Below are 72089 nucleotides of genomic sequence, written 5' to 3'. Positions count from 1 at the left end.
CTGGTTTTCAGTGCGGATGCAAAGCCTCAACTCTTGAGAAGTCGAAAGAGGGAATGGCATGACAAATAAATAGAATAAGTACCAACTATAGACCTAATCTGCTACAGATGGTACCCCTTCCCCAATTCCTTCCAATCACACGCATATATCCGAAGCATCTTCCCTGCCATGCGACCGAATGAGCGAAGAGGACGTGCGTCCGCGCGCTAATTTATTAGGTTTGGGTGGTGCATTCAGGCGTGCACAGAATCATCGTGTGCTTGTCTTTTTCTCGAATTAGTCTACTGAGCCCGCATTGAAGAAAATGCTTGCAAGGAAGGTTTGTCGATGCCGTACAGTTATCCTCCTCTGTAAATTCTGTAATTACCTTTGCCACTCACAACCCATGAACAAAAAATGGTGCCAATTCACGTCCCATTTACTCCTAGGGCCTGCACCTGTCATGTCAGCTATACTATATATACTTGCAGATATTTCCAAGAAAACAGATGGTAACACAGCTCCTTGCATCTTTTCTTTCTTTTTGTTCGCACATGTATTGTTTTACATTTGCGCCTCCTCATCGGCATCCCGTCAACCTGAATTGCTGGCGGTGGTCCTGTCCAGAGGCTCTTTAATATTGGATGTTTGATGACTATCGCAGAATTGACTGTATTTTTATGATAAAGTGTTTTGCGAATTAGTGCTCCTAATCGGCGAGACCCAAAAAGGGCACGAAAAACTCAAATGCAGCTGGCTGCATTGCTTTCTGCGGCACGGGTGTCAAAAATGTTCATTTCCACGCTTTGTCAAAGTTTTGATGACATAAAGGCGCACTGCACGGTAGAGAAAACTTTTATATGTCGCTGAGTGTATCATCCCCTGACAAGGTAACCGGCAGGCCACTTCAAAATAGGCAAGTGCCCATGACGTTAGCCCATTTAGCTACAAAACAACTTGTCTGCCTTGCTGAATAACACGCACGGCCTGTGACATCACGGGAGCATTTACGTAGCAACGGATGAGAACGGCCGTACGTGTTCGCACGTAACAAAACAGCCGGCAATGCAGTAGCTTTGGCCTTCGGAAATCACAGGCTTCGTAAAAACACTACAACAAAGTTGTTTCCATTCATCGTAAGAACACTTCGCATACGCACTGTGGTTTTATGCACGTGCGTCCGGTCAGCCGCACGTGAACTGTGCAAAAGCATTTATTTGATTGTCGACCAGCCCTTCGCGGCAAGCAAAACTCGGCAGCAAGGGCACTTTTACCTTTGACAACACCACGCTTGGCATTGTAATCTAGAAAATGCAGTACGCCCAACAACAATAATCCGCACTTCATACTGAGAAACATCATAGCGCGCACACTCAGATGAAGTTGCGGCGCGGTGGACGGCCGCACTACCTCCAAGCTCTAGGTTTAACTGGGCATCCAGCAATCACATGAAGCAGCGACGACACAGGGTCTCCGGTCCTCCTTGGGGGCGGCCTATGCCCAGGCCACGATTTTGCCAGAGTTTTCACCACCAACACACATCGCAGACAACTACCATCTTGCACTGTTTAGCTTTCACAGCCGCAGCGCCCATGACGTATTTAAAATACTTGTAATACCTCTTTAATTGAAACTTAGGCCGATTGACTCGTCAAACACCTGTTAAGTAATTTTTTTAGGTGTAACGCAATGTACAATACTAATTTATACATTTAAATAGCTTTAGGTGATAATTTTTTAGGTGACGTTACTTCCGTGCAGCGCAGGAGCCACTTCTGTGTGGGGTAGGGAGCCTACATGAACGGCCGTTTTTAGGGTAGAGACATCTTAATATGTGCCTTCAAGAAACTCAGCCAAAACCAGCGGGCAACGGGGCACGCTGTTGCCAGCTTCCACCAAATTCAGCATAGTTTTCTGTGCGCCGCCATTTTGGAGCCAGCCGCCGCTCCCTCCAGCTACGCGAAGTACGGCGCAACAAAAAGGAGCCGACCGAGTGACAGCGGCGGTTCTCAGGGTCGTGTAAGCGACCCAGTTCTCAAAGTGAGCGCACGAAGAAATTCGCAGCCCACACACAAACACTTGCGACATAATACTGAGGTTACGCTGACACGAACGCAAGCGTGGCAACAGCTCAGACTAGCGAGCGCGTCTCCGTACGAACGCGCGGACGCGTCCCGTTTGTGGGCTTCCTACTCGCAATGCGTGGACGCAGCAACGACAACTTCGGTTATCTACTCATTCGCGAACACCGCGAAACACATATACGTGTGCCGCAGGAAAAAACAGTGAACGAAATACGCAGTACTCACAGAGCAAATACGAGACGCACTGGTGGGCTCCCAGCCGTCTCGCTTCACTTGAGCCAGCCATAGTTGTCGGCCAGGGCTCGCTGGGAAGCGGAACATTCGCACTCCCTTTCTGTGGTGGTTAGTGCAGAGCGGTACGCAGCATCCAGGCATTCTAAGGCTTCACCGGCAGCGTTTAACACGCTACCGCAACGTTCGACGCCGTATTATTGAGAACTAAACGCCACCGGGTGTAGACGCAGTGCGGGCACCGAGATGGGGCGACAGCGCGGCGTTGCTGTCTGGCAACATTGTGTTTTGGCGGGCAGCGGTGCGTTGGCGGCATGTAGTGGGTCAAAGGCTGACATTACCCTAAAAACGGCCGTTCATGTAGGCTCCCTAGTGTGGGGCTGGCTGCAGCGCCGCGCGGTGCAGGAGACGCTGCCAATAAGTTTTTATGTTTTTGGAGCTTATATGCAACAAAACTAAAGTAGAAAGTTTTAAGAAGGTGTAAATGTTATTAAAATCAACCCTACATAAGTGCCACCATTATAGATAACAGACGTTTTGCGCTCATTCAGCAGGCAACCCCTTCCATACAAGGCATAGCCTCTGAAGTCAGCAAACGCCAAAACTGCCGATCTCAAAGGCCAAGTAAAAAGACCCTTACTCCTATGTAGGTAGCACAGTCATAGACGATGAGCGTTTCACGCTCATCTGGCTGGCAAGGGGAATCTAGGGGGCTATGGCGTAAACGGATACGGTAAACCACATCGCTCCATTACACTACTAGCGCGTCGCCCTCTCCCGCTGGTGCGGCCTGGCAGTCTCTCCTCCTCAAATACGCGTGCCCTTAGCTTGAAGAGCCGAGGGTGAGCTGTTGCGACCTGCACTGTGATACTCGTGTCGGTTGTCCCCACCCACTTTATGCGTCTATTACAAACAAATCATGAACCATATCTTGCCCTCAACTACTCAATTGTATTATTTTAGGATTGCTCGCAACATCGCTAAGGTGCACTGGTTTTCAGTGCGGATGGAAAGCATCAACTGTTGGGAAGTCGAAAGAGGAAATGGCATGACAAATAAATAGAATCAGTACCAACTATAGACCTAATCTGCTACAGATGGTACCCCTTCCCCAATTCCTTCCAATCATACGCATATATCCGAAACATCTTCCCTGCCATGCGACCGAATGAGCGAAGAGGACGTGCGTCCGCGTGCTAATTTATTAGGTTTGGGTGGTGCATTCAGGCGTGCACAGAATCATCGTGTGCTTGTCTTTTTCTCGAATAAGTCTATTGAGCCCGTATTCAACAAAATCCTTGCAAGGAAGGTTTGTCGATGCCGTACAGTTATCCTCCTCTGTAAATTCTGTAATGACCTTTGCCACTCACAACCCATGAACAAAAAATGGTGCCAATTCACGTCCCGTTAACTCCTAGGGCCTGCACCTTCATGTCAGCTATACTAGATGTACTTGCACATATTCCAAGAAAACAGATGGTAACACAGCTCCTTGCATCTCCCTTGTTGCCTGCTCAGTCCGCTGTCAGTTGTCGTCAGTGTGGAAACACGAGTTATCCACCTTCCTGTTCTTCGCAAAGCTTTTATTGCCACACGGTGCTTCAAGAAACGCGTCCGAAAATACACGCAATAAGGGTTCTGCGACATATTCACTCGCCGCCTACGGCATTATTTATGGCAGTTGTTGAACTTATTTATTTATTTCATTACAGAATGCAGGTGGTCAGTTCCCAACAGGAGGATCAAAGTGCTTCCTGCGAACAGCGCATTGACGCTTTGTGAATTCAAAAACCCGCCACTTGTTAAATGCCGATTGGTTTCGCTTTCACTGCTGAATGCGAAACCAGAAAGCCCAGCACTCTTCGATGGCTTCCCAAATGTACGAGCATCTGTGCATAAGCAATGCATCCACCTCACTTTGAAAGTAAGCGGGCGGCAATTACCATAAAAGCACGCTTGGCACGTGCAGGCAACGAATTCAGAACTCGCCCCGGTGACGCTTGGTCGTCTGCTAAGGAATACCGCTGCGCTAATCAACGATAAAACTTTTCGCTGCAAGCAAAAAGTTTGATAAACGTTCTAATCTTGTGAAAAGCAACGTCTTGCAGCTTCGGAAAAATTTATCCCAAGTTCGTCGTCGAAGTCCAAGGAACGCGAGCCAACAAACTCTTGCATACTTTCGCCGCAACCCCTTTTAAACCGCAGAAACGAAACCACCATTAGTCGAGTGACGTTAAGCAACAATTTTGTCTTCAATATGCGTTAAAAACATAATTGTGGCAAAAGTTTTCAGTTTGAGGACAATACTTATTGCTAAACAATAACGCGGATACAATAATTCTACCAAATGCGTTCATAGAAAAAAAGAGCACTGTGGTCAAACTTTAATGTTTTGTGGTTGCCAGATTTTAATGTTCACCAATTATAAACAACTAACAAAAAAATTTTATTTGTACTAATAATTTATTTACATTTTAGACACAATAATTATTGATAGCTTGTGTTAAATCTTACATCAAAATGTCTGTTGTTTACATTGTTGCCTAACATTAAAAATAATTATGCACATGGTTGCCTGAGCTTTGTGCAAATTAAATGAATCTTTGCTTTTGTTGTGATTGTTTAAAATAAGTAATGCGACAACAAAATTGTTTTTCAAGCCTATTAATGCACGTCGGTTTGCAGTGTTTGTTGTATTATTGTTATAAAACCATTCTGGCGGCACACGCAGTAAACGCGACGCGCCAGTTCCAAAATGGGCTAGTCTGACACTTCCCCAACGGAAATATTGCTTTGAACGGTTTTCTAGCGAACACCATGCTCGTCAAGTTCTTCTACTTGCGCTAGTTCTGCAAACTATCCGCCTCGTATGTACACTTTGCAAAGCACGGTGAAAGTCATTTGCGAGTCGTGGCCTTCGGTGAACGTCCATCACTTCGAACACGCGTTTTCCGAGCTTGTTATGAAGAAACACCTTAACTATATCTCCGGCATCTACACCTAGCAATACGCGAATAAATTCTCATCTAGAAAACCACCACCAATGTGCCTTGCCTCGGTACTAGAACTCCCGTCCGACCTGTCTATAGAGTTCCCACACCAAGATGAGTATAACTTTTACCGCATATCTCCTGCTATCGTTTGGCAGTCAACGAAAAAAAAAAAAACTGGCAAAAGGACATGTATTAAGTTTATTGTAATATAGACAAATGCAAGACACTTATTCATTTTACGAGTCAATTATGATTACCATGCGATATCTCGGTAGAATTAGCCTCCTTTTTTTTAAGTTTTGTAGCGCCCGCGTATATTTATAACTGAAGTTTAATATCAAGACCTTTAAAAAGCTGCAACTTTTTGTACTAAAACCTGTCATTCTCAATTTGTTGCACTAAACTGCAGCGGAAAGCGACACTGCAGTGCATGGTTACCCGTAAAGTAACGCTTCTTGACATGAGAAAACAATTGTATTGTTTTATTTAGTTTAGAATACAATTCCATGGTCAACATTCTAACTAGCTCCACGCACCATCTATTAGTGATAATTATCACATCGGATCGGAGGCTACCAGATTGCATGCGAGGACAAAGGGTTAACAACATGAAGCACAAGAACACAGCGTCTCAGTTTTTTCAGAAACTGAAAGAAAATTTTATGCACGTTCATCCTGCATTACGTAGCTGTGCTGTGACTATCACAAATTACTGTTGAAACCATAGGTGTGCACAGGGTTCCCCTTCAAGGGGGGGGATGCATGGTTAGTCGTAGTGCCCCCCTCCCTTTGCATATTGTGCTAATGTATGGAGCTGTCTGCGCCCCCTCCCCTATCGCCGCCCTGCCAATTGTGTCATTGTAAGGCGCTGCCTTTGCGTGCACCCACTTCGACAAGAGGCTGCCGCCGGCCCCCGCCCCTGCCCCCCTCGTGCGCATAGGTTTAAACGAGAAAAAAATAACGAAAATTTTACCATATTCTGTCAGATTTATCAATATTTCTTATTCAAGTAAGACTTCCTGCAATACTCATCTCCGCAAACTCAACGGTGTTTGCTGTGTACTGTTTGTGACATATACCACTCACAGTAACTGTGGTTCCACATTAGAGTCAGGATTTTGGTATATTGTTTGCATTCTGGGTATGCACGAGTACATGAATTCTGGTTTTAGAGCACTTTGTCAAAAATATGAAGCAAGGAGGGTGAGCAACAATGTACGCATCAAATTGGATCAATTAAATTTAAAATAATGTTCAAGTATTAACTCAAATACGAGTACCGCGATCAAGAAGCTGTGTCATCCAAAGTAATTGTTCGCAGCAAAAGCAGACTGCAGTTATGCATTTTCGATGAATGCTGAGATGCGTACGAGGTGATGCAGTACGAACTGAATATTTTTATTTATTTTATTTATTTATTAAGACATACTGCAGACAAAAATTTTAGGCCAGGCAGAAGGGGCATAAGAAACATCAAGTGACTCGTAACCGCAAAAAAAAAAAACGTATCTATACGCCAACAGAGGTCACATGTCTGTGAAACAGCAAGAAAAATTATAACACATTTGAACACTCTAATCACCAAGTAGATAACTTCCCAGTGATATAGCGAAATTGTCAGCAAAAAAAATCTCAAAAACTGTTCTGGGCAAACAACTGTATTTGTAAGCATAGTTTGTGCAATAATGGGTCCCAAGGATCGATCATGTTTATGGCAGTTATTTCTTGTAGTGGCAGGCTGAACGCAACAATATACATTAAAGGCAACTTTCCCTGACTTAATTTTGCATGAAAACATTAAGCGAATCAACTTTCTTCTTGTTTCTAATGAAAGAATTCAGCATATTGGTGACAACTCCAGTTTGAAGTAATGCACAAATAGCCGAGAAAAAATCCAAGCATATTCACAACGTAAATTATGATCAGTGGTGCGAAGCGTGAGGACAGACGGACAGACGCTTCGTCCCAATCATCATCATTCACTCTGTGGATATGCTGTGACACCGTTTTATTGATATCTAATGCAATGCAACTGGCTACTACGACGACTACGACAACACTGGACATATAACCCACGATGTAAGGAGCTTCACCCTTAAAAAACCTGTATGTTGATAAGCACGCCGAAGCAATATTTCAAATGCGGCATTCAGCAATTCTTCGATACGAGCAATATAAAAGGCACCTTACATCGTACAGAACACTGTTCTTTGTCAGAACGAAGTTCTTTCGGCCGATGTTGTGCAGCCACTACTGCCTGCGCAAGGCGTCACGTTTACCTTGGGTTATCATAAAAAGTGTGCAACTATTTTCACTGTGATTGTGCAGCCATAAGTGCAACAGCACGCATATAATGGACAGAAAAAAAATTGGTCTCTTATCTGCACGTTTCACTGAAAATGCCATCGAAAGACGATAGTTTTGAGTGTGAAGAAAGTGAACCTAACAATTATTTCATGTTCAGTGCAAGAAAATCGAAGAACTCCACTTCAAAAACCTATATATATATATAAGCCTTGTCTATGAATAAAAGAGTTTCACTGTGTGGACCCTTATAAATCATAGTTTTCGTGCAGTAATGACAGAGTTTAAATCTATGGCACTCTCATTCTGCGGTGTAACATGCTAAAGTGCTCTGCAGAATTATTACTCATAGCTTAGTCCAACAGTGCAGCGTCTGTTCCACATGAAATTGTGCTTTTTTGTGTTGTGACGGAACAATTTAATTGCTCTGTAACTTTTCTTTCTTAGTTTTTCTGGTTTCTAGGAACATTTTAATAATATTATTATTATTATTTTACTCATGATGGAGAGCCTGTTACTAAATGTTTACAGCTCTTTTTTGGGGCTGCTTTTTTCCACAAACTTTTTCAAACTCTGATAGAGTGTGTCTTTCTCAATTCACTAAAATATTTCCATCTAGACAAAGTTTCATTGTGAGCTCATTAGTAGATAATATAAATAAGTAAGAAAAAGAGCATTGTTGCTTGAAAGAACTAACAAGCATGAACACATGACGGTCTGCCTTCATGTGTTCATTTTTCTCTGCGTTTTCAAGCAGTGCTGTTGTTTCTTCAGGATATATTTCCACCATGCATTATGCATGCACAGGAAAATTGTATGCTTAATGAAAATATGACATGTATGTACTTTCATTTTTGAATTAAAGGGGTCATTAGCCATCCCTTGAGCTTCGAAAAGAAAAAAACTTCTTGCAGAAAACATGCACCTCTATGTGTATCTCTATGCACCTGTCTGTGTATAACTCTTACTGTTGTCCGTGTCCTGACCAAGCAACAAGCCAGCATTGCCATTAACACCCTCTATGAACAGCCCAGCCAAATCGAGCAGTTGTGCACCAGAAGGAGAGTTTGGAAGCTCAGTGCTAAGTTGCCATTTTCTGAGGCACCCTCTTTTCATACAAAAGCATTTTCCTACAAAGCTGCCAGTGCCTGCTGTTTGAGGTCAAGCAACAGACAGCATATACTATTAGCTAATAGCAATACAAGTGCAGCCTTACAATCAGATGCACTTCCTGTCGTGGGGTGGCGCCATATGGCAGTACCATGCTGCATAGGCTGCCACTATTACAGAGTAAGCGACACTAGCGGGCACATGGCAATCGCAATGGGAAAGAGCGATCACATTTTATCACAGATGCGGAAATTCATGATGCGCGCTAATGTAATTTTTTTCTTGTGCCATCCTTCCCTGTGCAGCTTCCAGTGCACTCATGGGGACAAGAGAAAAGAGAAAGCACCTAATCGTTTGATTGTTTTTGCCATTCGTGTATGGGGACTGTTTTCTGTCCCAAAGTGTCTTTGTCGTACGGGTATGTTTTCCAACCTCCACTTGAAATGTCACTCTGTAATAACGTTTCATGCTTTCTTGGAGATGCTGCCACCTTCTAGGACTTACAAGAAGCACTGGAAATGATTGCGTTACCTTTTTGTGGAGATAAACAAAACTACTTTGTAGCATCGAGTGGTCAGTGGCAATGACATAGTGGCACTGCCCTTTTATGGTTTTCGTTTTGCTCCGTGATCAAAACAGCGGCATGAAACTTGATTTCTACCTTTATTGGCACATCTTACGGAGGCGGTGGAAGTTGATTTTCACCTTTATTGAAGCTGCTTCTAGCTAGTTTATGAGTGACACTCACCAGATATTGTCGTTTTCTTTAATTACAGAGTTCACTCTGCTGAAGGCATCTATACGCCTGTTTGCCTGTACAACTCTTTGCTCCAAGATGAGAATGTAGATGCGTGTTATGTCTCCAGACGATGATTATTCACTGTATGTAGACCCACGTTTCAAGGAACACAATGCTCTGGAACACTACTGAACGTTATGCAGTTCTGAGCAATGCTGACACCAAAAAACTGTTTCTAACTTTTTAAAAATATTTTCACTCAGCTTCACACGTTTCGTGCATTAGAGAAATTCAATAAAGTAATTTTATCATCTCAGAAAGTTTTTCTCAGAAAAATTAAACAGTAAAAGGGTTGAAGCGTGCAACAAATGACTGTAACTGTGCTCTTTCTTGACAAAGACAAGGTATTTTTTGTGGGAATCAATTTCTATGGCAATAAACTTGGAAAGTGAGGTCATTCTATGATTACTCGAAGTAATTCAAGACTTTTCTGAAATTCATAGGCAATTCGCATGTGTCATACTGAGACTGTGCACATAGAAGTGTTTTAGTTTTTCTTGTGGCCCGGAAAATTCCAGTGGTAACGTAAGTCAGTTTAGGGCTGGCACTGTTACTTTGTTCAAACTCTTTAGTTATGAAAAAAAGGCAGAACCTTGAACTCCTTGTTTGAGTGAATGCTAGACAAATATGATTTTTGTGCAGGAATGGTTATCTGCATCTTTATTTCAACTTAAAACAACTCTGTGCTTCCAGATCGTTTGCTCACAAGTAATGCTGCAGAACATTTTTGTATAGCTGCATTGCTCAACGCAAATGTTATCATTACTGCTTGCTTGGTTTGTCCGGAACGAAAAATCGCCCTCTTCATATGAACACAAGCAAGCTGCTACATGGGTATTGTCACTTCAATTTATATCACAATCACAAAACTACAGTTAAACATAATGATTAATGTCCTCTATGCTTTTCCTGGCCCTAAACATCTACTATATGTTCAATATTTCTGTTTTTGTGTAACATACAAATGAGCCCCTTAAAAAATTCTGCTTGTACATGGATTGGTTTCACCACCTCTCAACAACTAAAAAAACTGGTTCAATACAGCACTTGGTGATTAAATGCTTGATTTGAGATTAGGTTTCACCTTTTCACAAGATGGTTTCACATTACTGAAATATGAAGCAAAATGTGAACAGGATGAAAGCGCATAAGACGAAGACCAAGAAGAGGCTTGACAAGCACGAGCACTCGTGTGTGTCAAACCTCTTTTCTGTCCTCATTTTATGCACTTTCATCCCGTATCATGTCAAAACAACAAGCCCAAACAACTACCCTATAGCGATATGTGAAGTCCATAAGCCCAGGAAGTCGCCCTGCTGCATCTGTTATCCACATGATTTCCTTTAGTAGCTGTCAACATTCAGCAATTTCTTAAGAGTGGCTGATGGCCACACTGACTGTCTTTTGCCAAGGCTAAATCACGAATACGGAAGAGTGATGTAGACAACCATCTGCATATTAAACAGGGGAGGAGGACCGAGAGAGCAGATTCTGCTTGTCTGAACACCAGCTAATCAGGGACTTGAGAGATGAAAAGGAGGCTCATTCAGTTGACCCCATAATCTACCAAGTCACCAAAATTACAAATAGAAGAGAGGATATGTGCGCATACCAAGAAATCACAGCACATTACAGACTAAAGCAGCAAATATGCCCGGGAGTGACAGAATACCCAGTAAGAAAGAGCTGGTTATGTGGCGAAAATAACAGATGGGGTTTTTTTCCAAACCCCGTACTCTACAGCAAGTGGTGCCCAGCAACATTTAGTTCACAGTGCAAATTTTGTGATGAGGCAGTGAATTTGATCCACATACTGTGGACGTGTAAGAGTAGGAAGATAGCTTGCACAACAGAATCCTGAAAGGCTCTGCTCCACATCTCAGACCCCAACTTCCAGCAGGACGTCATCAGTCGAGCCCTTGTAGCTGCTGGGAGAGGTGGACTGATAGGGGAGGACTGATGAGGGAAATAGACTTTCCCTCAACGTCCATTAACTGCTGTTTTTCTTTTCCTCTCAACATTCACTAAGACCAGTCTATGTCTATGCAACAGCTTACTTATGCTCATATCATAACAGTGCCATTATGTTTTTTTTTTTGGTGATGAACATAAGAAATTGCGATCCTACAACAAACTTTTAATTATAAAAAAAGACCTACTTTCTCAGTGGTTTACGTCAGTGCACAGACTGTGCTTGTAATCTATTGTTGCCATAAAGATGCTGTATATACAAATAATTTGATACTTGCCTTATTTGTGCTCAAAGGCGAGTGACTCTTGAAACTGAAAGTTCTAGGACTTTTTATTGCTACTAGAACATGTTATGGTAGCTGTACACATTGTAGTTGCTGTTTGTAATTTAATCCAAGTCTCACATAAAAACTGAAAGCCAGAGACTGTAAAGTGTATGTTTGCTTTTTCTGCTATAAATAAGCAACAGCTGTGTTGTATGCTGGAACTCAACCAGTTTTATGGAGCAATGGGGAAATGAATGTGATGCTTTATCACCAAGCTGTTAGGCTGGCCTTCACTATACACAATTATATATGGTTATGTGCTCTTGTGGAATTACAAAAAATGTATAACACTGCATTCAGTATTGTACCTCCTATTCTGCGTGCTTTTTTTATATCAGTTGGTGAACTTACGTGCTGTTCTTTGCTTTTGTTTTTAAGGAACGTGGTGCAAAAAATGCATTAAAGCACTATAAATGCTTTCTCATTCCAAAGCCAAATTGTCTCTCAATGTGTGAATGCTGCATATGTCCTTTTTTAGATGCTGTAGCAGACAAGGCTGCAGTGTTGTTACTCAAACCTGCTTGTTTCATGCATGTTAACAAATGTATGCCATGAACTAGTGTAGCAATGTAGACCACTTGATAAGACTACAACACATCTAAGCTATCTTTAGCAACCTGAGAACATCAACATTTTGCCAAGGTTGTCAGGTAGTGCAAATATAAATATTTCGTACAACCTTTGTCCATAAGACAATTTTTGTGATCTTTAAAAATGGCTGTCAAAAAATTACAGCCATGAAATCTACAGAGAACAAGTTTTAGCCATAATGGCACAATGTTCCAGCACTAGCTTTGGAATGTTCACTCAAGTTAAAGCAACATAAATGTTTGCACCGGTGTATTCATGCTTGCAAGATTCATCTTGCGAGGGCTGCTTTAACCTTAACCACATGTATGGATAAAGTACCAAGCCAAGAAAGAAGCGCATCAACTTTCTTCCACTTCATTGCTGGTAACGACAAAACAGACAATAATGCAAGGTTAACATAGAGACAGAAAAATTCACAAAAACCTTTTTTGCTACAATACTTGGCACTATGCTAAACAATATTGTGGCCCCTGTAAGTGTATAACTGCTCAGCAATATCCGGTAAGAAACTCAAACACATGCATAGAAGTTATTGTTTCAGAACGAACTGATCTATATGGCATATAAATGCCATAAGTATATGAAGTAAACGAAAGAAAAAGGAGCAAAACTCTTTTAACACACTAGGCAAAAAGAACCCACTAATAATGACATTACTCCTTTTGGCTGAACATGTGCTGCTATTTTAATATTAACACACACACTCTAAATGGATTACTATTATCAAAATCACAAACATTTGCAATAAAGAATAAAAGAATAATAAAGACCAGTTTTCATGGCACATTTGTCTGGCTACACTAATCAGTGTGGGTTTGCAGAGGCCACACAATATTACGAGACAATTATTTAATAACACCAACAAGCACGTTCTCTCACTTCACATGGTTTTGGGACGTTAAACCCCACAAATCAATCAATCAATCTCTCACCTCACAACCTTTCTTGCTACTTTACCCTGATGAGCCAGACAGCTTGAATCTCTGTCCCTTTCCTATGAATTGCTATTAAATGTGCTGATGCATGCAAGCTTCAGCAATGTACACAGCTCAGAACTTGTGACTTTTCATATGTTTCATCATTCTGGTAATTTGCTATTACAGCCTGCACTCTTTTCATTCAACCAACTTCACTGACAGCACTACCAACCACAAGAAAAGTGACAGTCGAAAGTACTACTTCAGGCAATTCACAAGGTAATAGTGTATGAGAGCTACCACAATATATATAAGCATTTCGTATATTTATTAGAAAAAGTTCTTTTCTGCTTGAAACAGTTATCTCATGAATAGCATGACATATAAACATTAGCATGTGGTAATTGTCTACTGCCTAGTATTACTAGTAAAACACAATTATCACACCAAAGACTAAAACAATTTACTACAGTTAACTCGTGATAATTCACTCTGACAATTTATACTCTCGGTTAATTCAAACAAAATATAAATTTTTTGGTTGGTCCTTCACTCTTTAAATATATTTAAAAAGATCTTAATTCAAACACCATCGTTCGGTTAATTCATATTTTTTGCACTTCCATGCTGAAAAATAACTGCTGCTTTCTCACTACTATTTACAAATTTGCATGTTTATATTCCTAACAGTCTAAAAATTAAAAAATAAGCACCACAGGACTTCAAGGAGAAAGGCTTTGCTAGTAAACAAATGTTTGAAACAAATTATGCACACGCATAGTAAGCTGTGATTCTTCTCAAATGGTATAGAGATCTTTGTGCTGAAGGCACATATAGCAAAAAGGCAGTTGGCAATTCACAATTTTTTTAAAAGGTCTGATCAGCAGTAAATGGCCAATAAACTTGTGGACTTACACCTTTGCTTTTTGTTCATTGTGTGCAGTTAGAGTTGAAAACCACTTCAAAAAATTTTAAATATAATAAAATCAATGCCTAAACATATTACGTGATGTCTCCTGACCCAGAGTTATATATATGAGAACTTCGTTTAAATGGTAATGTTTGCTGACAATTTGTAGAAACTGCACCCCCCTCTGCCCCTTGCCTTTACGTTCTTTCCTGTACTGGCCCTTGCAGGGCTGAATTGCGTGACTGCAACCTGTTGGCTGAGGTGAGACCCCTGCCATAGTGGGATGTCAGTGGCTAAGTGCTCAATTGGAAACAACGTGCACTCAAGTTCATGTTAGTAAGAAGAACTCAAGAATGCACAAATAATGCCCATATCTAATGACTGTTGATTCAATATAGCTGTGCATGGCAAAAACGGCATTGTCACTTCTGAGCAGAGTGCTAAACATCAAGATAGTGGCACGTTAATCAAAGAAAAAGATATACTTACACATTTGCTCTAAAATAAAGTATCCCAATCCCACATAAACCGATTTTAAGACATTCTGCCATGCACCTCATGAAAAATGTGACTGCTGTACTTTGCTCATAGTAACTGAGCATTTGTCATAACTGGGATTATTACAAAAGGGTTCGATCGTATTAAACACTTGAGAAAAAATGGTGCACTGCACCTTAAAACAGTTCTAGCATCCTTATTCCTCCTCCTGTCTCAATCAGTGTTGAGCGTTACAGGATTGAAAAGTATTTTCAAGGCGAAATGCTTTTCTATAGATGCTACATTATGTGAAAGTAAAACATTGAAATACAAATGCGCACACTAAGACAGGTATGTCATGAACTAATAAAGCAATGTACAGGTGGTCTACGCAATAATTCGTCTTACTCCAAATGAAGCATCTTAGATATTATAGCAATAATATTGCTAAGACAAATATAATAGCAGAGTCGGGTACAAAACAGACTATTCATGCATGTACATAACCACTCTTTTTCACAATGTCCCATTGTATCAGTTGTAAAACAAGGCAGTTCTTGGCCATAATTTACATACTGATTCACCAATTTGTGTTCCTTTGAACATTTATGTGTTCACAAATTACTGCATAATTTATTAATCAATGACCTCACGGATATTAATGCCCTTCAGCCAGACTTTCGCTCAGCATTAAATTAGTGCAATACATGGCCCATGTCATTAAATGCTGAGAGAACATCATTACTTCCCTTTCATCAGCATCATTCTTACTGTGTATCAAAGTAATCACCCATGACTCCAACCATCAGAACTGGCCCTTACAAGCACATATTTAGGCGACAACTTTTCTCAATTTACATGGTCTTTTCACACATATAGTACTTTTGAAACCTTCATTTAGCCCTTTCCTCAACGAGACTACGGTGTATCAAACTTAAATATGGCCTAAACTGGTACACACACGTCCAGTCTGGTATTCTCACCACAATAATCTCACAAATACTTTATATTATGTTCTAAACCATGACATTTATTTATTACTCTTTGATCAATCCTCTCATTCAAGTGTTCCTATCATGAAAACACACCTAACCTTCCAGAATTTTCATCACATCATGAAGTAGATTGATTCTGCCTCAACAACTTTTTTTATCAGACAGCACATTGAGTTTCTGCCATCACACCAGCCCATTATCCTTTTAGTTACCATGCCACCCTGAATAGTAGCCACACCAGAAGTCAATCAAGGCATCATTGATCTTTTGTGCGTGGTGGAGGCCTTTTTCTTTCATACTGTGCACTTACTCCAGTCTTTCGTTTCCCCTTTTTCTTCACCTTTGTGCAGGGTAGAAAACCAGAAGCTTCACTTCCAGTAAAATTTTCTGCCTTGCCCTCATTTGTCATTCTATCTCAGCAGTTTTAGATTGGTCCACCTTCTTTCAGCACACCAGCCACCATTCTTTGCAGGGACTTTCAACTGGTTGGAATGGCTTTCCTGGCGACACTGAAAACCACTCATATTGCCCAAATCCCCTTTTGGGTCCTATGCAATTTTTCATTAGGAAGGGTAGAGTTTCACATCGCAATCTGAGTCAATCATTACGACCAGGATGATAGCCTTCGAGGCATGTGGAGACCATACCAAAACATTTCATGATATTCCTGCACAAGACCATTTTTTGAAGTATTTCAAATAATGATAGAAAAGAGCATTCTAGAAACTATTACATAGTTCTTTTCTACACATACAGAGGACATTACATATCTTGGTAATATTCTAGTGCATATCTTGTGTGTGTACCAAATTTTGTGAAAGACAACTGTGGTCTTCAAAGGAAAAGGCAAGACAAGGAAGTGCTTCAGAAAAATGTGGCTTGATGCTTTGTGTACATAAAAAGATCAGGACATAAAAAACAGGCAATGGATGCAAGAAGACAAATTACAGTGTTTTCAAAAATATCTACAATGCAGCAGCAGAGAATCCTTTCATTTAATATCATCAAGGTGTTTTTTCTCAGTTTTTATCATCACAGGCATGATTGACTTGCAGACAAAAACACCAAACACCTTTATACATCTTCATAACTCTGCCAATTATTTCCCAGTCAAAGGAAATCTTTCCCACAGCCACTGGAGAACTTACCATCATTTGTTAATTAGCTACTTTCTTCATATCATGCTTAACTTTAGTTCATCCATTTTCTACGAAAAAACACAAGAGGCCTGGATGTAAAATGGACGGTAGTTCAATTGAAAGGTGTCCAGGCTCCTTCAACATGGCAAGGGGCAAACACATTCAACAACTAATACACTTTGTACATTCGAAGTTTAAAAACCTTACACATTCAATATGCATCATACTGGCAGTGAAGTTATTAAAACACCATACCGAAAGCAAAATATGAATTTAAAAACCAAAAACGCATACTCGTAACTCAAGATAGGACATATTTCCTAGAGAATATACAAAGCACACCAAGAGATTCTTACCTAAATACAAAGAAATAATTGCTAAATATCAGCTTTCTCAGCATATCACATTTTCAAAAAAAAAAAAATGATAATATCTTTGCAAGTGACTAATAACAAGTAAACAAAAAAGGGCGAATAAATTGAATGGCATAGTTGTTTGTGACCTGCAATCTAATGAAGCCACAAGAAAAGCATAGAAGCATTATTTATGGCTTTTAATTGTAGTACAAATGACATCAGGGGAAATTATTCAAAGTGGACAAAAAAGGCAGTAAGCCAAATGTTCGTCGACACCAGAAGCAAGTTGGGTTTCTCATCCACTAAGTTGGGTTTCTCATCCACTAAATTCATTTTCGCTATCATTATAATTACTAAGCTTCAAATACAAAAACTACTAATAATGCCTTATATGCTTTCCTTACATTTATAGCAGATATAGTCACAAAACAATTGTATGTTCTATACTTTCTTCTATACAAAGCCCGCAACCCAATAGAGGCTACGCAAGTAATGTAATCACAAGCACCACTGTATTCATTTAGCACTGCAGGTATTTTTTCATCAGCAGTACTTTTATTAAGATAACTGCTTGATACACAATTGCAATTTGTAAATGTAAAAGTGCATCTAATGTATTTGTGCACCTCTGTTCTTCAGTTCTCATGTCTTCTCCCAGCAAGCAACAGGCAAGGTTTAGGTTGCGAATACAAGTGGCCACTGTACTGGTCATAGAAACATCTCTCTGCTCAATTAATTGTCAAGGTTAGATCTGCTGTGTCTTCAATGCAACAAATGCCATACCTGCAACAAAAGTATAGCTTTAAAAGTGTAGCATTCAACAAAAGTCTAGCTTTGAAGGGGCAGTAAAGAGGCTCACACTTTTTTTACACCTCACAAACAAGATTGCCCCCAGTTCATGCAGGAAGCAGTGGCAATCATGTTTTACGATTGTCACAGTGCTCATGCCGAGCAGGCCCTGAATCACAAAATAATATTCCTGTGCCATTTTTCAGCACCAGCCTGATCTTCGCTATAAGCACAGTGACGTAATCATACCCACGGGCAACTTTATGTCGCACCGTATTCTCACCAGCACACAACAAAATAATGATCAGGGCTTATGTATGTTGAATGTTCTGGTGGTACAAACAAACATTTTTGTTCAGTTATATTTTTGGTATGTATACCGCAGAAAAAACTTGTCATAAACCTAAAGCAGCATAATGGGAAATGCAGTGTGGGCGTATGTAATGAGCCCAAGCTCTGTTGTTCAGCACTATGACAAACAGCGCAAGAATAAGGAACATAAAGCTGAAAAAACGTACGACAAACTATATATAGATTTATTCACTTCATCTGTTTGTTTCTTTGCATTGACATGACTAGAAGGGCACACCAAGCAATTTCTGCTACTAGCGACATGACACACGACAAGAAATGCACAGAGTATATAAACATGGATGGGCGTGTTATCATGTAAAATTACGAGCAATATACGTAGTAGCCATAAATTTTTTACAAGAAATGAAAGAAACTTTGTGCAAGCAATATCTCCCGCCACAAACAGACACATTACACAGTAGAATACTGTTGATTATCTTTTTCAATTGACACAAAGATTATCCAAAATTGCATGTCACATTATATGCCCCATATGTTAACTAAAATTTGCTAGAGTTGTCAGATGCAAATTTATGTTGTTGCATTGCCGCTCACACCTTTAACATCTGCTAACCTCGTCTGCAAGTGAAAGGTACCACTGAAAAGCAAGGAGCAGGCAATGGGAGAGAACAGAATCACTTTGACATGCTGTCAGATTTTCAGCAATGTGCCTTATACAGATGAGCTTGCTTCCTTACAGCTGGACAAAAAGTGGCGCATACTGACTTTACCAGAACTGTCTTTTTTACTACCCACCAGGGTGGTCTAGTGGTTATGGTGCTCTATTGCTGACTCACAGGTAGCGGGATTGAATCTCTGTCGTATTTTCGATGTAGCTGAAAATGCTTGAGGCCCATGTGCTTTGATTTAGGTGCATGTTAAAGAAGGAAAGTGGTAAAATTTCTGGAGCACACCACTATAGCGTCTCTCATAGTCATATCATGGTTTTTGGATGTTCACCATCATCATCATTAGCGTGACTACGTCCACTCCAGGAAAAAGGCCTCTCCTATGTTCCACCAGTCAACTCGGTCCTGTGCTTGCTGCTGCCACTTTATACCCGCAAACTTCTTAATCTCATCTGCCCACCCAACTTTCTGTCTTCCCCTTACCTGCTTGCCTTCTCTGGTAATCCAGTCAGTTACTTTTAAATGCCAGTGGTTATTCTGCAAACGCGCTACACGCCTGGCCCACGTCCGTTTCCTTTTCTTGATTTCAACTATATCCATAACCCCGGTTCGCTCCCAGAGCCACTTTGCTCTTTTGTTGTCTGTTAAGGTTACACCTATCATTTTCCTTTCCATGCTTGCGTTGTCGTCCTCAATTTAAGCTGAACGTTCTTTGTAAGTCTCCAGGTTTTTGTTCTAGAACTAAGTACCAGCAATACTACTTCCTCTTGAGGCACTTTAAATACTTTCTTCTAGAGGCATAGTGGCAATATATCAGTCATGACTTGAGAGTGCTTGTCAAATGTGCTTCACCCCATTCCTATTCTATAGTTACTCCAATCTTGTGGTCTGGCTCCGCGGTTATTACCTGTCCTAAGTAGACACAGTCTTGTACAACTTTAGGTGCACTATTACCCATCTCGAAGTGCTGTTCTCTTCCAAAGTTGTTGTACATTACTTTTGTTTTCTGTAGAATATTATTAAGACCTATCTTTTAGCTCTCCTTGTCTAACTCCGTGATCATGAGTTGCAATTCGTCCCTTGAGTAACTCAGCAATGCGATGCCATCAGCGAAGCGTAGATTACTAAGGTACTCTCTATTAACTTTAAAGGTGCTCTCCATCAACTCTTATCCCTAACTCTTCCCATTCTAGGCCTCTGAAAACCTCCTGTAAGCATGCAGTAAATAGCAGTTGAGAGATTGTATCCCCCTGCCTTACACCCTTCTTGATTGGTATTCTGTCGCTTTCTTTATAGAGCACTATGGTGGCAGTTGGTCCCCTGTATATTTTTTCCAGGATGTTTATATATGCTTTGTCGATGCCTTGATTCCGCAGTGTCCGCATGACTGCTAATATTTATACTGAATCAAACGCCTTCTCGTAATTAATGAAAGTTATGTATTGTGGTTGGCCGTATTCTGAGCATTCCTCTATTACCTGATTGATAGTATGAATGTGGTCCATTGTTGAGTATAGCCAGTCTGAAATCCTGCTTGTTCCTTTGGTTGATTGAATTCTAATGTTGTCATAATTCTGTTACCTTTCTAATTTGTATATATCTTGTATACGGCAGAGAGCAAGCAGATGGGCCTGTAATTATTCAAGTCCCTGTCATCACCTTTCTTATGTATTCAAATGATGTTAGCCTTCTTCAAGATTCTGGTACTCTTCCCACCAGGAGACACTTCGTAAACAGGGTGGCTAGTTTTTTTAACACAATCTGTCCTTTGTCTTTCAGTAGATCTGATGTTATCTGATCCTCACCAGCAGCATTGCCTCTTTGCATTCGCTCCAAGACTTTTCTGACTTCTATAATAACTGGTAGGATGCCATGTGGGTTACTGCTAGTTGTTATAGTATTAAGGTCGTGGTTGTCCCGTCTACTGTACAGATCTCTGCAAAACTCCTCTGCTATTTTAACTATCCTATTCGTATTGGTAGTTACTTTGCCTTTCTTGTCCCTTAGTGCACACATCTGGTTTTTGCCTATATGAAGTTTTGTTTTCACTGCTTTGACACTTCCTCCGTTCTTGAGAGCGTGTTAAATTTTCTGCACGTTATACCTTCCTACATCAGATACCTTACGCTTATTAATCAACTTCGAAAAATTTGACAATTTTATTTTGTGTGATGTATTTGAGGTTTTCATGCTTTGACGCTTTTTAATGAGGTTCTTCGTCTCCTGGGACAGCTTGCCAGTGTCCTGTCTAAGTATCGTACCTCCAACTTCCACTGCACACTTTGTAATGATACTCGTCCGATTATCAATCATTGCCTCAATGCTAAGTGCCAGTGTCCTGTCTAGGTATCGTACCTCCAACTTCCACTGCACACTCCGTAATGATACTCGTCAGATTATCATTCATTGCCTCAATGCTAACGCTGGTTTTCTCGATAAGAGCCGAGTAACTGTTCTGAAGCGAGACTTGGAATTCCAGTACTTTCTTTCTCAGTGCTAGCTCATTTATTGGCTTCTTGCATATCAGTTTCTGTCGTTCCTTCTTCAAGTCTAGGCGAATATGGTCACTACATTTTACTTTGCCAAGCACTTCCACATCCTGCATAAGGCCTAGGTGTGCAGTTGGTGTAAAGTCTACTTCGTTCCTACTTTTGCCATTAGGGCTGCTCCATGTCCACTTACGGTTCCCTCGTTTTCGGTAGAAGGTATTCAAGATCTGTACAGTATTGCGTTTTCCGAAGTCTACTAGTAGCTCCCCTCTGACATTTCTACTACCGTTGCCATAATTTCCTACTGCCTGGTCCCAGGACTGGTTCTTTCGTACCTTGGTACTGAAGTCGCTCAGCAGACGTTAAACCCCATCAATTAATCTTCAACAACCATGTTTTTACTGTTGTTCAGAACACCTCCAAGAATAACTTCAGTTACTTTCATCCTTGATTAAACTGGCGCCTATGGTTGATATTACACACACATTCAGCTGAAGCCGACTACGTTCCCGTTAAAGAACAGGGAAAATATCTACCAGACGGACTTTTATTTCACGGTGGATGTTCAGAGAGCGATGCCAAACACTCTTTCATGTGTTGTTGTAGCTCTCAGGTACCACTTTAGGCATCTCAGCGATAAAAAAAAGCGTTCTGCTTCAGCTGTGCTCATCGGCAGAGTTGCAGGAATCTTTAGAAGATGGTGCATACTTGGGAAGAATACCTCTGGGCAATTGGCAACCGCTTGCATCGCAGGCATGCTCAGTATTTCTCCTTTCCATTTCGCAGTCTATACTGCGAACTCCCCTTGCAATGCTGAAGTTGAGATAATGTTCGAGTATACATGCCAGTAAACTCCTTGGCAGTGGGAAGAGTGGCAGATTCGGGAATGTTCTGTGGCAGAAGCGCAGAAAGCACCTTCAAGATGTGCCGATGCCTCCTAAAGGGCTTATTGAAATGGTTTAATAAATAGTCCAGAAAAGGCCAAAAATACTGAAAGCCTAAGGTGCTCTTCCACGCCAGCCACTGGCACGTTACTTCGATGAAGCTGCCTCTCTGTGACAAGTGGCATTCTCATTTTTGCCAGTTGTCAAGTGTGCACTGAGAGCAGCGTCGCTTTTCGGAAAATGTTCATCAAGCGTTATACCGTACAGCATTTCAGAACAACTATCGAGTCTTACAGAAGGGTGCTGATCGACCCAAGACATGAACTACCAAGCAATACGTGTAGGCAGTGTATTTCAAAAGGGTGACTTTGCATTGCTAGGAAGCAACAAGCTAAGCAATGTTCAGGCAGTGACCCTGAATACGAGAAACGAGAACTTTAGCGACAATACATGTTGGCTGGTAAATCCACCTTACACACTAGCGCTCGTTTCTCGCCTGGTGGAAAAATTCACGGGTATAAAATTCCTCCGCTTCCCTTCAGGTGCCGGTAAGTTCGCGTTCACCCAGAATGTTACTCTTCATGCGAGGTGTCTCACGTTTGTGATTGCGCTTAAACGGAAGGCTGGTAGTTTCTGTCACGTTGTGATGAAATACCACAAGTGTTAATGAACACGAAGGAGGTGATGGCAGTAGTGAAATTCCAGCGACTCACATCAGAATGCCCAAAACAAACAACCAATGGGCATGGACGGTGCATAATAGAGTGTAAGTAAACTTGTGTTTCATGCGCTGGCAGATCTTGACGGAGTTCACGTGTTCTGAGAAATTAATTATGGTGCACTATGCTCTGAGTATACGGAGTTCATTCCTTCATCTCTGGTGAACTGATCACTGAAGATTTTGTGTAGTTCGAGCCTGCTCCTGTTCATGCTGGTGTCACTACTAGAAACATGAATGCACGTACTATGCTGTGCAGTGAAATATTCTGTACAGTTCTGAAGCTGCTGCTGTTTACGCTGGTGTAAGTACTAGAAACATGAATGCACGTACTATGCTGTGCAGTGAAATATTCTGTACAGTTCTGAATCTGTTCAGATAAAAAGAAAAGTTGGTTGCACGCTTGCAAACAATGGAAAACACCTTGCCGCAACGCTATGGTTTCAGGAAGCCGAATGAACAGAGCTACGAAAAAAAAAGGAGAACATACCATGTTTTTTGCAGGCATTTAAGTGTTTTTGTGCATATTGGCAGTGACCAAGTTTTATGTGAGTAATCAAAGTCCGGTCGCATGTGCACTTTTTATTGAGACCAAGTGAACATTTCTCATCAATGATTACCTTAGGCTCGCAGATTGCACAATAGAACCTCTACGATTGGAGTACTTCAATGATATCAGTAGTCAAAGTGCAACTGAAAGTCTGCCTGAAAACTAACGTGTGCAAAATAGTGTTGCCAAAATGCAGCATATCTTACAAAAAAAAACTTACTCATTACGTATCGCAAGCATGCTTAGATGCACACAGTAAAATAAAAAAAAAATTGACTAAAAGCTACCACTGCGTCAGGACGACTTGACAAGCAGAGATTAATATAAAAGTCATTCCTAAAGGCATGAAGTCACAGACATCGACAGGAAGAAATTCGTTCAGCAAAGTAAGCAACACCAAAATGTAATTATCAATGTACAAAAACATGCTGCATATACCTTTCATTCTTCGTAGTAAGTGGAACCCTCCTTGACCTGTCAAACGAACTTCCCCCCGATGAGGACTACGCCATCTACGCTTAACAAAAAGTAACGATGTCTTCTTCGATAGAGTGGGTAATCCAAATAATGTGTTTTCAAAGACTAGTTTATTCAATGGTGCGGCGAGAAGATACTTTTACTTACTCTCTTCACAACCTTAAGCATGGGAAGAGGGGGAATCTCATGACTTGATATACATGTGTACCATCTGTTTAAACTACTGCCGATAGTGACGTCACAGAGAAAAGCTCATGCCAGTGCACCCCCCCCCCTTTCGGGTCTGTGTGAACTTCCCCGAAAAAAATTTCTGACTATGCCCCTGGGCAGAATAGATAAATTTCAGAACGAAAAGCATGGGCCTGAGTATGTCATACTCTGGCTGATATATCACAGCAGCCACATATCATTCCTTCTTGCACATGAGGCCGTGGTTAAACAAGTGTGCTCTTCGTTACACTGAAGCTTGAGTGCATGTGATCATAAGTGTGGTCAGTTGCAACAGCCACAGTAGGGCACTAGTTTACGATAAAAAGAAAGTGATGCTAAAACTTTATTATAATTGATGATGCTAGCAAATCAGAAGTCACACTCTAGTGTTTGCAGTTTAATTTTAAAATTATCAGATATAGCATACCTGCTCATTAAAGAATAAAAGTCCCACACAAAACTTTGGCCGTCAGTGATACAGCAAAACCTCGATTCCACAAATCTCCTGAGACCACTAAAAATCATTCAAATTTTTTAGAAATCCTTAAAGTAAAGGTGTTAAAAATTTGCATCAAAGTCATCAACACAACCACATGAGTTGCCTACGTGTGCTGTGTATACATCTGTGACCGTGTTATGATAGTGGCAGGTATGAAGCTGGGAATTACTTTTGCAGCCACAATTAACTTTTTGAAATCGCTATACATTACTTTGAAGTTTTGTGGAGGGATAAGGGGGATAAAATTCACTAAACGTAATTCTGAAACAGTCAGTATTCTGAAACTCATAGTAGTGAAATATTTTTTCATTGAACCAATGTACATTTGAAAGGGGATTTTCAAAGAAGTTGTTAATCAAAGGTGCTTTATAATGAGATTTGACTGTACATTCAATAGCAAAACAACCCTTTCCTCTCCCTCCCTGCCTTTACTTCACAGTGCACACCATCCTGTGTCACATTTTGCATCTTTATTATTCTGGTCGCTTTATTACAGTATTATATCTGGAGCCCTCTACTACGGAGTCTCTCATAATCATATGGTGGTTTTGGGACATTAAACCCCATATATCAAAAAAATTTTGATTGTTAGTTAACTAGAAGAAATCGTATAAACCATTATATTAGTGGTTTACCACTTAAGGGAAGATGCGATTAAAAAAAAGGTTGCATAATACGGTAGCCAAAGGCAATAATATTTTTTGCTGTATGTATAAGTTATTTCATGCTGATTTCAAATATGTAATTAGTTTTATAGTAAGTTGCACAGTTTTCGTTTTGTGCCATGAAAATGTGTATTAGTTCGTTTTGAACAAACTTTTTATGCCACTGAACTTTAGAGTTCTGTGCCAATAATGGCTCATATTGCTACACATTAAGTGTATAATACAAGTAGCTATCAAGAAAGTGTGTATAAAACATTTTGATGGTCAATAAATATTGTAAGGTGAGAATTCTTAGAATCCTGAGCTCATACTACTTGCTTACTTTAGGTTAGTAATAATTATACAGGCATTATCAAGTTTTAAATAAGATACTAGCAACCTTAACATGCTAAGGAATATGTGGGCAAAATTTCAACCTTATTGAGGTATCAGAAGTACCAAAAACATGATGTTCAAACTCAAGAAGTTGCTTGAAAATGGATCTTGAGAAAAACGCATCTTAAAGGTATAAGTGAAAGGCCATCTATGTGGAACAGATGTGTTTGTTTGAGATGATATCTTCTATCATAAAAGTTTGGCAATCAAAGGTATTTTGAGCATTTGGTTTTAGTGAATTACTCATGCGAAATGCCATGGCAAGCAGCCAGGTGACAATTTCCAGGAGACTTTAAACAATAAGCTCTCTTTAGTATTTTAGTAGCCACCTTGTGCTCTCTCTTTAAAAGCACTTTTAGCTCGCTTCAAGTTTAATTACAATGTTGAGTTTCTCTGTCATGATTGCAAAGAAACTAAACTGGTGAATGCAAATAAAAACAATAAAATATGTATTTTGAAAAAAAAAACGTGTATTTCGACTCATATCTTACCTTAATACTGAATCATACTGTTGTTTCTAATATATTTTGTCAACAATTGAAGGTACTACACCATACTACATATACATACACAGTTAAGGTAGTCCACCTTACATTAAATTTTCAAATTTACATTTCTTTTATGTGCACATCACATGATAAGCATTTGAAGACTGCAACAGCAAAAGCTTACACCACAGCATCATGCTGTGCTTTTACTGTAAGAGGGGAAAAAAAGAGGACTTACGGCAAATTAAGACAATGATGTAGGCACTAGTGAGGACTATACCAAAAAATAATGTACATTAGTATGGGACACTACAAAATGACATGGAATACTATATTTAGCTTCAAAGGTCCACCAGTACACCACAGGGAATTTTTACACCGCCAGTTCCTTGCGTGAGTTGACAGCCGAACACCTACACAAAATTTGACAAAACAACAGAACACTTGTGTATGCCACATGCAATGAGAAAAAAAAAAACATGGGTAGTGTTGAACGTCAAAACCTTCCTCATTACAGCACACACTTGACTGCCTTTAAGGATCTGTCGAATTTCAAGAACAGCAGCTTGCCTGTGTACAGCTGCATGGAAAGTAATACAGACTTTTTTGACCACTTCATTGAATAAAATGCAATCACGAAAACCACATTTCAAAGAAGTCTGCAGAGTTAGGTTCATCTAACAATAAATATTTATATATTTCCGTTTGTTGATTTTCTAGGGCAAATAAAATTTAAAAACTACTATTCTAGAAAAAATCAAGGCTCAAACTGGTTACTTAACGTACAAGTGATGCTGTTTACCGAGAGACACCACACGAGTACAACTCCATTATATCATTGAGCACGTATGAAGACAGAAATAAAATTTTAAAATATGGCACATTTTAATGATTATTGCAACTATATAAATCTGATATGACTGAGAGGAACATCAAACAGCAGTGCAAATGTCATTTGACGTTTCAGTCATATGCCCCTGAGCTGTGGCCTTTTTTGTTTTTGTTTTCACTCCCTGTTTCAATACAATATGCCGGTTAATGAAAGACAACACCCAGTAAAGCATTACATTTACCATCAGGTCCATGGCTAGCCATTAGTCTGATGCAATAAATTGTATTTAAATGTAAATTCTTCGCTTTTGTTCTCAGTAAGACCATAAAAATTGAAATAATACAATGAATGACAACAGGTAACACATCTGGTGCTCAGAGATGACTCAAAGATACCTGCACATCATTTTACATGTGGGAGCACAAGACGACACACAATTCAAAATGCTAACAGCTTTACCAGATAACCCTGTTCAAAACCTGTCTAGTCGCCTGCCTTCCCTTAATTTGGACTTGGCAAACTTAATGTTTTCTTTATTATCTCCTGCAATATCAGCATTGTCAACCTATGGTATCATCAGTTTCTGTCTATTGCACAAGTTGATTGTATAAGTTTTGGTCAGGCAGAAAGCAAACTAACTGATATGCAAGTATGTAATGAAGCATTAAACTGCAAACAAGGAAACAATACATAGGCTCCACAATGAGATATCCTTGACTTCAGGAAACATTTCTCCATTACAATTGCTAATGCTCTCATATGACGACAAGCCGGTTCATAAAACACTGGACAAAAATAGGATTAAGTCCATACCTTCCAAATAGATGTCTCTGTTGAACAAGCCTGCCGACAGTCGTGTGCTGCAATACAAAAAGAGAGGACACCTCATAACTCAAACGAAAACCTAACTCACATGAGTCTGCTCCTGGTGGCAAGGCTGCGTGTGTGAGAGCGAAAAATTTCAACTGAATTTTCAAATCACTCAGAAGACAAAACAGATGAAAAATAAAATAGAGCACCCTGAAAGAACCTGTAGCCTTCATGTATATCAGCCATTAAAGCAGTGAAGTGAAAAATAATGAGGTAGAGCTTCATTTCACAGTTTTTGACACCCATGATTTTATTCTGAAGCTGTGCAAGCAAGCATTGCATCTTGTAGTTGCCAAACTTGGCAAAGCTGATCACCCTTGCATCATAGAAATTACTTTTGAATATAATTCAACTATGTTGTACTGAAATGGATGCTTTAGATTTTAACAAGTTCAAGCTTTACCTAAGAACATTTGTTACTGTAAATACTTGTCAAAAAAAAAAAACCGAGTGCATTTACGAATGCAGGAACCATCAAAGACATTTTTCGCATTTCAATGCGGTACTACTCAATGCAGCTCTAATAAATATTTTTTAAATATGAACCCCAACATAAGATTACTAGTTTCATTATTATTCTGATTCCAATGCATTACCTTGGCATACACAATAGCAGATGCAGCACTCTAACGGTTTGAAAAAAGATGTGAAAAGAAAAAAAAACACATAGCACCATGTTTACTGGAATAATTTCAAAATAGCACCATGTTTACCCCATTCAAAATGTGGCCACCACAACTAGGAATCGATCACGCACTTTTAAGCTTATCCCCTTGACATCTTCCGTGCTAAGCTACCACAGCAAGTAATTTGTGCATTTTTATTTTATTTTAGTGCTTAGAAAAAGGGGCACAAAAATCTCTAAGTAATTATGTAAACACATCTAAACTAACTTACACGAAGGCTATGTTGTGCAAAATGACACTTTACCTTGATTTGAATAAAGGAAAATGCCGAATGCACAAAACCAAATGTGGCAACAAGTGAGTACAAGCACCAATAAAATGACACAATGATAAAGCCCCCTCCTAAAATGCTATGCAATACAGTAAAACCTTGTAAATAAGAATCTCCTGGGAATGTGGCATATACAAGCACATTAACTGCCAAGAACTACGACAAGACTTTCTTGTCAATGCATGAAAACTGGCACCACTTCACTAAAAGGAGATACTTACTGCCACATGGGGCAGACTGCTCCTTCAAACCACTATTCAAGTATTCAAGTTTAGCACATCACCTACTAGCTCACACAATTACTTATACCCTTGTTACATTGGAGGTGACGATGTCATTAGGTTCAAATGTTAGTCAATGCAACAAATACCATTCAATACATGGTGGTGCTACATAGGAAAAAGTAATGTCATTCGTTCATGACATCAATGTCAAAAATGCAGAAAAAAATGGCCAGAAAAGTGAAAGGTAATTGTACAGAAACAAAAAATTGAAGTTATTTATTTTAAAAGACAGGTGAGAAGTCACCTCGCTAAATAAATTTGCCTAGAAATTTTATATCGCAAAATATATAGCCACTAATAAACCAAGTTGATCCGCCTAGCCGGTTGCCACAGCCGATAACACAAACAACACGGCTGACATGGCAGAGCCGCTGATTGACAACGGCAAGTTCATTTGTGTCTCTGCCACATCTCACCACAAAAGGGTGTAGCAAGTACCTTGTTGAGCCATTGTTCTCGCTATTGTTCTCGCCAGGGATGTGTCTCTGAAAAACACACTTAGAAGTCTCGCACAAAGTGGCAGCAGTGAATGGTGGCAGCTTGTGTTTATTTGCTACCTATGAACAGCGTGCAGTATGCTTTACAACTGCTCCATGCTGCGCAAATTACTGAGCCGCTGCTTGAAAGACGCGCATAATTGAGTTGTCGGCAATAAGTTATACTGGTCATAAGCCATTCCTGGCCACCATCACACCTCAGTGCATCCCTGATGCTTATCCTCATAGGTTGTTGGTGGCCTCCATTACGTTGTGGTGTATTTCTGATGTTTATCCGTAATACTATATATCACGTTGCAGTAACCGCTCTGGAGTAAGAATTATCAGTTGATTTGTCCCTACACCAACCAAAGAGCAGGAGATATTTTGTGGCGTATTGTGGCTTCCGCTACACAACAAGTTTAGGGGTACAGTGAAAATGACAAAAAGTAGTTACGACATTCACTAATGATCAAGTTCTGTGGAAGTTGAGTCAGGAATCCACCACAACTACAATATGATCATACTTTTAAAACAGGTACGCTATAGCGAGGTTTTACTGTAACAACAATTCCCTAGTATAAAATTTCTACTCGAACTTTTTCACATGCAGACTAAAGTATGCATACATGACGTCCATGCCGATCTTAGCTCATCCTGCCCTGAAGGCAGGACTGAGGGCGCAATGTTAGCGAGTAAGTTCTTATATATTTCTTTGAACTAGGATGCTATCTTATGCGGGCACAAATTATGCAAGGCAGGGAGCACCAGGGGAGGCAACGGCCCCTTCAAGTTTTTACCAGCCAACCTGCAGCCCCCCTGGCACAATGACAAAGCAGATAATCCTGTTTGACCTCAAGTGCAAGTTCAAGATATGCAAATACTTAAATTTTGTAATCAAACTATACATCTTCAATTAAAACAACCTCTGAACAGGAAGCTCAACAGAACATTTTCATGCTTTGCAAGCAAGTACAATGCTTGAGCAGAGCTTCTTTGATATGAGAAATCAAGCTTATATGCATCAACGTAAGTATGTATAATATAATTTACATTACATGCTCACATAACTACTAAATGGCATATTATCCTCAAGATTAAGACACACACACAATGGCCCCTTCTGGGTCTTCCTTTCGTGTGTGTCTTAATCTTGTGGCAAAATATGTACCTAAGCAAGAACCAAGTGGGCAAACAAGCAGGTGTGTTGAACCAAGTAGTAGCTAAGGAATTTGTGAATGATTAATGTTTACTTGAAATTATTTGGCAACATCAATTACATTAAGCTTATGTCAACAGTGAATTTTTTTTCGCAATGTTAATTTTTTTTATTTTTAGTTTTTCTGCACGCCCGGACATTCAAAAATGTGTAGCAACAAAAATTATCTTCCTATCATCATTAGTTAGCGAATTACTATTAGATTTCTATACACTATGCTCATATACCGAAACCGAAACCACAATGTGTTGGTTAAGAAAGTGTTTTTCGTTTACAGTAGACTCTTGGTAAACGGAAATCTGTTAAATGAAAGTAATGCTTAAATGAAACTATTGCCTCTGCAATGATTGGTTTTGGGCTTGTATTCTGCACTTATGTTCACCTCTCAGTAAACGGAACTCCGGTTAAATGAAACATATTTTCCTGGTCCCTTCAGGTTCCCTTTACTGAGAATCTACTGTATATTAATATAATTCAAAATACTTCATGAACTTTATGTTGACTGTTACATAAGAGGATGTCATTTTATATAACTTTGTGCTTCTAATTGTTTTCAAATCTTTAAAAACAGCCACAAGGAAGATGCAAAACGCTCGTGGAATGTTTGTTGTTTACCTTAGTCGGCATACGTCAGGCATCGTTCTACATTTCTTCCATGTGTCAACACTGCAACGTGTGTGTACTTAGGCCACCTGGATCCGAATATATATTCAGACCAGCATTACTAAGTGCAGAACTCAGAAGACAAGGAAGCGCAAGTTTGGTGAAAATCGCTACACCCTGACGATGCTGCCTCCTGACACAGGCACGGGTGTCTCGGCGACCGTGATAAAGCTTGCGGGCATTAAGAAAACCTACGAGGCTCCGCCGTGAAATTCTTCGCTCCAAAAGAACAGGCTTGTGGACATTGACACTTTTTCTTCGATGTTTTTATCACTAGTGACATGCCCTGGATGCATGAACCCAACGCTGAAGCTCGAGGAACGCTGTCACCAAAGGATATGCTCAACCCGTGCGGTCGTGTGTCCTGACTGTGGCTTCGAGCATCTATTTGATACATGTAGAAAGACGGGACATGTAATGAAAATAATGTTCGTCTGCTTTATGCGAGGCGCCAGTTAGGAAAAGGGCACACAGGTGCAGAATTGTTTGCCAAAGTCATGAACATGCCTGCTCCATGTCACTCCGCCTACGACAAATTATCGTCTCGGCTTTCTGCAGCTGCAGGAGAAGTGGCGTCGAAATCAAGGGCCAATGCTTCTGTGGAACTTAGTCGTGTTGTGGGCAGTGCCGAGTATGGTGTTTCAGGTAATAGCACATGGCAGAAGCGTGGCCATACATCTTTGAACGCATGTGAGTCTGTGATTTTTATGACACAGGAAAAGTCATAGATGCTGAGGCCCTTTTTAGATCGTCTAAGTCTTGTAAAACTAAAAGGAAGCGGAGGCCAGAAAGTGCTTCTCATAAGGAATGAAAGGCAAACCACACATCCTGTCAAGCAAACCATGAAGGAAGTGCTGGCAGTATGGAGATGGTTGGTCTGTACCGAATATTTGAGAGGTCGCAGCCAAAAAGAGGCTTTAAGTACCTGAAATTCTACAGTGATGATGATTCCAAGAGCTAGGCCGCTGTGAAAGACATGTATAGAAAGGACAGTGTCCAGCAGCTGCAATGCATTGGGCATGTCCAGAAGCGTGTTGGCTGCCACTTCAGAGAACCTCAAAAAAAGCAGTGCGTAGTCTCGGAAGTAAGGGAAAACTCACTGATGCCCTCATTGACCGCCTGCAAAACTACTATGGCATTGCCATAACGGGTAATGTCGGCAACCTTTCTACAATGAAGCAGGCTACCCTTGCCAGTATTTTTCATTGCAGCTCTACTGACAAGCACCCGAGACATGGTCTGTGCCCACTTGGACCGAACAGCTGGTGTGGGTACAGAAGGGTTGAAGCACTCGGCCAAGGGGAGTATGTGCACAAAGGACGATTTTCGTACCATGTTCTCAACAAAGTCAAAATTGTGTACAGCGATTTGTGCTCCGATCAATGAAATGTTTGCATGGAAAGACACAAAATGCAAATGAGTTTTAATGGTCAGATATGGCAGCGGACTCCCAAAGGGGCCTAAGTAAGCTTGCCTACAGTAATTTTTACCTTGCATGATGCTGTGGCACACTTCAATAATGGCAGTGTAAGCCCTAGACATCCTGAGCCAAGCTAGCATAGAAGCAGGGTACTACATGAGGAAAGCTTGCATTGCCAGAGATCACAAGTGCATGCAGAATGTCAAACGCAAGTCAGCAGATGGGACGAAACAGGCCAGAAAGGAAAGAAGAGCAGTCACACAAAAAAAAGGAGACCATAATGCTATTCAAGAAGGACCCACCTAAGAATCAGGTGCATTTTAGGACTCTGTGCAAAGTTTTCTGCCCACTCTCTTTGTTTACGTTTCCCTCAAAATAAGAATTTGCTGAAAACCATGTGATGCCAACTTTCATAACTTTTTTTCCTCAGTGCATGCTTTGAACGAAAATTTAGTACAATGTTTCACCACTTATATATCTGTGCAGTGAACAAAGATAAAAGAAATCGATCGATTAGTTTTGAATTCACAGCTGATTTTGCAAACAAGTTCAGTATAAATTGGCAATTTTCCTGAGTCTTTTGGAGATTTCAACATAATTTCCTTGATATTTACTGTATTTTATTTATCCTAGTTCACTGCATAGCTCCAACCATTGATTACAGAAATGCCATAGCTTTACTGAATTCAGGCACCCGTTAGTCACTTATCACTACTAACGTAACTATCACTTTACATTAAATATTTGACAAAGATGGCCTTTCTAAAAATAAAATAATCAATATTTTGCACTCTAAATGGCTAGACAAAGTAACTGAGACACGCTTGTTCCGAAAAAGCAGTTATTTTATTCCTGGCTTCTCCAGTTGAAAAAAAAATTTTTTTTTTTGGGGTGGCATAGCACTTTAATGAAACATGCTACCACATGTCCAGTTGTACTATCGTGCTCAGTATGAGCTACCCCGAAGGAGCACATGTTCAATCACAATGTAAGGTTGTATAGTTGCACCAATCATGACATTTTTGTGTTATCAGGGGTGGGCTCGGCCATACCTGTGAGTACGCATCGCCCAAACTTCCTTTCATGCTCGCGCTAGTTTCGCGCTGTGGTTATATGAGCTTGAAAAATGATGCCTTAGAGGGTGACAGCAAGTTAGTGGGGGCGATGCACACCCGCAAGAATAGCCTGACTCTCTCCCAATAACTTGAAAATATGCTACGATCGGCGCCACTGTACAACATTGCAGTACGCTCAGCCATGCGCTCACGTGGTGTAGTTCATGCTGATAGTACATACAATGTGGTGTTCACTGAAAGAGAAAATTAAGTGTGAGAGTTTTTAAAAGATGCAAACATAATTAAACTGATCAAATAATCAATTGTATTAAATTGCTAAACAGCCTAAATATCTAAATGCAACAATGAAGTGGAACCTGCATGCCCAATGCACCTGCTTATGAACCGTTGGTCCGGCATAACAACTGCTTTTATTCAGCACAACTATATCACGGAACATTTATTACACCTGCCATTCTGCGTTCTCAGGACTCCAATGAGTGTTATCCGTCATACACATTCAAAAGAGACGCGTCAAGAACTTCAACTTCTGGATTATTTAGCCGTACATGAATCGAATGGCCCACACTATTCTATTTGTATTTAAAATCTGAAGTGTTGGACAAACATTATAAAAAGTTTAATTGTGGGTTTTAATGTCCAAAAACTGTACAGTAGGCAAAGAGAAACACCATTGTGTAGTGTTCCGGATTATTTTTCTTCATAGGTAGTTCTTTCAGATGCACTAAAAACATGGTACACAAGTATTTAGCATTTATAACTACTCAACTGATGTCACTGTAGTCAGGAATCAAATCCACACAACCTCCAATAACTGCCGACGAGGTTATAAGTTGCATTAAATTCGGAATCACAAAAGTAACTGAAGTCTGTTGATTTTTGTTTCCTACTTTCAAAAGACCTTGGAGATCAATAGCAAATACAAAAATTGGCGCAATACTTACATACTGCAATAATAGTTCAACAGTCTAAATGGTGCTCTAATATAAAAAGGCTTCATCGAGAAAACACTGTGCACAAACTGAACAAATACTATTCAGTTATTAGGAAGTATAGATATTTCAAATAATAATGATATATTTTCATGAGATGTGGCACATGAACTCATATATTTCTAGTAAAAGTAATAAACTGACAATTATAGCACCCTTACTATCCATGTCTTTGACAGATAAGAAACCACATGCAACACCCAGTTGCAAAATTCTTTTCAAGAGAACTCTGACACTGGTAGTCAACCAAGACAGTGTAATTGTATAGAATATTAATTAAAACCAATCCTTACTTGTCTCTTCCAGGTCGAATCCCCACTTTATGCAGCCCATACGATGGTTGATGATCAGAGGTTTGCATTATTAGAATTGAGTCATAGAGAATACACTCTATATGGCCTTTTCTTTTGCTTCTATAAAGTATTCGATCCTAAATGAAAATAGGTTTCAAGTGAAAAATGAGCCTGACAATACCAATGCAATGAGTTGAAAAGTGCAAACAGAGGCTATTACCGTGTACGATGGCACTCTATGCTTCACACCATCAAACTGACTTGAGCCAACTTCGAATTGGTAGGTCAGTCCAAATTTTCTCTTTCCTTCTTAAAAGCCAAAGATGCCTGACCTGATGAGCAGAGAAGAGAGAGATGCTGCATACAACACTGGTGAATGGAAAACATACACAGGAAACTACACAGTTCTCTTCTAATTCAAACAAATTTTTAGAACTTGGCAAGAAAAGGTGGTGCTCTTTTACGAGAGATTCTTAACACCGCAAATCACTGTGCAGATAGCAAACCAAATACAGCCTCATCATGTTATCTTTCATATTAGGCACACGGTACAATTGCAAAACTAAAGCTCAGCAGTTGTGTAGTAGTTTCTGTTTAGCAAAAATCAAAAGGCTAGCACCACCTCCTAGATATCTGTTTCCAAGATCTTTGATAAAGAATGAATGCATCTGAATTTCAGTTAAGATCACTCCAGAAGGGTTGAGAGGCGGTGTAATTGGTATAGGTTCGTACTGAAATATTGGGAGCACAAACCAACAGGATGCAAAGGAGGAGACAAACAAGCGTATAAAACAAATTACTTATTTGTTATAGCATATCTGAAAACATTGCTAACCTTCATTTTTGGCTGAGCAGAAAAGACTGTACTACCACTCTGCTTTAATTTTGCTGTTGTAAATTTTGCAATAAAATAAATTATTCAAATTGGAGAAAAGTTTTCATCAGCTACTTTGATGTTGTGACTTAAAGGCAACTTTTTTTTTAAGGAAGCCTCAGCTTTAAAATACACTACTGAAAGTTTTCACTATACAGTGGGGAAAGCAATGTCTAGGGAATGTTTCAACGAAATCATTTTCAAACAGGTTCATTATTAGAAAGTTTGTAAGCAATTTAACTGCTTTGTTACTATTTTACCAGGAGGCAAGCTTCATCACTAATGCAATTACCCCCTTTGCCTCAGTCATTTTTTGCAAGCAGAGCTCCTTCACCCATGTGAAACGTGGTGTAGGGGCCACACCATGTTCACATGACTAGCTCCACCCCCCTTTCACCTTGTCTACCTAATTTTGCTTCATGGCACATATCTGGAGAAAAAGTATTAGATGATTATTAAATGTCACATGCCATAGAAAGTGATACTACAAGCAGTGTGCGTGAGGCATTTGTGTGCATGACCTTGACTCTTGTTCCATGTGCAGCTTTCACGAGAGAAAATGCTTACGACGTAGTTTCACGTTTCAGCCGCTTTCAAATTATGTTACTGTCAGTTTTATGCTTTGCAAGCACTATTGCCCCCCCCCCCCCCCCAATCTACACATCACTCTGTTTCATTTTAAATGCACAAACCTAAGTAAAGGGCGTTCTTTAAAAATTTCATAAAAGAAGGAAGGTCGTGTACAGAATATGCAAATATACAAACCATCAAGCATAGCACTTCTCAGCTGATAAAACTTCAGGAGGTTCTCATACATAAGTTCTTTATTCTCACGGTGATCCTTCAGTAAACCAAGGACAGCGGAACAATCATTCATTAGTCGAAAATTCAGATCACTACATCAAAATACATGGTCAAATCTTGCAGTCACATCTGCAATGAATCAAAAGCACATTCACAAACCTTCTAAGAAAAAAAAAACACCAGGCTTGTGCAAAGCACGCAGCACAGTCACAGCAAAAGCTGGAAGAGCGGCCTTTCTAGAGCCTTTTTTGAACACTCTTGTAGAGACTACTACAGGTAGTACACTTGCATGATACCCACTACACAGTAAATCACCATAATATTTGTAAAGTAGAAAAGTGTGCACTATTTCATTAGTATTTGTCTTTCTTCAGAGGAGCGAGGTACCCGCTATGCACCAGTAAGGCATTATGTGTAATTTACTGATGCTGTAGCTAACGACGACAAACAATTATGACTGACCCTTTCGCAGTGGCCTGCAACCACTCAATAGACGTTACGACATTCGCATTGGGTGATGCTAGGTTGCTTTGTTACTCTTCTGAAATGCTCTTTTAACATGATTCCTGAACTGACAAGAAGCGTGCATAAGGCAAGTCTGCAGCAAAATTTCGAGCACAGGAGTAGCTCTGTGGTAGAGCACTGGGCTACCACAGACAAGACCTGGAGCCCCGTTTACGTGAGACAATTTTTCTCATTTCGTTTTTTTTTTTTTCATACTTCATGCGATATTGATTGCGAACACTGTCGGCGAACAAGAATGGCGCGGAAGACGGTTTTTATTTTTTTTTTGTGATATCACAGCAGCTTTCACTGTAAAAATAGTAACTTGCTAAGAAATTAAAGATGAGAGATTGTGAGCACAATAGGGATAGTAACAGCTTGTTTTCACAAATAGACCTCATATTATGTCTAGTTTTCTTTATTATTTTTGCCCTTAATGTGCTGTAAGAGCATGCAAACAGTAAACAGAGCAAAAGACAGCCGAGATTGTTCATTCTAAAAGACAGGGTGTCCAATTACAGACACACAAAAAAAGTCAAGACACCACAAGAGGGCCTGGGCTGTCTATTAGAATGAATATTCACCAAATAGCTCTGCTCTATGTTATTATCAGCTGACATTGGTTGGTCAATACTGGCTTGATATTTGTTTATGAAGCATGTTATGGGCCCAAAAGCGGTAACTAAGGTAAGAGATAAGGATAACGTTGGCCTGTGAATATGAGACATGCAGTTGTTTCCTTTTGTAGGAAAACATATCGATCTACAACTATGAAAAAGAAGCTCCAACACTGCAAAACCAGAATTACCCACCGAGCATTCATACTTGTGTGATTTCTTTATTACCCATAGTATCGAAAATGGTGACTAAAAGCTGTTGCAAAGGGCAAGTACCGCATCAAGAAAGAATTGGCATGTTTATGCTCACATGTTGAATCTGAATACATGATTTTTACAACAAAAGCCACAGGGCAAGCATGAAGTGTTCAGGGTGGGTTATGGCAAGGTATAGTGTCTTGTTTCAGAAAAATGCCTGAGTAGAACAGCCTTTATAAGGGACCCAAATTTAATGAAGTTTGTGATGTAATGAGCTGCTTTTTTTTTCATGTATGCTGGCGACATTCAGAAATGCAAATACTGCTGCAGCCAAGCAATTGAATTGTATCTAAGCCTTCAAGTGTGTTTTAGCTAACTTGAACAAAACACTTATAAAAGCAAACAAGTGAACAGTACTGCTTTTTATACTCTGGCATAAACTTTTGTGTTAAGACTATTTCAAAAATTAATGAAGATTAATCACAGTAGATGGTCTTTAAACCCAAACGGAAAGAACCAGGAAAATATATTTCATTTACCAGGAGTTAAATTTAGTGAGAGATCAACAGGAGTGCGCAATACAAGTACTAAACCAATCATATCAAAGGCAGTTGTTTAATTTTATCAAAGGAAGCAGTTCCATTTAGCAGACTTTTACTAGTACATGAGAAGTAAACCTTCGGAAGAGTTGTAAAGGATATTGCTTTGTCAAGCAGATGTATAGCAGACTTTCTTTTCTTTCTCCCTTCATTTTAATCTATATTAGCTAATGGGAAACGTGCAGCACCTGTAAGTGGAAGAACAGTCTACTGCGCCACTGCACCGCCGCTGCACCACCACATGCCACCACTTCAGTTTCAAGTGGCGTGCTACAAATAGACACCTCTTTTTCTGCTACACCCACATTATACACAAGTGTGTGGGTGGGAAGACGACATATTTGATAAAATGATTAGGCCTTCAGAAAGTCAACAGTGCAGAATTCTTTTAGGGCCTCAAACGAAAAGAAAGGACAAATTATATGGAATCAGTCATGCTTTCAATGTGATAGAAAGCACAGACGTGTGGCAGTATATTCTGAAAGGGCAATCGGCTGGACAGTGTAAACCACAAACCATAGGCTGTCAACATCAATGTTTGAAAGGATTCTTTCTTGCCATTTTGCCTGACGCCGTTTGTCTGACACCTGTTAGACAACCCCTTGCAATGGGCACAAGTAAAACGTACTATCTCGGAACTGCACGTATTGTATATAGTAATGTCTGAAAGTTCCAAGAAGTTCTCTGCACTGTAGTGCAGCTCGATTTCTAGGCGTTGCTCCCGCTGCACAAGTCTTTGAGTAACTTTGTCACATGCCATCCTTACAAATGAAATCTTAACTGTCATTAAATGCAATAAAATGGTCTGGTGCAGCGTCGCTTGTGTGCACAGTGCTGTTAATAGCAATGGAAATACAAGGGGAATAAAATTCTGGCGGTCCACGACACATTTTGCCAGGCATGCGGAGATTTTTCCCTAGTGTTACTGTTTACGAACTGCGGTACAGTAGAAAAACAGCCACAGCCCACAAGGGAACATTGCTGGATCTGTTGATGGTTTTCCACCAATAAAATGTCGACTGCATACTCAAGATCACTTTGCTGGCTGCCACACATTTACATCAGCACCGTAAAAATATCAGTTAACTTGCGTAGAGTTTAAATTCACACAAAAAAGCTACAGCATGAACTTGATAAAAGTGCCCGCATGATCACTTGCTATATGCGGCATACACTAATCAAATTTCAGTATATTTTTGAAGCAGAAAACTGAAAAACTTTGTTCCAGGTGCATAGTTTTTATAGTTATGGCACAGTTTATGACTCAGCAATTCATACGCGACACTGCAAAACAACCCAACATGGCTCTACTGATGGGTCAGCTGCTGCACAAAGCATGCCAGTTCCTTTCATTCACTTATGCACTGCGGCGCCACAGGCTCAGTGCTTGTTTCCTAGAGCTACAAGTGAGAATAAAGAAAAGATAAGCATCTTTTTCAGCTGCATATTTTAATGTAAAAGTTGAGCGGGCATACATAGTATAACTGTATGGCCAGTGCAGAAAACAAAAACTGTGAGAGTAAAACGCTAGCAGGTGCTACAACGCTGTTTATATTTAACTGCTTAGTATGGCACAGAAAACAAGTAATTAAAACAAAGCTGTTTGATCACTCTGAGTGGAGCTTCGCTTCCAGGGCCTCACTGGCTATCGCGGCTTGCCTGGGCTGGTCAGTAGTCGCCAATCCATCTTTTTCATTTTCTTGTGCTGCCTGCTGCCATTTTGGTAGCACAGGTGATGAAAATCTTACTTCTTGATGCTGCCAGCTGTCTTCACTGTTTGTGTATATATCATGTCGCACACAATGTGTTCAATAGTTGTGGAAAGCGAAGCAAGCGTTCGAGGAAGTCAATAAAATTTATCCGAGATAAATCTGTACATCTTTCAAGCCTGTCATTCTTTATAAAGGTGAAGAGTGGGCAGGGGAACACACATAGATAATTTCATTCATGTCCAATGACCTCAGGAAATTGTCAGAATTGACCTTTAGGTCATCATGTACAGATTCACATGAGATAGACCACCCTTTGCTTTTGTGCTGAAGTTGAGTTGTGATTGTTTTGATAAGTCAATCTGATGACAGATCTTTTCACAATTTTGGATATGCTCCTTGTAATAACGTGAGCAGCAGACAGCATACCAAGAAGCAACTGATAAGTTTATTAGAAGACGCACCATATATAGGCGCAGAACCACGTGATCGGTCGCACAGGAATGCGCGCACTGGGTGCGCAGTGATAAGTGACGTCACGCTACAACACTCCTTCCCCTTCAGATTACTTCCGAAAGTCACTGGACTGGTATCTGTTCGGGGCATGTCGTACACGTGCACTACGACGCAGAGTTGGAAGTTCGGCTGCAGGTGGCGCGTCGTCGGCACTGGGCTGGTCCGGCGAGCCGGAGGCAGCTGCTCCGGCCGTGGGCGATGCAGTTACCGGAAGGAGAGACGTCGCAGAGTCGGTTGCGTGTGGATTTACGAGAGGCGACCCGGCGACTGGCCCACATGCCATCGGAACCGTCGGTGGAGTCGTGTCTACGGATGCCGTTGGAGCAGGTTGTGCCTGCGGATTACTTGAAGAATCCTGGCTTCCGTGGCGGGCTCTGATGTGGTCCGAATGCGTAAATCGCACCGCCTGCGACACTTTCACCAGATAGGTTACGGGACTGATAACCTGTGTCACGACACCATCTTCCCACGACACTGTTTCACCTCGCACAGTCTTCACCCACACAGCGTCCCCCACAGCAAAACATCGCGGAACCCCCCTAGACATGTCCTTTTGCACTTTGGTACGTTGCTGCTGCTCCCGCATGGAGAGCTCGAAATCTGGTTTTAGCAATGACAGCTTTACCCGTGGCTGTCTTTTCAAGAATAATTCTGCCGGGGTCTGGCGAGTGGCACTGTGCGGAGTAGTCCTGTAACTCATTAGATAGCTGTCCAAGCGTTCCCGAAATGAATGTTTGTGGTGGCTAGCTTTGTCCTGCAAGACATGCTTTGACAGTGCTTGTTTGGTAGTCTGCACTAAACGCTCGGCCGCTCCGTTAGAAGCCGCGTGATAAAGAGGTGTCTTGACATGCCTTACACCATTTACACTCAAGAAGGCCGCGAACTCTTCGGAAATGAACTGCGGTCCATTATCACTCACCAGTACCTCTGGCAGACCATACGCGGCAAACATACTACGTAGCTTCTCAATGGTTTTGTTAGCAGTAGTGGATGACATAGGCGAGACCTCGATCCATTTAGAGAACGCGTCGACGAGAACCAAGAACGCCTGAGAGCCCTTTACCGCATAATCGACGTGCACGCGTTGCCAGGGCCTTGTGGGATAATTCCATGGTTGCAAAGGAACCGGTGAAGCAGCTTTTTGGACGGCCTGACAAACCTGACATTGTCGAACGTAGCTCTCAACCGAAAGGTCGAGGCCAGGCCACCACACAAAGCTTCTTGCTAACGCTTTCATGCGACTAGATCCCGGGTGGTCCTCATGCAATAGCTGCAAGACCTGTAGCTGGAGCTTATCAGGTATGATCACCCTTGATCCCCACGTTATGCATTCTTGCTCTACTGATAGCTCGTCGCGCCGGGAATAAAATGGTCTAAATGCTTCAGAGCACTCTGAAGGCCATCCATTTAAGATGAAGTGCGTCACGCGAGACAAGGTGGGATCACGTCGTGTGGCTCGCGCTACGTCATCCGCTTTGAGGGGCATGCTGTCAAATAGCAAGAGACACTCGGAAGGTTCATCAGCCGCTACAATAGGCCGTGGAAGCCGAGACAGAGCGTCAGCCACTTCAACATTTCTTCCCTTTCGGTATTTTAGTTTATACTGGTATGCTGCCAGGGTAATTGCCCATCTTTGCATTCGAGCTGCAGCAAGCGCAGGCACCGGCTTGTCGTGGCCTAATATTCCGAGCAATGGCCGATGATCTGTATAAAGAGTGAACTCTCGTCCATACAAGTAGCGGTGGAATTTTCTTAACCCAAACATCAGTGCTAATGCTTCGCGTTCGCACTGAGCATAGTTTTTCTCTGCGGCTGTAAGTGTTCTAGAAGCAAATGCCACTGGCCTTTCGTGTCCCTCTGCGGTCTCATGAAAAATGACAGCCCCCAATCCATACGACGAAGCGTCACATGTCATAGCCATTGGTTTCGCCACATCGTAAAAAGTGAGCACATTACTCTTGACAAGTAACAGTTTCGTAGAAGCAAATGCTTCGCTACACTCCCGTGTCCACGACCACCTTTCGCCCTTGCGCAACAGACGGTACAATGGCTCTGCCACGCAGGCAAGGTTACTTAAGAACTTTGCATAAAAGGTTAACATGCCGAGATAAGCCTTTAGCTCTATTTGGCAAGTGGGCTCTGGCGCTTCTGTGATCGCCTTTATCTTTTCTTCTGTAGGATATATACCTTCAGCGCACACAGTGTGACCGAGATAAGTCACAGTGCTCTGAAAAAACCGACACTTTTCCTCTTTCAGTGTCACGTTGTAGTCACTCAGCCGCTGCAGGACTAGTTCCAACGTTTTTTGACAGTCGGCTAAGTCTTTTCCCGACACAATGACGTCGTCTATGTAACATCCCACGTGCGGTATGCCTTTGAGCACCTCATCCATGAAGGACTGAAAAATGGCTGGCGCACTGGCTACCCCAAATGATAAGCGCTGGAACTCGAACAGCCCCCTGTGCGTATTAATAGTTAGCAGTGGTCGGGACTCGGCAGTGAGCGGAATCTGCTGATACGCGGCCGAAAGATCCAACACACAAAACACTCTGCCGCCAGCTATGGCAGAGAACAAATCTTCCGGTCTAGGCAATGGGTAGTGGTCGGTCTTTAAAACAGGATTAATGGTGACTTTGTAGTCCCCGCACAGCCTCAGTGAACCATCTTTCTTTTGGATTATGACTACTGGCGTGGCCCAATCGCTCCGATTTACGGGGCGTATAACACCGCTTTTCTCTAGCCTTTCTAGCTCGCCTTCCACTTTATCTCGAAGCGCAAATGGGACGTTTCTGGCCTTGCCAAAAATAGCCGTACAATTCTGGCTTAAAACTATCCTTGCTTGATAGTTTTTTACTTTTCCAGGTTGCTTAGAAAACACCCCTGGGAACTTCTTTTTAACCGCCTCTACCTTGTGAGAGTCGCTTACATTTATAGCAAACACGCTTTTCCAGTCAAGCCCGAGCCTTTCAAGCCAACTTCGCCCCATCAGCAATGGTAGCTGCTTGCCGTTATCCTTGACGATAATAGCGGGTAGCCGCAAAGACTGTTTTCCCACCGTAACGGAAACGTTGCATTGCCCTTTTACTGGAACAGGTTCCCCAGTGTATGTTTTTAGGGTGACTCGAGATGGCTCGCACTTGACATGAGGAAATGCGTTCAGCCTCACACTCTCAGGAATTAGTGTTACAGCTGCTCCCGTATCAATCTGCATGCAGAGGTCTTGCCCTTCTACGTTTAGCTGCACTTCATACCCAGAACGCACGGTATTGATAACATGGTACACATCTAATTCAGAGTCACTATCAGAGCAGTCCACCACGTTTGCAGTCTTGAGTTCTCTGCGATTACTTGGACACATCTTCTGTAGATGACCGATTTGAGAACAGCTGTGACACTGGACGTTCTTATACCAGCAAACACTAGCCGCATGCGCCTTGCCACATCTTTCGCAAACTCGCTTGGCTTCCTTGAGCTTCCGAAGCTTCGATTTCTTTTCGCTTCCTTTTCCTCTTATCGCCATTGCATAAAAAGCCGCTTCCTTGCCTTCTGCATGAAGTAACGCTGTCTGTCGCGCAGCCTGCTCTCGGTCCTGGGCTATCTTGCACGCCTTTTCGAAGGTTAAATCTTCTTCAGCAAATAGGGCGAGTTGCGTTTCCTCGCGTCTTATGCCTGCCACTATTCTGTCTCGCAGCGCGTCTTGCAGAAACTGACCGAAATCGCACTTCCTTGCTAACTGTTTTAAGGCCACTATGAAGTCCTCGACGCTTTCCTGCTCTTCTTGTGCTCGCTTGTTAAATTTGCAACGTTCGGCAATGACCGAGCACTGTGGGCTATAGTGTTTCTTCAACAGCACTGTGACCTCTTCAAAGGACTTGTCCCCAGGAACAGCGGGTACTACCAAACTTTTGAGCACCTCGTACGTTCGTGGTCCTATCACACTCAAGAATACTGCCAGCTTCTTTTCCTCTCTGATGTCATTTGCGGTGACGAAGTGCTCAAAACGCTCCAGATAGGATTCAAAATTCTGATCCTTCTCGTCGAACTCGTCTAGCTTGCCTAGTCGCGCCATTGTTCAGTAAAAGTGCAGTATACTTATCGGGTTGCTTTCCCCGACGACTGCGTTGCCTCTTGCCGAAGGTAGTGCCGCCGAGTTCAACCGTCCCAGGCCATGGCTGCCGTTGTTTTCTGGTCCATGGCTGTCGACCGCCGATCGCCCGCAATACTGCTTCGTACTGAGCTAGTACAAGGGGGCGGATCCCATCCTCGTCGCCAGTGTAATAACGTGAGCAGCAGACAGCATACCAAGAAGCAACTGATAAGTTTATTAGAAGACGCACCATATATAGGCGCAGAACCACGTGATCGGTCGCACAGGAATGCGCGCACTGGGTGCGCAGTGATAAGTGACGTCACGCTACAACACTCCTTAACTCTTTTTTCCTGAGCTAGAAAAAAAAAGGAATAAAAACATCAACAAAGTTGAATGCAATATGACAAGACTTTTAATTATCGAAAGCACGAAAATTTTTTCCTTTGTCTTTTTGGCACTGAAATGTAGCTATTGACCAGTATAAAGCATCACTTCTCTAGCATGCTAAGCATTATAGATTGTGACCCATATTAATAAGACAAGTCACTAGTCGCTACTCTTAGCCTTAATTCAGCTTGCAAATAAGTGGTATTCTTGATGTGGCTGAAAAATCAGTTCCTCCTAAAAAGGTCTACTCATGGTACTTAAAGGAATGCTGCAAAACAAATATCACATGTTTTCATTGTATGTAGGGGACGCCTAAAAAAGGGCAATGTTGTTAATGCCATACCTAGTCATGCATTTCAGACAGGGACTTAAAAAAAAAAGGTACGTCGCTGTCTAATAATGCATTTCATGCCACAGTTCCACATCACTATCTGTGTGCATTAACATTATGCCACATGTATAACATGACAATTGTCTATACTATATACAAGTGAGACGACTCTACCAAGTTCCTGCTTACCAAGAAACATAGACCTCGTGAGCTGAAATTTCACAATAAATGTGGTGCCCCTGCCTTCATTGCAAGGGATGATACTAAGCAATACAAAGTCTGACTCTTATCTCAGTTGGCTGCCTAGCTATCAACTAAATGAAAAGCAGCTATTTTAAATTATTTTGCGGCATTTTCTGTGTTTTATAGCATTTGACACTGAGAAAAGTTGCTGAGAACTTCTCCCTACTAATTTGACATGCTACAGGAAACCACAGTGAAATATGGCTCATTAGCCCCCCAAAAAGTAGCACTTTGGCACCAGATGTTGGGATAAAATGTCATCATTAATGTTGCTATTACATTATTAATTGCTATTAGCCAAAAGGACTGGATCTGACAGTTCGATCTTACAAATTTTTCAAGCAGTAAGAAGTGCAATGTACAATTAGACTAATCAAGTTCTGCTCATTCTGGGTAGCATGGAGGGAGACAACATGGCATAAGTAAATGCATGTTCTGAACAAACTCAAACGTTTTGCCAAGTAGCGCTTAGTGTGCAGTGGCAAAGCCTGCTGAAGACACTTATCTTGCCTTAGATTAAATTTATTGCATTTTTCTTAGATACTGTGCGGCGTCGTTTGAAAGATCTAAATGAAAAATAGGCTTCAGCATCCGCGAAGATTATAGCAGAGAAAATAGGTTGAGTAGCAACATGTGACACTAAATGGTCAATTGCACTTGTTGCAGATGCAAATGAGTCATACTTAAAGGGATACTGAACAAATCTTTTGCTGTCGAGATATTTAGCTCAACTAAAAGCTGGGCACTGAAAGCGGTTAACACAACCTTACTTTCAGGCAGAACCTAAATAAAAATAGTGAGCTTAACCTATTTTTCACAAACTGTCACACTTCTGGTGGCCATACCGTGAACTAGAAGAGGTGGTGTTTCCCATGTTCAGGAATAGGAATGCCAACAATTAGTCACGTGCTAGGAAATGAAAAATATAAAAGTACTATAAGGAACTGTCTAAGAATAAAAGCATGATGCTTCAACAATGCAATAAAAGCAAGTGTCGAAAAAATGTGCGAAACTGTCGATTAATAGAAAGTTTTTTTTGGTACCTAGTTTTTTGCCATTATGAGAACTTGAAATGGTGGTCACGTGCACAAAAATTTCTGCCACTAATAATGTTTCGGGAAAATACTGCAGAACTAATGTCTATAGTAGGTTTATCCATTATTTTTTGTAGAAATTGATTTTCGGCAAGTGCCACGGTTGGGACAGTTAGTATGGAATGATTAACTTCATTTCACAAATACTTAAATTTACATCCCACAAATATTTAGACAATGAATTTACAAATAATTGTAAAGGCTGGTGTAGCAGGATAAAAGACAAGGACAAGTGAAAGGAAGCAATAAACCATCACAATGTGGCGCTCCGATGTTACCATCTCCTCTGTAAGGATGTCAATATACGGTATGACATCCGAAAACAATACTGAAACAGCCTGTACAAAATCTGTAAGCCTATTATAATAGGCACTATAAGACTTGAAAGTACTTATTCTATGACTATGAGGTACTTAACGATGAATAGTTAAAGAAAATATAGTAATGCCCCTGTAACACCTATACTTTAAATGCGAGAGAATGTATGTTGTAGTGCTTGCATAGAACTTGGTGTCGTAAAATGCAATATAAAAAAACAACTGGAACTTCTTTTAGAGCATAGATTCAGTTTGCCTGGCCGAAGTTATTGCCTTGTGAACTGAGGAAGAGTAGAATAACCTGAAGACTCTCGCAACTGGGCCGCAATAGAACATTAGTGAGGGATCCATAGGAGCCTAAGAGCTTCCACTAGCGAAAAGTCACTTTGTTTAACTTGGTCTCAACCAAGGCTGATTGAAACACTAATGGTTGCATATTAATGGTTGCACATGTTGGTTGTGCACCACATAGGAAAATCGAGAAGGCTACAGCCAATGTTAAGAACACACATACTAGTATGTTCCATAAGTGCTTCAGCCACAAGTTTCACCAACTTCTGCAGCCTTTTGAACAGTTAATATGAGCATGCCTTAAAGCTCTAGCGATTTTTCGAAAGTACACATTTACGCATAGGCAGTATGTCATGATACACAAAACATGTTCGATGCCTAAGAGGACCAGCAATACTTTTCTCTCATGCCACACATCATGCAGCACACAAACATCATGGGCATGCTTTGAATCAGACATATTGCAGTAGGCAAAGGAAGAGCAGCTCAGATACAACAGCTGCTTCAATGTTGCAATGTCTCAGGTTCATCGTATTCTGTCAGTCACACGCAGTCTCAAGCTGGCCAACCAGGAAACTGTGGCATTGACTACAAAAGTCACAAGGTATGTACCCCGAGACCTCAAATGCATTCTCCTGCTTTTCCTCAAAATAAAGTTTCTTCTCCCTCTTCCCAATGTAGAGTATGTAATACAGAGTGGTCACAGTCAACATCTGAAACAACAGATCTATTTTTAAAAGAACTTATTACGAAGATGAGTCAGATGGCCTAATATCTGTGCTAGAACATGGCAATCACAATTGTGGCAGAATAAACTTTGAGTGATTGCAATCATACAGTGCATGATGCTTTAGGTATCGTGCACTATATGTAAATGTTTCACGTAATACTTCAAACATCATTTAGAACCTTCACAATGTCCTAATTTGAAATAACTGTGTAACATTTTTTAAATATTTATTTCCAGGAAAGCACTACAACAAGTGAAACTTGCAATGCCGTTTAGCTTGCAGAACATTGGTCCGCTAGCTAGACTAGACTAGTCAATACTGATGGTACTGAATATCAAACAAAGCTATACATTGACACTATATGAGCTTTATGTCTTGGTCTTAACTGTGTTTATATGTTTGTGCTTCAATAGCATGATTATTTAGCATGCCTTAAGCTTTAGCATCTGCTCTAAATTTAAGGAACTCATGCAGGAGCAATGGCAGAGTTTCATGTAAGGGAGGAAAAAAAGAGGGGAGGGGGTAACTTGACCTTCTTTTATGTAAATATATGCCCATTTGTGCACACGCATGATATGTGCACATATAATATAAATATTGCAGCAGATGGTTGAATCCACCACCCAATCTCTCCCCTGTTTTGCTTATGAACTAATGCTATTAAAATAAATAAAAATCACAGTGCTTTCATTAATAGAAACAAGGCAGGTCCTACACTTCCAAGCTCATTCCTGAATACTTTAATGGTATGATGAATGTCCTTAAACTAGACATGAAAATTTAATGACCAAGAAAAAGCTAAAAAGTAGAAAACACTAGTTGAGCAAGTTTCACACACCTACCCCTCGAACAGCTACCCAACTACAAAAAATCTGTAGTAAATAAATTGAAGATCCACAACAGCTACCCAACTACAAAAAATCAGTAGTAAATAAATTGGAGATCCACAACAGCTACCCAACTACAAAAAAACAGTAGTAAGTAAATTGGAGATCCACAAGTGTGAGATTACATAGGCATACATATGCATTGCACACCTATACCTAAGTATGAGAAAAATACTGCAATCTGATGAAAAGTCCTATAATCAGAAATTCATCGCACACAAAGAAAGCCATGATTTTAACTTACAAAACATCTACGAGCAGCTTTGGCTCCATCACTGACTCGAGAAAATCAACCAGTGCTCATTGAACCTGACAACATTTGTTATCTCTTAAGAGGTACTATAACGTAATCATCAATACCTTTCATTAATTTAGCTTATTGCCTCACAAATTGGCTATTGCAAAACGTTTAAAATCCATCCAATATGAGTGCTGTTAGAGTTTTATCGCCCCCACTTTCTCTCTCTTTTTGTACCAGCGAGAGCGCTGTAAACTGCATGTAAAACTAGGGGGATGCCAAGAGGGCAAAAATATGCGTCTATTCTTCACTGCGCGTCATCAAATAAGCAATTTCTTTTTTTTCTTGAAACGCATAGCTTACTTTCAGTGTGATCTCATGAGATCGGGCATGTGGTGGCATCTTGAAGTGGCCATGGTAACTATGCAGCCCACAATGCTGCAATCAGCCAACGACTGTGAGCTTTTGGTTTATGGCACAGTCATTTGGGTCATTCGTTGAGAGAAGAGGAAATGGTGTCCAGCTGACTGATAAATGTTTGTTATTTTCAGGCCGCGTCCTGCACTATAAAATTTGGCTCATGTGTTCAGGAATCGTGAATACCAATCAGCACAGTTTTCTGACCATGCTAAAAAAGTGTTAAAGGGCCCTTATAAAATGGCCTAGTGACAAAATTCGAGCAAGCCTTTTCAATCCAATCATCTGATGCTCTGGAATGTGCCGATACCATTGCATGAGTGGTAACGCCAGAATGGAAGCCGCGTAATTTTAATTCACGGGACAAACTACCTTGATTTCGGACTACGGTGACACACATCAGCTATTTTTGTTATGGGAAGTGACGTCATGTCATGTGACGTGACAACAAAGGCCATTAGTTTTTACTGGCTTGGCACGATAAGTAGCATGCGATATTCATATGCTAGTAGTAGCTAGGCCATATGAGCGAATAGTAAAAACAGTAAAAACTCTTTTTATACTTTCTTTCACAAAAAAAGAAGTCCTGTTTGTAAATGATGTTTTTCATAACAACGAGCACGACACCTAGTCTGTGAACGCAGCTATGGTATGCCAGCAACTAATAGTAGCAATGCTTGCCACATTTTAGTGAGCCGAAAATGAGAAATCGCCTAAGGATATTTTATTTTAGTGCGTTAACAATTATACAAACACTCTCGGCTGAACTTTGCCATTGCCGTCATGTCCCATATAGTATATATATATAAAGGCACAAAGAAAATCAAATCAGAAGAAAAAGAATTACAAGGCACCATACCGGAGATTCGAGCCAGCGACTCCTCGCTCCTCAGTCCACTGCGTTAAACAACAAGGCTGTGCTGCTTATGCTATCCATCTCACCAACGGCGAGCTACATTTATACACCACTTACCGCTGGCTTCCTTCAACAGACGTGCAGCCGGATTTGATTACCTGGGGCAATCAATTTCTACCTGATCCTTTTGAAAAAAAATTTCTTTATATAAATTACCAGTTTTATGGCATATCCCCCGTGGTGGGTGAAAGCCACATATTAAAGAACAAGCAAGCAAGGAGGCGAGCTTCCTCCTCCAGCAGGCTGCTTTCGGCGTTGACGCCAACAATGCAATGTCTGGGACAATCTGAGGTTGGCGCTTTGAAGAGCATTGGAACTGCACTTCTTGCTACTGTCCCCATTATCGACTGAAGCCATGAAAGGAAATGCCCGACAAATGCCCGTGAAAATGCTGTTTGTAGATTGGCCTTTCTGATGCCATCGTGTGTTGTACAAACAGCTGTGGAACAGCTCCAATAGATGCAGCTCCAACTGAATGCTAGTCGCGCTGAACCAAGGCGGGCTCGTATACATGCCCAGACACAAGAAGAACGTGCTGCTGTTCATGTGAGACGCTGCAGCTTAACGCACATTCGACCATGTCTACTACAATTTGTATGGTTCCTAAATATCCTAGCTTTACTTCGTGTAACAATACGATGAGCTGCTATGACATTCATTGCTTCGGCCTTGTGCCAAAGCTGCAAAATTTTGAGAGTCCCGTAGCTCTAACAATATGCTAATCATTTCAAAACTCAAGAAAATATGTGCCATTATTCATGTACAACTTTGGCATTCTATTTCTGTATTTAGTGGTAAATTTCACAGAACATTATCGTTATACCTACATGAAAGCAAATAATTTATTCTCATATAAATAATGCAGAGTACATAATAAGTACGTTAGAGAAGACACTATACTAAACATGTTTTGGGATTACTATAGCTTCCACCAGAGCAGACCCTGGTCACATCTTCCCGAATTATTCAGACAAACGCAGGCATGCATGACAAGGGCCAGAACAACAGGAGTGATACGAGGCTGCTCTACGCAGCTTGCAACGAGACTATAGCACTGCATAGTGGAATGGGCCAGAAGGGCCTGCTGAAGCACAAAAATATTCAGCAATTTAGATTCTACGTTCTCTTCCCCCTTCCTCCTTACCTCACGAGATTCATGAATCAATAAAGCTGTTTACCTACCCGCCTGCCTTAAACAAGGCTGATAGAACACCCAAACACTCAATATATGTTAAAATGAAAACGATCCCAATACAAGAAGTGGCAGATCTTAATGAGCTCCCAGTTACAAGTGACAAAACTTTGTACAGAAATGCATGATCACCTAACACACCACGAAAAAGGAGCTGCTAAAACTTACCAATCCATTCATGTTCCACGTAGCCACAAATACATTGACCTTTCTGTCTGAGAAGTAACGGTTTAGTTCTTCTTCACCAAGCAGTGACCCCTTGCCACTGATGTTTCCGACCAGGTATCTCCTAGAGATGAATCAAAATGGCAAAGTTCAGGCAGCAAGCAATTTGTATTATTTACTGCTGCTTGAATAATGATTTATGCTAAAGCTTTGACCATTCATGATTCCTTATGAAAGTCACCTAAATATACAAACATTTTTACATTTATACAGATGGAACTCTGTAGAGCACAGGCACAAAAAATAGGATTACCTTCCTAATGCCTTAAAATTTAATGCCGTTTGCACAGTGCCACAAGGGCAAATCATACAAGGGCTTAATGCTATTCATCAGCTAATGCCTTCACTAGAACATATTTGACTGAGAAATGTGCTCTGTTGACTTCAAGGCATGCACACTGTAGCATGCATAAGCCATTTGAAACAGCATCTCCCATGTTATATTTATATACAACTTTTACCAAATCACATCATTTCCAAAAGAAAGGCAAGAACTGAAGATAGCAGCTTGAAATGAGCGATTCGTAAATAGGGGGCCAGAGCTGGAGCAGGCCTTTTGTCAAGTGGACTTGTCTGTATTACAGCCTTGAAAAAGAGAAGTCCACTCGTCGAAACATCGGCTCCAGCACTGGTCCCCTGTTTAAAGGGCGCTTCGCCGTTTACACTAGAGAGACACAACACAAATTTTGGTGTGCGGGCTGTCTTTAGGAGTGTCTTTTCTCTTGTCGTCGGCATATGTACACTGCAAAGACACAAGCAGTCTGCCGGTGGTCTCCCGAAGGCCCTGCCTGCGTCTTGTCGTGCTCACAGTCTTTCGTTGCCCAATTCTGCAGTCACATTGGGGGCACACGCAGCGACACCGGCTAAACTTGAACCCCTGCACCTCATTTTCAGCCATGCTCTCTGCTCTAAATTGTCCCTCTCCTGTTACTCGGCGCTGCCCCGGCCATAATCCACGGTAACGATGGACGAGGTTAGGGATACACAATAGGTTAGCGAATAAAAGACTTTTGGTGGGCCTCAAGTTGCCTATTCAAACGCCGTGGAAGCCTCAGAGAGGGTATTGTTAACTCGCTCAAGATTGCCCGCTTAGTGGTGGTTTGAAGCAAAGACATGGTGCGAATTTTCTCAGCCTCTGATCTCCCAATGACATGCCGACGACAGGTCTGCAGATGCGTTTTGCTGGGGTTTTTGGTCTCTCATCATGCTACACTATGATGAAATGCTGTCGTTTGAGGCGGCGTCGTCGCCCTAGTGTGACCATGGGGCGATTTTACCGGCGGGCGACTCGTTGGCCGATGGTTTGCGTCTGCCTCGTGTTTTCGTCGGAGTCATGTCAGTGTCGTGTTGCTGTAATGTAAACGCGCCTTTACGAAATTCTAATGTTATTTCCAAGTGGCTCTGTAATGAAATTCACCTCACAAGTGCAAAAACTTCGGCATGAGAGGTGTTATGTGGGATTCCAAGCTTGAGATTCAGCTTGCAGTGACCAGGTTGCTATGATTTGTTGCAATGTATAAAAGACAGAAACAAAACTCAAGCTGATGGCACCACTTCATCCTTCGTTTCACATTTCGCTATGCCTGAATGCATGTAGGAGTTGTTAAAATGCGTGTTTACCCAAAATTCTTCATTTCAAAAGTCATTGTTATTGACATCACCTGGTCAATTTACAATAAATTTAGATGCGTGGCAGCTCCACTGAGAAAAAAATTATTTCAGGAACTTAATGCTTCAACTACTCAACGCCAATTCTGGAGCCCGTGAGGGGCTGGTATAATACAAATCTTTAAAATGTTAGAGTGAGAAAGGTGCAAGATCAAGGACAGCTTTACTGTCACCAAAATATTTGAAAACATGTACTATATATGTCGCCCACTATAAGAAATGTTGTCAACTTCATAGAGACACGAAGCCCATAGTCCCCACATTGTGTCTGATGGGGGTGGGATCAAATATATACCTCAATTGAAGTGATGACAGAGTGCTGGCAACATTCAGAATAAAGTGTGCAAAAGGTACTACACGCAGAACACAGAACATAGTATTTGCCACTTATGCAGGAGCTCACAAAAGTGATTGGCTTAAGTTGTTGTGTGTAGCATTCCAACCGTAAAACATGCATGAGAAAATTCATGTATCACTGAATATAAATTATGCAGTTTGTGCAAAAGAGCTTTTTTTTCTTTTTCTTGTGACCAGTGCCAAAAGGTAGAAAGAGAGATGATAGGGCACACCCAGTGTATGAAGACCACTTATGCAGGACACTGTTCATGCCTGTGACCAACTGTGATGATGATGATGCACATGGTTCAATGGCAGGTAGGCCAAGCCTTGAGTAAGAGTTCCATATAGTCAACTGTAATCCACCATTCAAGCAAAACAGTGTTGTTCTTGCAAATCAACTTTCATTTCAAACAAATCAAAAATGTCAACCACGACATGCACACCAGTAGGCTTTTTTTTTCCATTGAAAAAGAAACAACTTGTGTGCAATATATTTCGTTTCAAGTCTAGAAAAAAGAAAAGAAATTATTTTACTCCAAACAGAACACTAGAAAGAGAAGTAATGCTTAATATGACACTCATGCAAGACAGCTGCTACTGCTCCAAAATACAATATTTGAACTAGAGACACCATGCGTAACGACCTGTTCTGCATGGCAACCTACTAAGCCTCATGATCACTTAAGTTTGGAAGACAACTTTTTGTATACAGTATAGGAAGACAATATGACTTGAATAACATTTTTCAACACTTACATTGTTTATTATTTTTATTTTCCGAATACTGTTAGCCTTTCGGCTATTACAGGGGTGGGACATACTAAGAATTACAAACATCAATACATTCAAATCATACAGCAATTTAAACAGCAACACTTGAACTTGGGAATGTTACATGACAAACATTGGAAACACCGGCATTGAGGCTAAAGGAAAAACAGTGCAGTCGTAGTAAGCATACAAACAAATTACAATAAATTAACATAGTAGACCATGCTTAAAGAAAAATATCTTTGAGCCCTTTCTTAAATTTTTCCAGTGAATCACAATGAACCAGTGGTAATGGCAAAGCATTCCACTGACGAATTGTTTTTTTAGAAAAAATGAATACGCATATACATTGACACAGTGTTGTGGCACTTCGTATGCGTAATCGTTTACACTTCTTAGGTTTATTCTGCGGTGTGGCGTTAAGTATTTTCTTGTGTTTATGTTTAATTTCTTTTTTGACAATAAAAACACGAACTTCATCCTTGCCAATTGTCGTCGTTCGGCTAAAGTGGGCAGTTGAAGAGAGCGTAGCCTTTCTGTTACTGACTCAGTCGAGGATTACTTTGAAAGAATAAACCTGGCAGCTCGCCTTTGTACTCTTTCTAGCATATTAATGAGGCCGATTTCCGAGGGATCCCACACAATGCTGGCATATTCCAATGTTGGCTGAATATACGTAAGATATGCTGCTAGCTTAACGGGAGTCGTAGCAAGTCTTAGTTTTCTTCGCAAGTACCATAGTTTTCTCTTCCCCACAAGACAAATGTTTTCCAAATGGGTCCTCCAATTTAGATTACTGGATATTGTTACACCTAAATATTTTATTTCATTGACGGTAGACAGGCGGGTAGAACATAGAGTGTAATTGGAATGAAAGACACGCTTACTTTTGCTTGTGACGTGCAAAGCAACTGTTTTAGTTTGATTTATTTCCATCTTAGATTCAGTGCACCAATTACTGACAGCATCAAGAATATCATTAGGTGTTTTTGGGTCAGCTTCACTGTGTATTTCTTTATAAATTAGGCAGTCTGCGAAAAGTCACACTGTAGTACTTCTATCTATGCCGCATGAAATGTCATTTATGTAAGTTAAGAATAATATTGGTCCTAAAACTGAACCTTGCGGTACCCCTGAGGTAACGCTTAATGACTCAGATTTGAAGCCGTTTATTTCTACATATTGTGTTCTGCCTGTCAGGTACGCACTTATCCATTGTATTATGTTATAATTTATGCCTAGGTGTGCTAACTTATCAACTCCCTGTGAGGAACCTTGTCAAAGGCTTTGGAGAAGTCGAGACATATTGGGTCAATCTGAACACTATTATTTAAGACACGTGTGAAGTCATCGATTGTTTCTATTAATTGGATTAGAGTGGATAAATTCTGCCAGAAACCATGCTGATTAGGAAAAAATGTTTTTGTGCCCTCAAGATACGTATACATAGCTTTGGATATAATATGCTCTAAAAGCTTGCAGCACACACAGGTAAGGGAAATCGGACGGTAATTTTCCACCTTTTGTTGGTCTCCACCTTTATGCGTTGGCACGATCTTCGCCACAAGCGAGTCGTCTGGGGCACGCTTTTGTTCTATTGAGGCATTAATTATGTATAAATAGTGTGCAACCCATTCCACATACCTTTGCAGTAAATCATTTGGTATGCCATCTGGTCCGGTCGACTTTTTCACGTTCATGTTCAGTAATAATGATACGATGCCTTCATAAGTGATCTGAATGTCAGGCATAACTGATAACTGAGAAGGAAGTGGTGTGGATGCATCACCATCATCAGGACAAGCAGTAAACACCGACTGGAAAAATCTGTTGCGTAGGTAAGCGATGGAAGAGCAGTCGGTCACCAATTCATCATTAACAAGAGAATGCACGCGTCTTGAGTGGTCTTCCTTCTGAGACAAGTTCAAAAAATGCAATCACTCTGTGAAACCTGGCAGCTAAAAATGTGGACTTTGGCACACGAAATAAATTCAGCATCCAGTTCATTCCCCCCCCCCCTTTTTTTTTTCTTTCACATTCTAATGTGGTGCAGCCCACGAACCTCAGGCGAGCATCCTTAGTTGAAATCTTGGGAAGAATACTAGGTTCGTCTGGAGGAAACTCACTACAGTCTTGAAATTCTGACATGCCTGAAACTGTCCAAGAGTGGTTTACCTCGGTAACACAGCATGTTGAACCAGTTGGGGGCTCCGTTTTTGCAGAGAGACAGTTGATGAGCTTTCTTGGCATAACTACCATTGGTTACATCACTGAGGGACTTGAGGCTGCCTGTACCCACGCAACTGGTCTGACCTAGCAGTTGCTCTGCAGCAAAACTCAGAGGTCGATTCAAGCTGGTGGACGATCGACACTTCACAAGATTAGAAAGACGAACCGATTTCACCCTAGGCGTCAACGATGGAGTTTGAGAGTCAGAAAGGCAGTTCTTTTCTGAAACACATCTGGGTGCCAGCTCAAAGGCTTCGTCATCAGACAACGAACTTGCGCTGTCATGTGCTAGTGAGGCTGCAACAGAGTTGTTGTGTACTAGACGGAGCTCTTCGAGAGGCGTTTTTATAACAGGAAGGCTTTGACTTTTTTTTGTGCCACCTTTAATTCTTTCCTCCGGGAGTTAAGCCGGGAGGGCCACTTGGGAGGGTCATCTTTACCGGCTGGTTGGTATCGATTCATTCTGGTATACAATCTTTATCTTCGATCACATCGCTGGAAAGAAATAACAGTAAACGAGAAGGCATGAGCTTCACTATGTTGTACGTACCCCCGGACCCCAAATTTTAAAGCAAGATACTTCTGTGCAACAGCTAAACACGGTCTCTGCACCACACGGCAGCCGTGAGTCGACACGTTCATGCAGTATAGATGGCCACTCGCAAACCTAATAATTCCGTTTTAAGCTGGTACACTCGATGAGGAATGTTCGCAGATTGTTCAAGCACTGAAAACTACGCAGTGTAATATTATTACGTTAAATGTGGCCAGCGGTGAAAACAATACGTACCAATCAACTGTCAACGGCACGGCAACAGTAGCAGCACCGTCAAAAGCCCAAATAGCAGACTGGTATATTAAGTAATAAGCGCTGTCAGGGCGTGCGTCAGCAGTAAACAATCAACTACTGGACGCGCCAAAACGCGGGAAATATTGTGGCACAGAGCTGCGAAACGAAAATCCCTAGCAGACACCACGGACGACTCACGTGAACAGGCAAAACAAACGTGATGCGCCTAGCGATTCCGCCAATAGATCCCTTACACAGTTGCAATCGACGGCAATATTGTGTCATGTTGTGCAACTGATTTAATTAAAAATACCGTTGTGTAAACGTTAGGTTTACTAGCATCACAGTATTAAAACTTTTTTTTTGTTATTGAGTTAGGACTCACAAGCAGATAATAAAGAAATAGCGCTGCACGGAAAGCTTGAGCGTGTTTCGAGTGGGAAAGATTGGAAAAAGCACATACATGGTCCCATTGCATCAATTTCACGCTTAAAATAATCTCTATTTGTACAGCTACAAATAAGAAAACCATGCTATCACGTTCAGTAACCAACATTTTTCACATATCCATAAAGCTAAATTGTTTAGCTTAGGGTCGCCGTAGATATTGTAAAATCGTTCTTTATTGTACAGTATTTTTTTGTTTGCGCCACACGCAAAACCACACCCACCGCTGATATAGCGAAGTGACTGACGCTATTAAATTGGTTTCGAAACTTCCAACTTCTTCCGGGTAAAATTGTGGAACTGGGCCAATGATTATGTTTATTCCAAACAGTGCTGTTTTCAAATGTACCGACCGATTAGAAGAAAGAAAAATGTAATGCTTGCAAGATTCATTTTTATCTGAAATAGTTTGAAGTTCAGCCCTCTGTTGTGGTCAGCTGTCGTAGAGAAGACGTACATTGAAAAAAGCTCGTGCTCTCTGACTCATGGGAAGCTACAAAAATCACAAAAGAAAATTACAGATAGTCAAGCCTCATAGATGACATGAAAATGGAAAGTTTGGTGAAATAAAAATGACGAGAACTGTGTTTTCATTTCAAATGTTGCATGTGAGATTGAAAAGTTCATGGGCCATTCCACACAAAATGTCCCAGCCATTTTGGCGCCATCTCAAACGTACTAAAAAAAAATGTGCTGATATCTTGCATTGACAACAGCACATTTTCAGAATATTGCGAAGAGGAAAAATTTTTGACACGTAGAATCATTTCTAACTTCGTAGAATTGTCATCCGAGGAATTTTTATCAGAATATTTATTCTTAGAGTACTGTTGATTGTTTCAATACCATATTCGGTTTACATATTAAGTAACAGCGGATGTATGAGTCATTAGCGCAGTCAGGACTTCTCTCTTGGGGGGGGGGGGGGGGGAGAGGTTGCATTTTGAGATAAAAGTAATTTACCAGATACATAATTATTATTATAATAGCTGTATTAACTGCAATAGTTCATATATTATCATTATTATTATTATTATTATTATTATTATTATTATTATTATTATTATTATTATTATTATTATTATTATTATTATTATTATTATTATTATTATTATTATTATTATTATTATTATTATTATTATTATTGGTTGGTCGGTTGCCAAAATTTATTGTGGTCCTGCAGGAAGGGGCGCGTTTGCGCTCACCGGGCGACTACCACGCCGGGACTGTTGGCGAAGCCTGTTAGGCTTGAAAAACTTTGAGAGGGCCAAGAAACCGTACGATGAAGCAGAGCACGTAGAAAATAAATGGCAAATCGAATAAAACACCGCGTAGCATATAGTTCGCAATAGAGATGTCTGGCAAATAGTTATTTTTTCTTGCTGGTCAGCTCTATTTCTTGATTAAGGTGCTGACGTGTCGGCCGGTGGGCGGTCAAACAATGCTGTTTAAAAATGATATAATATCTATGATAGAGCCAACAAATGGAACGCAAGAAAAGCACATGACGGCACCTGGCACAGTGTGCCTTTCTAGTATTCAATTTATTGTGTATTATTGGGTTTTACCTGAGTGATAAGTAAATTCCATACAAACAAGCCTCATGGCCAACTTTAGTAGGTAAATAACTGCAACAGAGGATTTTCTGGATAATGCGAACAGAATATACTATATGTTAAACTTTCCTTGAGCCTGGTCAGACTACAGCAATGTAAGTGCACCGCAAATATTGATTATAAGCTTTGCGGTATTGATTATACAGTGTATGTAACACAGCTCAACGCAGCGCACGAGCAGTACGATTCTAAGCTTACGGATCAATTTCATTTTAACTACGCTCACCGATTCGCAATGTCGTTCGGGTACTCAAGTTCGGCAACTGAAGCATCCCCAGGAATGACTGATTGATGGACGCATCTGACTGCGGCATGTGCCGAGAAATGGCTTTCTTTTTGGCCGTAATCAAGCATTCCGGTGCGTGTCTTGAATATTTATGCGGGATCTTTTTCGGGAAGTCGGTGAGGGTCGTGTTCGACTGGCCCATCAGCGATGCCTGTGGTCTGTCTGGAAGCGCACTGCTGACGCACCTTCGCGCATCAGGCAAAGAGCGCAAGTTGTAGCGAATGAACTGGTGGTGATGGTAGTGGTTAGAAGAGGAAGATGGTGCCTAAATTCTGCAGCCTTGCAGGGAGCACGGTGCAGCGCCTGGTGACTTAACCTATATATGCATGCATGGGTGGATTCCGTTCAATCTACAACGTGAAAGAAAGAATGGGTTAAAGAAGAGAGCGTGACAGATGGCTCCTGAAAAAAAGTAAGAAAGAAAAGGTGAACTGCCCCCGATACATCCTTCGCAAGTTCACAAAGCAACTTTTCCTCATTATACCATGGCGTCTTACTGCCCGGCCCTCTTACCAACTGAAGGCTTCGCATGGCTGTCGTGCTTGCTTGGGGTCCCTGCGTGTGTGCGGTACTGCGGGGTGGCTGACGACCATGTTGGCTTGCTCAGAAAAGCAGAAACCACAGCGTCCGTATGGGCTTAAACTAATATCGCCATGTGCTTCTCCTGCAGAGCCTCCGGGGTTTGCGGTCGTTTGACGAACGAGCCGCGCGCGAGGCTGCCTTTCTTCTCGCCACCCAGTGCTCATCGTACGTACGCTGTCTATGAGAAAACGCACGACCACTCTTCTAGAGACACGTACGATGCGCCGCTATGTACGATGAAACAAGCAGACCGACGCTAGGCGCGTCTACATCAGTGACTCGGAGACCGGTTGACCCAACGAATCCCTCTAACTTTATCGACCACCCCATATATAGAGCGCATGCCGCATGGTGCCCTGTACATCTCTCTTCTGAGATGAACACACAACGAAAATACATCACATCACAAGTCAAGTCTTTTCAGAGTCTTAATTCGGCGACCTAACCTGGTGACTCTAACTCCGCCTTCATTGGAGACGTCGCTGTTCTCGTAGCGTCTGTAACAGTGGCTTGCTCTTCGTGTCTTGTTCTCTCCGGACGCTAACTCGTCGATTTGGCTCGTCGTTGAATCCGAATAGGGCACTAGATGTATTCTATTACGCACAAGTGCTGTGGAAGGCGTTTCCACGACGTACGAGCGAGGCTTGGAGGCTGAGCTGAAAACGCACGCCGTTTCTTTGACGTCTCGAACCCACACCATGTCTCCCAGCTCCAGTGGAAAAAAAAGACAGTCGTGGCACGACGACGATCGAAGTCTTTCTTCTGTCGTCTTCTTATCTGCTCGTCTTGGCACTTAACAACTTCGGGTAGGGTGGCTACTTCGGGCTCAGGCCGTGCGGTCAGAGGCAATCCACCGGCTTGGGAAGTCTCGTTCGCAGGCTACGGCCCCCGAGGAGCTTTGCTGGGCTAAACCCTGTGACGCCTGCAGTATCTCTGTAAGACAGAAATGCCAGAAAAAGACCTGCGTTCTCAAACAATTATTCAACCGTGCGCACCATCCTCTCAACTTCCGCGTTAGACTGCGGGTAGTTTGGACTTGAGCTGACGTGTTCGAAGCCACAGTGCTTCGCAAAAGTAGCGAGTGCAGGTGAAGTGACGGGTGGTCCAATATCGCTTCGTACAACTGCGGGGATGCCGAAATAAGCGAAAAGGCTCTTGACCACAATGATGACTGGCTCAGACTTCGTGCTTTGCACGTATATCACTTCATGGTAGCAAGAACGATAACCTACCACTAGGAGGTAGTTATGTCCCCTGTGAGTGAATAAGTCCATTCCGACTTCTTAGTTGTCGTGGTTGCGTTAGAGTTTCTATCACAATCAATGGCTCACTTCGATCGTTGTGCGCTTCTGGTTGCACAAAGCCTACCGCGACATTATTTGCTGTGAAAGCCCGTAGTACCACATGGAGTCTTGTGCTCTCAATCGGCATCGCTTGATACCTTGGTGGCCTTCATGAATGAGTTCGAGCGTATCCGTTTGAGGTGAAGCCGGGATGACAAAGTGGTTACCCTTGAGAAGGACGCCGTTGCACAAAGAGAGATCACCTCGATGCTACCAGTACTTCTTATGTGATCTGGAAGCCTGTTTCGACGAGGCCAGCCCTGGGTGCAATACTTGACGAGCTGGATGCATTCCCCATCCAGTAATTCGTGCCTGCGGACATCTTCTACAGTAACCAGCTTCGTGTCAGTGACTGCTGCAAATTGCAATTCCACGAAATCCTCTACCATATTCCCCAAAATAATCGATGGCTCCTCGTCCGGAGCCCTTGAGAGACTATCGGCAGTGGCAAGCTCTTTGCCTGGAACGTAGACCACGTTGAATTGGTAGCGCATGAGTATGATGCGGAAGCTTTCCATTCTTGGAGGCATCATGTCCAGGCGAGCGTTTCTAAGTAATGTCACCAGCGGCTGCTGGTGATCTGTTTCCACCGTGAACTTGGGGCCCCGCACGTACTGGTCAAAACGGTGCACAGCCCTTGCTACCGCCAAGGCTTCTTGCTCTGTTTGGCTGTAGCGTTTCTCCCCGTCAATTCGCGACCGTGAATGAAACGCTATAGACCGCGCGTCGCTCCCACGATTACATATTCTGCAGAAGAACCATTCCCAATTCAAATGAGGTTGCGTTGCACGATACAATGGTATTGCGACCGGGATGATACTTCGCAACGCAAAGGTCCGACGTGAGCATCGCCTTGATCCAATTAAAAGCGATCTCTTGAAGCAGTCCCCATTCCCATGCATTCTGCTCGCCTAGCAAGGCACGGATAGGGGTGGTTACCTGCGAAAGATTGGGCAGGAAGTGACCAATATGATTAGCCTTACACAGGAAGCGTACAACACCAGCAACGTCCTTGGGTGGCTCAAAGTTACGCAGGGCTTTGAGTTTACTGGGGCTCAGCGAGATACTCTTGGCGTCAATCACCACACCCAAAAACTGTAGTCTGTCTTGACCGAAGCAACCCTTTGACTTGTTCAGTTTAACTCCGGCTCTCCTCAGACGCTCCAGAACCTTCACAAGTCATTTGCTGTTCTCTTCGCGGTGTTTTCTAAAAACCAGGATGCCGTCTATCATGTGATGACGTTCGGTTGTCCTTCTAGAATGCGAGCCATTTCTCGCTGAAAATACTTGAACGCCAAGGTTAGGCCGAGAGGTAGACGGTAGTAGCAGTAGCGTCTGAATGGCGTGGTGAATGTGGTGTATTCTTGGCATTCTTGGAATATTCGCACTTGGTACAATCCTGCTGTCACGTCCAGTTTTTAGAACACCTTTGCGTCGCCAAGTTGCCAGAGCACCCATTCGACCGTTGGAAGCACGTGTCTTTCATGGAGGCCTTCCTTGTTGAGCTTTGTTAAGTCCACACATATTCGGATGCCGCCTGATGCTTTCGGTACAGGGACGAGGCTTGCACAACACAGCGTCGGCTTTGTAATGCGCCTGATGACCCCTTGTTTTTCCATCTCATCCAGCTCTTGCTTCACTCGGTCGTACAGAGGAATCGGAACTCTTCGAGGTACACTGAGAGCAAATGACTTCGCATTTGGCTGGAGACGAATAGTGTACTTCTTTCCTACGGTGCTAAGTTCATCGAAGATATCTTGGTTACGGGTGGCGTTGCTTGCAGAGTCAGCTGGCTGGTCAGGTCGCTGTGTGGCGTCGATGAAATTCGCGACTCCCAATGTGAGGATAGCATAGTAGCCTAATAAAGGCGTAGACTGCGAAGTTAGGACGTACACTGATTGTACGCAGGTGCGTCTCTTCCACTCCAACGTCGCTTTGAATTGGCCTGACACATTCAAAGGATAATTTCTCGGAACTGTGACAAGACCCTCCGGTTTGTCGAGTTAAGATGGCACACCTGAAGAAGTGCTCGGAACGACGGTAACTCCTGCTCCTGAGTCAACTTTGAACTTGAGCCGGACGCCGTTCACGTTAATCCAAACGAACTTGGCGTTTGCTTCGCGACTGGTCTGGACCGCAAGGCATCTAGATGGCGTGTGACTGTCGGCTGAATGAACGCTGCTTGGCTAAGCAAACTGCTTCGAAGTGTCCTTTCTCTTTGCAGAAATTGCAAGCCACTTTCTTGGAGAAACAAAATTCTCGTTGATGTGCCCGTCGTCCGCAGAATCAACGCAATCCATGCGTTGCGTTGACGAAGGGTGTCTCTCTCGAAGCTGACGCTCGCTTACGCGACTTTATTTGCACTGCCGTCTGCTTCGCTGCGTCCGCAGTTACCGGCCCAGATGACTGGTTTTCGCGTTTTAGCTTTTCTTTTCTGGCGTCGTCATGTAGATGTGCATGCTGGAGCGCTTTGTCCAGCGTCAAATCGGAAGTGAGGCAGAGTTGTTCTGATAATCTGCTGTCCAACAAGCCAAAGATAAATCACTCTCGAACGAGCCTCTCCTCCATAGACGCTGAGCCGTAGTTGCATCTTTTGACCACGTTTCTCAACGCGGTGTAAAAAGCATCAACGCTTTCGTCAGCGTGCTGCGTCCACTTCCGGAAACGGTAACTCTCAAGAACTTCGTTTAGGGGGTACACGAAATATGAGGTGAACTCGCCTTTCACATGCTGTACGAAAGAGCTTCTTCGGTCGTCAAGTGGAGCACGCGACGAGTTTGAACACCCATGCAATATAAAAACGCTCATACCCGAACCTCATCGGTAGCTCAGTGCATTCCTGTTGCGTATGCATAGTCCTCGAACTGCTCAATCCAGGTGGACCATGAACTTGGGTCATTGAACTCGAAGCTCGGTGGCTATTGGAGTCCAGGTACCCCAGAAAACGCACTGTTAGGCTTCATTATCGAGAGCAAACGGTGGTCACTTCTGACACCATGTACGATGCGCCACCATGTATGATGCAACATGCAGACCGACGCTAGGCGCATCTACAGCAGTGACTCGGAGACCGGTTGACCGAACGAATCCTCTAGCTTTATTCAACCACCTCATAAATAGAGCGCATGGCGCATGGCGCCATCTACACCACTTTCCTGCAGAAAACGCAAGCCCCGAAGAAAACACCAGTTGTTTCGAAACGCCTTCTTATCTTTCGACCTTTGAGTGGGCATTGCCTCATTGTTTCGGAATGCTTGTGGTTCTTCTTTAGAGTTCAAAGAGGGGAAACACGAACCACCCGTCCCTATTCTCGGCTGCGGGAAAGCTTTCGGAGTGTAAAATGTTAGTGAGACTTTCTTTGTTTTTTTCGGTAGCGGAGTACGTAAGCGGTTCTTCGAACACGTGGTTTCTGTTTGAAGTCGCACGCGTGGCATTTTATGCGGCTTTGAACTGGCCCTAGCCCGGGATTCTTCCCTCCTGTTTCGGCCTGCCCATGTGTGTGTGTGGCGAGAGCATACGGGCCACTCACGTTTACGTCAACACTGCGCTGAATGACGATTTCGCCTCGTTTCACTCTTCAGTGGGCAGCCGAGAATGACCACTGCCTAAAGTGGGGGGGGGGGTAGCCCGTTTCACTATTTTAGGGGGGGGGGGGCTGGTACCCCATTGCCCCCTTCGGAAGATACACCTATGTATGCACCCACTACGTGGCCTTAAAGGCCAACTCCGGCGATGACTGGCTCAAACTATTAAGTCATTATCATAAATGTTATATGGTCTGACGCCCCATCGCAATGTATACGCGTTTACCATGCATTATTACGGCAGTATGTCATGTTGTATTGTGAGGCAATTACACAGGGCGCGTGTGTTTTTAAAGCAAGAAAGTTACTTTCCCTGCAATTCTAATTAGAGGCAGTTATTTTCTTTCTATTCACAAGATACTCTTTTATTAGAATTCGACTTTTAATCACGTATAGTTCATTAATATTGTTTTTTGCCTTCACTTGCTTTTGACTATTTCCTTATTATTTTTCAATAGTGAGTATTACCATTTTTATTTTTATCATTTTTATATTTAGTGAGTATTACCATTTTTATTGTTAATCAAGATTATTCATTATTACTCACAAGTCCGTATGATATTGCTGTATGTTTTGTAATTACCCCATTCATGTAGTCATAGGAGGTCCCCCTGTCAGTTTTTCTGGAACTTTGGGACCTCCTGCTGTAATAACGCTAACCATGTAACTCAACTGAACTATTTAATAAACTTGACTTGACTTGACTTGAAATTAATCCATTTGAAAAAATAGGCTTTAACTACTATTCTACTTTACACATCGTCATGGCACAAAACGAAAGCTGCGCAACCCCCTATAAAATTGATTACATGCTCGAAGTCAGCACAAAAGTATATAAATACAATGAGAATTGCATTTCCCCTTAACTTGCTTTTTTGACTGATATTGTAGTATCATGTCGCACAAAAAACACAGGGCACGGCGCTGCAGCGCCGGCGAACAAGAAGTACGCAGCAGCCGGTCGACAAGTAGGAACTCTTTTATTATATACAATGCCGCGCTAAGGCGGCTAGAAGGAAAGTTGTCAGCATCGGCGCGCCGGAGAGCAAGCGAGAATTCACTCGGATGCGGCGGCGCTGCGTTCGCTTTCAAGATGCCCCTTTTCGCGCCCACGTGTGCGTAACAGTCGATTTTCGTTGCAAATATTTTGCGCTACCCTGAGGATTATAACAAAGTCTACCTGTCGCAATTGTGGCAGCGCGCTGCAAAGCGTGTATTTGCACTGAAAACTAGCGTTTTCAATTCACTTCGTAGTATATCAACTACAAAGCTTAGAAGATAGAGAATCAAGTGACTTGCCGTGAGCTTGACACCAAAACAAAGTCCATGCAGTTTTCACTTAGATGCCGCAGTGTTCTCCGTGAAGTCTCAATGAATGCACGTAAAGGTATCAGCAACCGTTTTTTTATGACTTGCGCAATCAAGGTCTAATTTACAAAAAAAAACATTTATTTTAATGAAAGCGAAAAACAACATGATAGATAAACACACCATATGCATTAAGCTTGAAGAGAACAAGTTATATGAAACTCAGCTAAAGCAAGTGAATGAGGCAAATAAAAAGAACAGTAAATATACGACAATACAATGGGCATACATACACACATGACATAGAGGTTTGATTGGCAAACATAGATACAGTCACACACCAGTTCACAAAAAATTGCTTTCTGCATATGTGAAACACAGCCAGACAGTGACATCACAATTGTTAATTGGAGATTCGTAACAATGTGAACAAGACAATAGTAAAATCACAAGAAACAACACGGTGTGAGTAATGCACAGTAAAATAAAATAAAACCTTGTTCGCTGAGTTAACATTATGACAATTAACTCATACGTCTCAAATTCAAGAACTTTATTTATCTCTGTTTTTCTCATTGACGCATTTTCTCCAGCAACAAAAAATGCATTCTGGCCAGAGTAAATAATCTAATGATCTGATTTGTCACTTCCAGTTTGTGGTGTTCATAGCCGACCATCTTTAACCTCTTCACAGACAGGCAAGAGATCAGGTCTGTTATGCTGTCACTTTTCAACTTGTTGAAGCTTAAGCAACAGACGAATGCATCTTCCATAGCTTTGAACAGGTCTGTTAAGGACTCGGACGAGTACAGAAGGCCACCTCTGTCTATAAAACGTGTGAGGCGTGATTCTGCCGGAAGCAAGCTGGGATTCTCAGAGTGAAGCAACAACCGGCTATGTTCGTTGCACTTCGTCTTTTTCACTATCTCCTGGGTCACATGTCCACTGACGTAATAAGTCATATGGAAGTCACTTTTGCGTCCATTGAGATCAGTGTGGTCAAGGAGGGCTTCACAAGCAGGAATCATGTCATGAACCTCATTGAGGCACCCCACATCTAGGAGGTCATTCAGCTTATTCTGCAATTTTATTGAATTATTGTGGATGCTCGGACATAGAAGTCTGCTCAGGATTCCAGAAGGTATGTTTCCACTGGAGGGTGACTGTGCCAAACTGTAAAAACTTAGGCAATTCACAGAGATAAAAAATTGTGTCGGCGAAGGGTGATCATTCGAGCAAGACATTTGCTTCAGAATTCCAAAAAAATATTCTATACGCGTCTTGGCAGAGGCGAGACGTCATCAAGTATTTATAGCCCAAGGTTTTAGTGACATAGTGCCGGATGGAAAGGGTCTTGGTTAGAATGACGTGGAGTCCTTCGGCAGTTGATTCACTCAGCAACCCACCCTCCTTAGGTACAGCTTTTTTCCCAAGTTGCTAAGAACCCGTGGATAACATGCTTGTAGCTACGGACGATGAATCTTTCGGCGAAATGAGCTTCGCACACAACGCAGTTCTTTTACAGTGGTTTGTCGGTGCGAGGAATCGCACGCTCCCATGCCTTGCGCCGTTCGTCGTCGACGGGAGCAGAGAAGAGAGACGCTTTCTTTCCTTCTTTGCGAGCCGAAACATATCCCGCATTGCATCCAGGTGCAAAGCAGTGTGTTTGTTGTTTAGTTATCACTGTGGCATGGTCACATCGGCACGTATTGATCCCGAACAAGTCCAAATAGGCAAAGTGCAGACGTTGCGATTTGCGAGCACACGAGTAAGCGACGAAAAGTGCCGCGCTAGCGGCTGGCGAGCGCTCTTGACCGATCACGGTGGCGACTTGCGCGCCGCTCCACGGTGAAATGAAAGAGCGGCATGCCTCCTTTGAAGGCGCGGCCGGGACATTGCTGACACCTCTCCTTCTAGCCACCATAGCCACGCATATATAAACAGGATAGCGCCCCCTGATGGCAAAAATACTTTAGATGAAATCAAATCTGGCAACTATGAAGAAACCGAAACACCACATCTTCTCCTCCCCCCTAAAAAGAAAAGAACATGTGGCTCTAAGATCCTTATACCATGAATGATGGCAAATAATCGACTATTATACCTTTATACAATTTTGGAAGAATGTTATGACACATAGAACCTCTGTATTTACAACCTGAACATCCCCCAGGGGGAGATGGCGATGCTACCGGAATAGGGATAGAAACCAATCGTGGAACCTAGGAAGAGTATTGCGACTGATTCTGCAGAGGTACTGAAGAGTGCAAACGTAAAAGTGGTTCCCTTTCGGAATAGGCGATTACAAGTTTAGAATCATTCCAAACTGATCCCACTGGGATTTCAGCACCGAAATAAGTGTAAATGGACCTCTGTACTTGTGCTTTTTCCCTGGAACACGTACTTGACTATTTGGCCAACCTGAATCACTGGAGGTTTGGCTCCTCGCTTCTGATCGACATAATTCTTCATGTAGTTCTTTATGAAAAACTCGCGTCCTTATGGTATTGCCCGAAAATGACTGCAAAGAAGAAGGAGACGGCAGATCAGTTACGTCAATTGCTGTGTGAGGTTGACGCTTATGAAGCAACATCGCAGCAGACGATCCCAAAGTTGCCTGAGCAGAATAACGTTAAGTGTTCAAGTACTCCGTAGTTGCCTTCATTATGGCTAGTTGAAGGTACTGTTTCAGGCCCCGTTGAACCACTCAACCTGCCCATTCGCTTGAGGATGGTAATTGGAAGAATAGAGGTGTTGCATACCTCGTTCGGAAAGAAAAGTTGCAAACTGATGAGACTTAAACTAGGGATCATTGTTTGTTACTAAGCATGTTGGAAAACCTTCACGGCAGGAGACTGAAGTCAAGAAGGGGATGACTGCATCAGACGAAATGTTTCGAAAGAAACAAACCTCTGGCCGTTTGGAGTAATAGTCAATCAAAGCGACTGTGAAGCCACAATCTGAGGGAACGTTTGAAAGAGGACCAATAATGTCCATGCCCAACGTCTCCCACGGTTTCACAGGAAAAGGAACTGGTTGTAGGCGTGCATACACAGGTTTCGCTGATCTGTCGGCAGCCTGACAGATGCAACAGTTCCGAACCACACTTTCTACTTGTTTGTCAAGGCACGGTCACCAAAACCTGTCACGAAGCAGCTGCTTTGTACGAATTAGGCCTTGATGATCTCACGGGCTAACTGAATTTTTGCCCCCTGCAATTTTTTGGAACTGTAACACGTTCCCCGTGGAAAACGAGCCCATCGGCATAAGATAGTTTGTCTTTTACTGCGAAGTAAGGTCCAAGTACTGAAGTCAAATGCTGCTTTGGAGGCCAACCCTCAGCAATGTATTGAATAAGCTTCTGGAAGGTACCATCATTAGCAGTGGCTGCCTGTAACTCGTCCTTATTTAAGCATGTAGCAATTAAAGAAATTATCTATTCTTCCGGCGCCTGTGCGGGCGGAAGCTGGACTGGCAGCCGAAATAATGCATCCGCTATAATATTATCGGCACCTTTGCAATACTGTACAGAAAAGTTAAAACAGCCGGGTGCACCATTGAAAAAATCGCAAGGGGTGTCGCCGCACCGCGCCAGGTGACAGCAAAGTAGTGAAAGCCTCGTGGTCAGTGCATAATGTAAAATGCCGACCGCAAAGGTACACATGCCATTTTTCTACCGCAAACAAACAAGCAAGAGCTTCGCGCTCCCCTGCTGAATACCGGAGCTCCACTGGGGACAATGTTTTAGATGCAAAAGCAACATTTAGCAGCTGATCTCTCAGTTGTTGAAGCACTGCTCCGATGCCGACATTGGATGCATCGGTGGTAACCACCACCTAAATATTGTTATCAGAGCTATTTATGACCGGGTGGTGAGCAAGTAGTTATTTAATTTGGTTGAAACTGGCATTGTCTTCAGCGCACCATTTAAAACTCTGACCTTGCCGGATCATGCGGCGTAGAAGCTCGAACACATCAGCATAATTCGGTAGAAACTTTGCATAATATCCAACTAAACGCAAGAAGAATTGGAGTACTTTAACATCAGTAGGAACAGGGGCATCAAGAATGGCCGTGACCTTATACTCAAAGTGTGGCAGCTTGGGCTAGTTGGTATGGCATGACGATAATTATAGCGCGAGAACAAAACGACGACACAGAGACAAGAAGTCTCCTTCGTGTCCTTCTTGTCTCTATGTCGTCGTTTTGTTCTCGCGCTATAATTATCGCCTTAGACTACACCGGCAATAACGCGTGAGCACTTATGAACTCAGAATGCAATTTGAGTAGCAGCAAACACACACTTGTCATTAAGCTTCATGCCACAGAAATTCATTTTCAACAAGACGCGTTTAAAGTGCACATCATGCTCTTCCCGATTACGGCCCCAAACTGAAATGTCATCTAAGTAACAAACAACACCTGGGCACCCCTTCAGTACATCGCTCATCATTTTTTGGAAAATAGCTGGCGCAGATGCCAGCGCGAAGCACACTCTGCGAAACCTGTAAAGCCCTCCATGCGTTACAAAAGTACTAAGGTCCCAACTCTCCTC

The 72089-nt window shown here is 41.9% G+C and overlaps 1 protein-coding gene across 11 annotated transcripts; it reads right to left on the bottom strand.

Annotated features, from left to right (window-relative positions):
- Nucleotides 1-13614: 13614 nt before the first annotated feature.
- Nucleotides 13615-58595, bottom strand: LOC119182137 (uncharacterized). Of its 11 annotated transcripts, XM_075878968.1 has the most exons (11): nucleotides 58369-58595; nucleotides 57525-58073; nucleotides 54809-54930; nucleotides 52515-52635; nucleotides 51098-51135; nucleotides 47109-47172; nucleotides 37031-37198; nucleotides 35612-35723; nucleotides 35392-35528; nucleotides 27955-28001; nucleotides 23613-26889 (listed from the first exon to the last, which is right to left on the bottom strand). In XM_075878968.1, exons 2-6 carry the CDS (start codon nucleotides 57606-57608, stop codon nucleotides 47166-47168), a joined length of 372 nt encoding a protein of 123 aa, XP_075735083.1. In that variant the 5' UTR covers nucleotides 57609-58073; nucleotides 58369-58595; the 3' UTR covers nucleotides 23613-26889; nucleotides 27955-28001; nucleotides 35392-35528; nucleotides 35612-35723; nucleotides 37031-37198; nucleotides 47109-47165. The 11 variants fall into 11 exon arrangements, 8 of the variants coding, with proteins under 8 accessions (XP_075735080.1, XP_075735083.1, XP_075735082.1 ...); XM_075878967.1 differs by lacking the exon at nucleotides 47109-47172; XM_075878969.1 differs by lacking the exon at nucleotides 51098-51135.
- Nucleotides 58596-72089: the final 13494 nt, after the last annotated feature.

Source organism: Rhipicephalus microplus, chromosome X (genome assembly GCF_043290135.1).
Source record: "Rhipicephalus microplus isolate Deutch F79 chromosome X, USDA_Rmic, whole genome shotgun sequence".
Taxonomy (NCBI): domain Eukaryota; kingdom Metazoa; phylum Arthropoda; class Arachnida; order Ixodida; family Ixodidae; genus Rhipicephalus; species Rhipicephalus microplus.
This window is presented reverse-complemented; position numbering and strand designations above follow the sequence as displayed.

Excerpts from the sequence above, each read along its gene's own strand:
- LOC119182137 (XM_075878965.1), bottom strand. The coding sequence starts at position 57,608 with ATGGTAGTTATGCCAAGAAAGCTCATCAACTGTCTCTCTGCAAAAACG. Across the intron at positions 54,931-57,524 it reads CAACATGCTGTGTTACCGAG|TTGACTATATGGAACTCTTA; the intron begins GTAAACCACTCT and ends GGTGGATTACAG. Across the intron at positions 35,724-37,030 it reads GAGAAGTGCTATGCTTGATG|GTCAGGCATCTTTGGCTTTT; the intron begins GTTTGTATATTT and ends TCTGCTCATCAG.